This window comes from Dermacentor albipictus, chromosome 10 (genome assembly GCF_038994185.2).
Source record: "Dermacentor albipictus isolate Rhodes 1998 colony chromosome 10, USDA_Dalb.pri_finalv2, whole genome shotgun sequence".
In the NCBI taxonomy this organism is placed as follows: Eukaryota; Metazoa; Arthropoda; class Arachnida; order Ixodida; family Ixodidae; genus Dermacentor; species Dermacentor albipictus.
The window spans coordinates 26,032,575-26,103,179 of NC_091830.1; the positions used below are offsets into that span (position 1 = coordinate 26,032,575).

At 47.7% G+C, this 70,605-nt stretch overlaps 4 protein-coding genes across 15 annotated transcripts in view; all 4 read left to right on the forward strand.

The window, feature by feature from the left end:
* Positions 1-319: 319 nt before the first annotated feature.
* LOC139050451 (uncharacterized) lies at positions 320-20,342 on the forward strand. Of its 7 annotated transcripts, none has more exons than XM_070526844.1 (5): positions 4,335-4,652; positions 5,884-5,947; positions 15,909-16,485; positions 18,695-18,904; positions 19,194-20,342. In XM_070526844.1, exons 3-5 carry the CDS (start codon positions 15,919-15,921, stop codon positions 19,914-19,916), a joined length of 1,500 nt encoding a protein of 499 aa, XP_070382945.1. In that variant the 5' UTR covers positions 4,335-4,652; positions 5,884-5,947; positions 15,909-15,918; the 3' UTR covers positions 19,917-20,342. The 7 variants fall into 7 exon arrangements, with proteins under 7 accessions (XP_070382948.1, XP_070382945.1, XP_070382951.1 ...); XM_070526850.1 differs by lacking the exon at positions 5,884-5,947 and having other exon boundaries at positions 19,194-19,493; positions 19,621-20,342; XM_070526845.1 differs by lacking the exon at positions 5,884-5,947 and having other exon boundaries at positions 4,335-4,423; positions 4,501-4,652.
* Positions 20,343-21,912: 1,570 nt separating this feature from the next.
* Positions 21,913-41,975, forward strand: LOC139050593 (uncharacterized). 4 transcript variants are annotated; one of them, XM_070527157.1, is made up of 4 exons: positions 21,913-22,194; positions 33,614-34,192; positions 39,339-39,554; positions 40,585-41,975. In XM_070527157.1, the coding sequence occupies exons 1-4, from the start codon at positions 22,117-22,119 to the stop codon at positions 41,308-41,310; spliced, it is 1,599 nt and encodes a 532-aa protein (XP_070383258.1). In that variant the 5' UTR covers positions 21,913-22,116; the 3' UTR covers positions 41,311-41,975. The 4 variants fall into 4 exon arrangements, with proteins under 4 accessions (XP_070383258.1, XP_070383257.1, XP_070383260.1 ...); XM_070527156.1 differs by lacking the exon at positions 21,913-22,194 and adding an exon at positions 28,484-28,976; XM_070527159.1 differs by lacking the exon at positions 21,913-22,194 and adding an exon at positions 29,035-29,166.
* A 5,315-nt stretch (positions 41,976-47,290) lies between these two features.
* LOC139051054 (uncharacterized) lies at positions 47,291-63,044 on the forward strand. Its single transcript, XM_070528100.1, has 4 exons — positions 47,291-47,850; positions 53,026-53,602; positions 61,183-61,389; positions 61,619-63,044. Exons 2-4 carry the CDS (start codon positions 53,054-53,056, stop codon positions 62,285-62,287), a joined length of 1,425 nt encoding a protein of 474 aa, XP_070384201.1. The 5' UTR covers positions 47,291-47,850; positions 53,026-53,053; the 3' UTR covers positions 62,288-63,044.
* A 1,803-nt stretch (positions 63,045-64,847) lies between these two features.
* The window catches only part of LOC139050414 (uncharacterized), a 10,933-nt gene continuing 5,175 nt past the window's right edge, over positions 64,848-70,605 (forward strand). Inside the window, exons 1-2 of one of the 3 annotated variants that reach the window (XM_070526760.1) lie at positions 64,848-65,269; positions 69,945-70,521. In XM_070526760.1, the coding sequence (XP_070382861.1) occupies positions 69,973-70,521 (549 nt within the window). In that variant the 5' untranslated portion in view covers positions 64,848-65,269; positions 69,945-69,972. Of the gene's footprint in view, positions 65,270-66,461; positions 66,689-69,308; positions 69,517-69,944; positions 70,522-70,605 lie in introns of those variants that run through there. The other 2 variants (XM_070526761.1, XM_070526759.1) reach the window with 2 other exon arrangements.

The window sequence follows — 70,605 nt, forward strand, 5'->3', positions numbered from 1 at the left end:
TAGGGCGGCCGCGCAGCCCCTATCTTGAAACCAAACGGCGAGGGCTCACAGCTTCATGTGTGCGCTGTGTTCGCGCCGCTTAGTTCGCCCTGAAGCGGGACGTAACACAAAGGTCAATTCGCTCGCTGCTGCATGCTGCCGCTCTTCCTCATGCCAGCGCTTTTCAGGCGGGTGTCATCGGTCCTCGAGAGATATGTGCTTATTCTAGCCTGTGCGCGTGCAAGGCCACACTTGTTTGTTTATTTAGCAAGCTCGCGATTCCGAGCTTATGCTGTTTATGAAACTGCTATCCTTCGTATAGCAGTCTAATAATGTGCTATAGCAATGGATACTTCGCCCTTCGTGGGAAACTATGACCTTTCTTATTAGTGGTTCTTTATATATATATATACATACACACGGAACATCATGGCGACCAGTGGTGCAAGAGGCAATTATCGGCCCACGTTTTCAGGCTGTACTATCTCTGGGATCGGCCCACGAATGAGGCTTGAAACATACCCAATACGGAAAAGTGGTGGTAACTCGCCAAGACTTCGTCTCTGAAGCGGGTAAGTACTTGCTCTTCATTGTTAGACACGGCATGATAGCTTGACCGCTCGTCTACTGACTCGACTGCGACCACTATCTATTCAGTGGTGGGCGAAACTTCGCCGCAGTGTTTTCAGCGTCTCGCCTGCTGGCCCCGCCTGTTCTGCGAAGAATTTAGTTTTGGTGCAGAAGCATGTGTGCGCGGAGCCAGCACTGAAGCAACTTCTCGTAATCCTACATAAAAAGTTCAGTGCCATTCCACTCTTTGAATAAGCATGACCAGCGACGCCGTGTATGTGTCGTGATCGGCCCACCTATGGCGAGGGCTTAACGTCTGCTTCATGTCCGCCGCTGGTCGGCCTGGTATTGCTCTACCTTCGGGATCGTCCCACTGGGTCTTTTGTATACACACGGACACGATTCTGGGGCAACAATACCCTTAACATCTTCGCTGCGAAAAAAAAAATGCGGTGGTTGAACGCGGGTGTAAACCAAGTTTCTCAAGCGATAGCGCGGTTTTGCTTGCTTTGGGAAAAGACACAGGCGCTGCTCGGCACCGTCAGCAACTACCGCATCTATAAAAAATACAATTCCACCACAAAACAACACACAGACGCTTCTCGATGCGGCAGCAGGAGCGAGACAACTGGCCTTCATGCTGCGTCTCGCTTCTACGCGCACTAAGCGTCCAAAGCACAGCGCGTACGAAGCTACCAGCACTCGGCGCGCTTCATCCGCATTGCAGATCGCTTTCAAATTACGGGAGCCCACATTTTTATTATAACCGTAATATGAATAAAAGACTTGCCTTTTGGTGCTCGGGTGAATGCGCAAAGTTATAATAGTTGAACATTCTACTCATAAGGAACACAACGCATCCGAATAATAAATTTTGGCCAGTTGTTGCGTTTTGGAGGGCGCGTAACTCAATACTGGTTAGTAGTATCTGCCAATCTACGTTATGAAGAGCTTTGAAAGAACGGCATACTTTGACCCACAACCTCCTGCGAAAGCACGCATGGGAGAACTGACAGAAAGAAGGTTTCGGAGCCCAAGTCTATCGGAGCATGTTGGTTAGCGCGTTTTTCTCGGGAAGATGTCACAGAAATAATTCTGGTGATGGGACGGTTTAAGCGCCTGTGTGGTGATCTTTAAAAAAGAAAGATTGGCGTTATCTGTACCAAAATGTCCGTGTATCTGCATCTGCCAACACGAATATTTTCGGCTGGTTGCTTGAGTTCTCTCAACTATTGCTCTGGCCAGCCACATGGCCGTGTGCCGCTTATTTGCTGACCGCTCCGTGTCCTACGGAACCACAGCCCGAAAAAAAGAAGACCAGCAGGACTTCCTACGATGAAATGGTACCGGATGATTACTACATTTCGCACTTAACGGGATGCGTGGCATGGCTTACCTAATCCTTCTCATTTGTGTTTGGAACACCAGTGGTTATACACGCCCTTCCAACAGTTATTTTCGGGGCAGTGTCGCCAGAACAACTAAAGTGCCTTCCTTGCTTGGCCACACGGCCAGTGATTCAGGCGGCCACAATACGGCTCCGTGCGCGACCTGTGTGTATTGCTTGCATCAGTTCTAGGCTACGCGACCTTAATCCAAGCAAATTCGGACGTGTGCTCGAATGATCAGCTGGCAAAGCTTCGACACGCTGCGAGTCGGGAGTGGTTGAGGACATGTCTGTTTGCCCACGCACGAGATATGAGACACTGTAAAGACGGTGATGCAGCCCACCAGTGTCTTCAGCATAATATTTATATATGAACACGTAGGATAGCTAGGCATAGTCAACAGTCTGAACGACTTTAATGTGATTCGAATAGTCAATTATGTCTCGAGGCGCTCCCTCCTAGTCTTTTTCTTCCTGCATGGCCCCGATTTCGATACCAGTCTCCACGCGAGAAACCTAACGCCGTTAAGTCCGCGTCAAAGGCAGCGCGTTGTAGACCGGAGCATTAACGCGAAAGCGTTAAGGGCCCCGTCTATAGCAGAAAATCTGGTGCCGGCGTCGGCGGAGTGGTTCGTGATCGAACATTTCCTCACATATTTAGGTATATATACGCCACGCCTTGCTGTATGAGATGCGGTATGTGCGGGTTATATTGCCGCACCTTTGGAACACTAAATTCGCCCATACCTTGTGCTACATTCTTGATAGTTATTCCTCGGAATTTTGAGGATGACAGCCCACAAACAAATGTCATGAGACAAAACACCGACAGCGCGTGCATTTTATGTTAAATTTTCTCACACTGAAGCATTAGAAGCGCGAAACAATAACAGCAACCCGAATATTATGGAGTTTTTCCTGGCGCCGCTCTTCGCGACTTCTCGGGATTGGCCCGCACAGGCCGCGTTTCTGTGAGAAAGCTTGCCTCCGTGCATAACGTTCGCCGCCAGGGCTTCCCGGTGAACATTACGGTTACATAACCTGGGGTGTATTCTGTAAGAGTCCACCTAGTGGACTGTGCATTCCAGCCGCTGCTGATTAGATGCAGCTGTACGAGCGAGGAGGAGACGAGCGTCCCCAGCCAATCAGCAGCGGCCGAAATGGACAGTCCACTAGGTGAACTCCTACAGAATATTTTTTCCGCAGCTGCCGGCAAGCGTGAGAAGCAGCCGGGGATTTCTGAATGCTATCGCGTTCCACTCTTAAAGGCGAAGCTCAAGCGTCCTCCAAATTATTTTTGTTGTGTAACTGTGTTGGCTGCCGGGCGACGTCGCGGAATTCGACGGCATTAATCACGTGACACCAACGCAGCGAAGCGTCGCTTAGGCTCCATCACACCGGCGACTGGTAGAGGTAACGCGACCATTTGTGACTGGCGACCGAAAAGCTGCTCAGTGCGACCGATGCATCCACCGGCAAGACCGGCTGAGCCGCGACATGCAAGTTGCACTCCCGGAGATTATCGTTCTCCGCGAGAACTCTGTAGAGATCTACGCAGTTCGCGCGCACTTCGCTGGTTTCCCGTTTCGGCAACAGCCACGGATTTTGATTCGAGCAAAAAGGAAGGCTTCGTAACTGTGCTGATGTGATCTGCCGTGGTGTCAGCTGTGGCAGCGCGCAAGCTTCCGAACTTCCCAAGAAAAAAAAAGGCAGTAGCTTAGCTTGGCCATGCCAGGATATACATAGCGAAACCTAAGGCATAGCATGGTTAGCCTTGCATGGTTAATCTTGATTGCAAGTCCAGGTTAGTCTGGTTGTCTGGCTATGTTGCGGCGTTTAGCCAGTAGTTCGGCGCGCTGTTCGTATGTTTCCTGGGCGATTCGCTTCCTGTTCATCTCGTTCCGATGTCGATTCTAGGCCTCCTCCTGCTTATCAGAATTGTCGCCGTCCATACTGCCGCCTCAACTGTGGTTGCTGGGCACGCAAGCTGTCCTTTTCAATCCTCCGACATGTTATCAGGCATGCGACGCAGCTCTCGAAGCGAGCGGAGGCGAGCGCAACGACGAGGAACGTGGGGTGACGTCATACCAAACGGCGGAGTCGAAACAGTGCGGCGCTGGGCAGCGGCGGAACACCTGTGGGTCGGTCCTACTAGTGGCGCATGCGCAGTAGTGACTAGGCAGCGCGAGAAATATCCACGGCGAGGCGCGGGTTCTGACGTCATGTGCCTCCTCGGAGCACATGACGGGCTAAATCGCAAGTTCGCGGCCAGTAAAGGCTTTATTATCTGCGGCGAGGTGCGTGTTTTGACGACACGTGCCTCCTCGGAGCGCCGCCACGGCGAAATCGCAAGTTCGCGGCCAGTAAAGGTTTCACTTTAAAAACGAAATTAGTGCGTGCGTCGTGCGTCCATTCGGGGTAAGTGGCCGGCCACGCTAGCCGCCCCCTGCCATAACTACGCGCTCACGACGATGAGTATTATCGAAAGTAGGTTGTCATCTCTAGTTCGTCTTGCGTGGGAATTAGTGCGTACTTTTCTTGTGCATTCTTTTGCTGCTGTGTAGCTTCCTGCGAATGCTACCGCGTACATTCGACGCGTTGCTGGAACAAGTGCGCCCCAGCATCACGAGGCAAGACACCAATTACATGCCTGTATTCTGCCGTGGTGGCGTGGACTTTGTATTTTTTGCGACGCAGGAGGACGCGGCATGTAAAGGTACGTCAACATAACTTTCGGCGCACCGTTGAAATTGCAGTTCTGCGACTACGATCGCGCGACTGAAAAAATCGAGCTGCGAGCAATTGGCCCAACATAGTCGCGTTTTGAGAAAATACCGTTTGCGACCAACTTGGTCGCGCGACCGCTGTCCGTTGGTGGTGTAAAGTATAAACCCCATGCGAGCGATATTGCACGCGACAGCGACAAGCGACGCGATGGAGATGGCCGTCGCGTTCGCTCATCGCCTACAAGTTGTACCCCATGCACCCCATGCGAGCGATGACTTCGAGCGACGTCTCCCCAGGGTTGCTGGTACGAGGGCAGCAATATAGGCGCCGAAACTATCGTGACGCGTGCTTTATTAACTTAAGATGATGTGTTTTACTGTAAAAAGCAGCACAAAATATTTCTGAAAGCCTTGCAGTAGGTTCTTATCTTTGCACGTATCAAAAGTCAATCCTTTGCTCGTTCCGTGCGACAATCGGAAGTACTTGAGTTATGTACATCCAGTTCCGGTTTCGCGCTATTGGCTAGTCGCTCATAGCACCTCCGGGCGACGAGCGACGAATTCTAGATTTGCAGAACCGAGCGATCGCGCGAGGAGACCGAGCGATCTGTTCACGCCATGGCCCGATCCGTCGCTTGTCGTTGACGAGCACAAAATCGCGCTCATGCGGTTTAGCCTTAAATGAGCCTTCAAGCCACTGGGAGCGACGGACGGTAAGAAAACGAGAGAGCCTGATAATAACAAAAAATTATTGCAAAATACGGCCTTTAGGAGTACGTGACTGAAGTAGCTGTGCATAAGGCCCGTGAAAGCAGCAAAGGATGAAGTAAACGCACTGTAGGCGTGGGTAACTGAAAACCTGAAAATAATCGTCGCTCCAGGCCCACGTCAGCCAGGAACCAGGCAAGTGTGCTGCACTGGGTTCGTAACTTCGCGTACTGCATCATCCACATATACATTCTCGCGACACAGCGCCGATTTCGGGGGCCACGTTCAAGGGCAGCGCTTCTCTTTTCCGACTGTGTTGTTCGCCACCGGATGGCAGCACGCCCCAGTGGGGGAACTCTAAATGATGTGAAACCTCGGCCTTCGCGATGCCACCTTATACTTTCGCATTCGGCGTCGCTTTCTGCTGACGGCTTCAGATAATTTGGCAGTCTGAACAGGCGATTGATCTCGACTGTGAAACCCATAACGTTTTGTTGTCGACGACGCTTTCAGGCGGTCTGCGCGGCACTGCTCCCACTTCTCGGCGGCCTCACTCCTGTGAAAGCAAGCAGCACGTGTACGTACGGAAAAGTTCGCTTGCCTGCCGAGCACGTTCAGTGCTAAGGACGACATATCCAATATCATTAGGTGGTCGACTGTGCTTCTGTACTCCACGCAAGTCACTGTTAAGTATCCGCTCCGGCTTTATAGCGAAGCTAGCAGTGATAGTGCGACTAGAATTGTGCAGATACGTTGTGAGCCAGTTGTTACGGTTTTTTTTTGGAACAGAGAGAACTATTATTCTCGAAGTTCATATTTTGAGAGTGTGGGGGCACTTTTAAGGGGCCACAAGGCAGGCAAGTGTCGAAGTGCGGGTGTGTCAATTAGGGTTCAATTGAAAATTGCTAAATCCTAATTTCTGGCCCGATTAGCGGGGTTCTAACAAACGCTTAGAGTGTTACCCCGTATTCATAGGAGCACTGTAAACGGCGGGAGATTTGTATCGGTGGGAAACTGGCGCCACTATTTACGTGACGTGTACGGAAAGCTCGAAATTTGTACGTTAATTATGTGCTTTCAATATAAATGCTCAATGCAGGTCAACCAATTTTCACGCCTTGTACGAGACATGTAGTTGCTTTTCCTCTGACTCCTCAGTGAAATAGGTGAGCCAGTATATTGATATTTCGCGGAAGAAGGGAGCAGGTTTTGAGAGAAAAAGTTTAAACCTTTAAACCGAGTTGGTTAACTACAGCCTTCGTAGAAAGTTACTGAACTGTTCCACAGCGTCATACCGCCGGTTTCCGCGATGTTTCCAACAGTCCTAAAACAAATTTGGAAGACGCACTTCAAGTTCCGTGAAAATAAAGCAACTGTTAAGTTTGATAGGGGTGTGAAACTCACGTTATTGGCATATAACTACAAGCGTTGCAGATAATTACTGAAGAGTCGCTCCCGATTCCCCCCGCCCCCACCCATTTTCGTGCGTCAGAAGTGGTGAGTAGTTTGTTTCTCCGCTGTTCTCAGCGAATGAAATCACGCGCCACGTTTATATTTGGCACAACCACAAGACACATTATGGGGATGTGTGCGCAAAATATGAGGTAAGCTGGTTTGTTACGGGCTTTGAAATAAATGACGCTTGCAAGTGTTACGGAGCGTTATGTGTGTGCCGCGAAATAGAGCATGCTGCTATGGCGGAACTACATAATCCACCAAAGTCATATTTAGCGTACTCGGGGAAAGCGCTGTGGAAAATCTGTGTGGAAGGGTAAATATTTGCGAAGGGTATACAGCCTTTGTAAAATAAGAAAAATATTTCCCAAGGGCTCGAAAGCGCTATATTAAATTTTTTAAGCTATGTTTCTTAGTGTCCCGAGAGAACTATTATGCTACGCAAACTGTATATATTTGGTGGAAATAAGGGGCACATTGTGGGTTGTGCGTAGGGGAAATTAAAGGTTTTGTGGCTTACTACAGCTTGTGGAATGAGTTAAGTATTTAGGCGCCCCTAAGAGCATATAATTCTGTTTTGCGAGTGGTGCGAAATGGGGCATGCAGCCGTCGCATTACTGGGGGAGAACGCGTATGGCAGATCTCTTTGGACAATTAAATACGCGTTTATCAAGCACTGCTTTTCAAAAAAAATTTCTTCAAAGGCGTCATAGTGTCGTTATGCGCATAATTTTTGTCAAATCTCAAAAAAACAAGGCACCAGCTTCCAGTTCCTGTAACTTTAGCGGAGATGTCAAGTTCAATGTGTTCCGAAACTTTCACGTCCCTGCCTTCATTTGAAGTGTTGGAAATAATTCCTAAACTGTCGTTTTTATCATATCTTCGTGCGTCATTAAGGGTTAGCAGTTGGTTTTTCGATTGTCCTAGGTGAACTAAGCTGCACATCTTTCTTGCGCTTAAAGAAAATGTGGGGCATAGCTTGAGCAATCTGTGGGATAGAGGTCAAGGTGTGTGAGTGAATTGTTGCTTTTGCAGTAAAATACGTGTGCAGATGCTCCAGAGCGCTAGTAGTGTATTTTTGGAGCAGCGCAAAATTGAGCACGCTGCATCCTGGCGAACACCCCCAAGAGCAGACGAAGAAAAATGCTTTTCATCACTATGGCAAATGCATGTGCGGATTTGAATGCCCGTAGTCCAGTAAAGCAGTTGGGAAAAATTCCTTAAGGAAGTGTCAGAATGAGTGGCGCGCTATCATCAGCTACATTTGCCAACGTGCCGAGAAAACTGTGTGTTACAGAAACCTTATATTCAATTGAGATGGGAGCCATGTTAATTGCTATGCGCTGCGGAATTTTAATGTTTCTCACTCAATTAGGTGCGTTACCAATATTTCTTGAACCCTTGTTCTATTTGTTATGTGATCTTCTCCCGGTATCCTTGGTGAAACAAAATAGGCCTGTTTATGTATTGTAAATGTAAGAATGAGGTAATGGGTGATGCAGAAGCAAAATTTGAAGTGTGTGGGTTAATCGCTTCCTTTGTAATGAATTACATATGCAAGCACTGCGGGGTGTTATGCGTGTGTCTTATGAGCGGCGCAGAATACAGCCCTTCGTCATGGTATAACGACCAAATGCCACCAATATGAAGTTTTTATGAAAAAACGGGGAATATTAGTGCAATTATCTGCGTGAAGTTAAATGGGTGTGCATCAACTGCAGCTTCCGAAAAAAATATGCATGAAATGTTCGAAAATTTCAAACAGCTTTATTAATCTCTGCGTGGAAGTATCGTGAGGTAACTCTGCTTTACGCCAAGTTTATATTTTGCGAAAATGGGGTTCGTGTTTAGTGCATTGTGTGGAGAAACCTTAGCGCTCCTGGCCTTATTGGGAGCGCTGCTAGTAATTACTACACCGATTTTCTAAAATTAAAATTAAAGAAAACCGGAATAGCCGTCACCTTATAATGGTGATGGCTACTCTTTTTTGCGTAGCAAAAAGAACAGTATAAAATATGTATTTAATAAAGAGGGCAAAAGAACCAGCGTCTTAGGACAGAAACGTCACAGCACACAGTCCTATCACGCACGATACTAGACGCTCTTTTTTTCATGCGTCATGTGAAGTTTGTAGAAGGTTGCCCTGGTTCCCTAGTGACTTAGAGAAGGCGCCTCGTTTATATTTTTTTTGCACGCACATTATGGGTAACGTATAGGCGAATTGCATTATTTTCGGGATCGGCCAACATATCGCGAGTGCTTAACGCCTGCTCCACCTCCGCCGCGTGTCGGCCCGGCATTTCACTGTGTTCGGGGTCGGCCCACTGAGTTTTGTGTCTACACACGGACACGATCCTGGCCACTTAAATCTTAAGAGCTTCGCTGTAAAAATCCTGGTATTGCTCTACGTTCGGGATTGGCCAACTGAGTTTTCTGTCTACACACGGACACGATTCTGGAGCAAGTAGCCCTTAACAACTTCCCTGTAAAAAAAAATTGCCATGGTGAAACGCGGGTAAAAACCAAGTTTCCCGAGCGATAGCACGGTTTCGCTTGCTTTGGGAAAGGCCACAAACGTTACTCGGCGCCGTCAGCAACTACCGCATCTACAATTGCACCGCAAGACAACGTATACTCGCTTCTCGGTGCGGCAGCAGCAGCGTGCGAATTGACCTTCATGCTGCGTCTCGCTTCTACGCGCACTAAGCGTCGAAAGCACAGCGCGTACGAAGCTACCGTCCACACTTCGTCCACATCGTCCAGCGCACTTCGTCCACATCGCAGATCGCTTTCAAGATAATGGGCGCCCACGCGGCGTACGCAGCAGCCGCCGGTACAGTGGCAGGCTAAGTCCCAGTTTGGCCTCGGCTCAGTTTACAGGCCAGATTTGCGGAACCAGGCATTTTATCGGTTTATACCTGGACTAGTAGAGCTATCGCTCTAAAAAAAGTTGCTTTTGCTGATCCTATGCGCGAGACTTGAATTTGTGCTATCGACGTCCCCTCTATCCCTCAGGCATATCTGTGCCTATTTTCTCGCAGATATACTGAAGTAAGTTTCCGTTGCCTTAGCACCAGAAGGTGGTGAACGCACTTTCGGATTTCCTACGTACGCGTGTCTTATTTGAACGACACCTACACTTCCATGCTCTGTATAGTCAGTGTGGTCTCCTTAAGCGCTTCTCTTTTCCAACTTTGCGTCTCCCTTTCCAGTGTGGGTGACGAACCGGATGCTTTTCTTCTAGCTAAAGTCGTTGAATTTCCTATGTCATTTATTTCGTGCTGTCTCTCCGCATAAGCCTACCTTCTTTGCTTTTTGCGTACTTGTACTTATGTATTTTTCACATACTCTAGCGCGCTATGGTGCAGCGTGTTAACATTGAACGCGCGCCCATTTACAAGCACACTGTAATCTACAGCAACACTCAGTAGATTGTCGTCGTAAGATGTCTGTCGTATTTATTGTATGTAAGATGTCTGTATACTTATTTGAATTTCAAATTGGTCCCTGCGGACTATAGTCCGGAAAAAACGATACTTCTTACTTTCCTCCGTAGCGATCAGTTCGATGCCAGTTTGAACGCGTAAAGCCGAAAGCCATAGCATCCACGGGGCGTTCACGGCCACGGTTTTTTGTTGTATGTTGTGTTGTGTGGGCTGGCGGCCGGCAGTACGGAATTCGACACGGTTAAACCCGTGATACGAAACTCCCGAAGCGTCGTACTCGGCTGTGTCTATCGGCGTGCATTCGTATACGGCTGATACACGGATGATAACTCCACTTTCACCGACATCGTCTCCGTGCGACCAATTCGGTGCGGCTGTCAGTCTGGAGCGATCGATAAATCTCGAACGTCGATTCCAGAAGTGCCAGCGTCTTCGAGCTTATCGTCGCCCTCACTGCTCTGAACTCAAGCAACGTGTGTATATATGCCGTAACTCGCTTTGCCTATCGAAAACGTTCAAGGCTAATTACTACGCATCCAAATGCGTTAGGTAGTCGACCGTGCTTTGGTGCAACCGTCCGGCCCATGGCTTAAAAACAGTAAGTCGCCGCTCCTGTATTTTAAGTGTCGAAACACGACACATTGATAGGTCGTCTCCTGACCCTTAAGCGCTCGTTTTCTCTCAGTAAGGTGCAAAAGTAGAACACTTGATAATTGACTATTCGGAAACTAGGATATATCTTATGTGTCCCCTTTCATCGTGTTTTGTGCAGCGCTGTAGTTTCCCAATGTGTCTATGTGCTCTACCCGCTCGTTTTAATAGGCGGGGATATATTCCTACGTGCAATGCGGAACCACTCTGTATAGCTTGACGATTGGTTCGTCGGTCAGTCCGTCGTCAGGCCGGAGTGACTTCCAAGCGTCCTCAGAAATATGTGTGAATATTGGGAAAACGAAATGAAAATACAAATACACAGGTACGAAAACGTTGCCAGCTGAAGGAAGCGTCCAGAACACACCCGATTATGAGGAACAAGACGTTCCTTAAAGACTGTATTGAGCTTTTATACTCTGACCTTGAGGCTAATGCACCCGTCTTTACGAAGCTTGCAGGGATGTGCCATGATCGACACGTTCACCGCGCGTCCCTTTGGAGGTCTTCAATGCAGCACTTCATCCCCGCTGTAGTTCACGCATGTCCGGAGGCGCGGCTTGAGCGTCAGAGTAGAACCTGTTCCGTCGTTTACTCTGGATTCGTTATCGCTTCAGCGCGGCCTTTCACAGGTTCATCACGAGCTGAGGGACAGACTGGCGAGGCTTGACTGCTTGTTGACTGGTTTTGGCGGGGTCAGGGCGGCCTTGCTTGGGATGCTTATCCACTGCGATGGTCTGCATGCGGAAATCTTCCTCCTTCACGAGTCGGTGATTCGCGTGGTCGTATTTGATCAACGTGCCGTCGATGCGTCCCAGTTGGCGTGTTTACTGTTAGCGTATGTCTGCCCTTGACGGCCGTCATGGACCAAGATAGCTACCTTTTGACCAGGCTGATTACACTGTTGTGTCCACACAGGCATTCCCGGCACGAATGGTGGCGCTCCAAAATCGAGACCCTGTGCTCACAGTATTCTCCGTTTCTTCCCCCTCTGGAAAGTAGGTACTGAGGGGAGTACTTTGTCGTAATCCCAGAAGTATTTCTGCGGGCGACTGGCCTTCTCTGGTCGGCGTGGACAAGTAAAAAAAAAAAAAATACTTCGCCAGTCGACAGCGCAGGTTGCCTACAAGTCTGGTCCTTATTTAAGCCCTCTTTTGTTGTGTGTACTGCAGGTTCCTCAAACCGTTCGATTGGGACTAGAACAGAACACTTGTAAGGTTAGAAAGGGCGTTGTATATGATGTGAAGGTGCACGTCTATACAACTCAGTAATGTTAAAGATTGCGGGAAATCGAGAACTGGTAACGCATAGGGAAGGTAATCTTTATTTAAAGTAATCTATACAAATGAAATAATCTGAACAGTGGGACACTGGAAAATGGAAGTGTGCTTTTTTCGTAATCATCAAGATGTGGTACAAGGCTCTGGCTTTTTGAGGAAATCGGGAGGAATGATAGAACTAGCACGAATTATAAGTACCGCCGTATTCACAAAAAGGAAAAAAATAGTCATATTAAGGATAAAGAAGCTGGGAGGACCTGAACTTTCCAAGTGCACGAAAGACAGGCCAGGAAAAGCATGGCAAATATTTCGAAACGCAGGGGCCGATTAGGGAAGATAAATCAACAAATTGCTGCTGAGGCCACTTGAACTAGTGAAATTGTAAAAATAGCCCTAGTATTGTTCTTGTAAGCAGGAACATGTTACAGTAATACTGAACGCCTCTGCGAGACAAAGTGTACATTGGTTTTTCATTTACGAGCTCATAAATAGATCGCAATGCACATAGCGGCGGCGGCAGCGGCGGCAGCGGCAGAGATATCACCTGATCAGCACATACTGCAGAAACGAAATACGTATCAACTCAGCGAGTCACGATGATATGATAGCATTCGGTGTCGAAATATTACAGCTTCGCTGTTGACTGACCAGTGATTTAACCAATGGTGGAGTCGCATAAGTAAGCTACGATGGCTTGTAACTGCTGTTTGGGGTAATTTATTAGTGGAATCAAAGAGTCGCTGGAGGCCTTCGCTTCTTGACACTCTTGTCATTATTTTACTCATACACTGCGTTGTGTAAGCGCTGGTGTTGTGAGAGCACGCTTAAACTGACAATGGTCATACAGCGCATAACAAGGACAGTGTTGGGCACACACCGTGGCTTTCTGACAGACAGTGACTCTAAGTAATTTCCTTGAAAGGCGATACAATGTGACTTTGCTCACTGTCGCACCCTGTACGCGTTTATGTGAAGTTTCAGTATATTTATGTGCTGAAATCTTTACTGTATATGGCTTTTTCAGCAAGCCCCAAGGTGGTAAAACTGGCAAGCAGTGCGCAACAAGGCCCCTGAGTTTGTTTGATGGGTCGGAATGTGCAAAACTGAAAAGGAGTATTTGTCACTTCGCAAGACAATTGTGGCGGAGTAGTTCGTGAACAACTGTCTCGACTTAGTAGCGCTTTTCTTATGCAACAAAGAAGTTGCAGCTAGCTAGATGACATGGCAGAGGCTGCCAACAATTTCTTAGAGGCTCACAGATGGCCCAACTTGTTGCTTAACCGTCACCAAATGTAGAGCAGTAGTTCTACGGAGAATTGCGCAAATCTATCCGCGAAGGATCAAACACGCTGCTTTGTCTGTGAACAATTGGATCACTTGGTATCAGATTGCCGGACGAAACGAACGCAACCATACTATGGATACTGCCGTAAGCCCTGGAACGATATCAAAGCCTGCACACACAAAAAATGGTCCAGCATGAGATTGTCTTGCCACTGATTTCCCAATGCAAGCTCCAAATACAAGTGGTAGAGAAAGACTACCAACGTGGCGAAAACTCATCCAAAGGCAAAAACACGTAATAGGTCAGTGCCACAGGGCATAATCTAGCCAGACTGCTTCGGTCTTACGAGACACGGGAAGCTGGTAGTGCGTCGCTCGCTCGTACCAACCGAAGCAATTACAGTTACCACTGCTACCTTGTTCTTGGAAATTGACAGTAGCGTCACAGTTACCGAGGTAGAAATTGAAATTTATTCATCTTATTTTCCTGTCCCGTCGATTGTAAAATGCATGGCAGCTCTGCTTAATGACATTGTTGTCGGAAATGTACCGGGATTACGTAAAGCTCGTGACCGAGACAAATGTGCAGCGAATGAAGAAGGCACTAAGGGAGAAGGCGATTCTCCGAATCCTTACTGGTTGCCATCAAGAGCCCATAACAACAGCTTAGAAGATGACTGGAAAGCGTCTTATGGCAGCACAAGAGGTTAGAGAGTTGCAAGAACAAGAAAGCTCAAGTGTTTCCGTGAAAAAAAAAACTTTCTGATTGTTTAAAGTAGATGAATAGAAAAGGGAGTGTTGTACCGCCATTACCAACTACCCTCAGGCAGACGGGTCCAACGAATGCTGGTGCCTCAAGTGTTACGTAGCTAAGTGCTTACTTCAGCGCACGAAAGTCTTATATCGGGCCAGCAAGGGCTGAATCCAGCGGCCGATTGCGTTCACGAGTGCTATTGGCGGTGAGCCTAAGAAAAAGTGAGAAACTACATGGTCTCTTGCGGTGCAATCCGAATGAGGTATCATGAGAGTAAGGTAAACAAGAGACTTCTTGAAAGTATGCTTTTAATCGACAGTGCCTTCGCACGAGTGGCGTTGAACATCATCGAACGCTTATGCCTGTTTCATCTAAGGGTAGCCAGTACATACTGACCCGTGCTGATTTCGCCACAAGTGATTGATTCGGCAACAGTGGCTGAAAAATTTATCGAGATGTCTTGCCCCATTGGGTGTCCACACGAGATCCTTTTCGATTAAGCCTCTTGCATCGGACATAATTAGAGAATTGAATTACTTGCTGGCTATCAAACGTATCAGTTTGACGCCTTACCATAATCCCATCAGTAATGGGCTAGTGGAGCACATTAATGGCACATTCAAACAGATGCTATGTAAACTCTACCAAGAGAAACCAGACATGGGCAGCTTACTGTCGCCGACCTGTTCAATTCCCTGTAGAGGAAATTGTCTCAAGCCAGCATGGGACTTTCTCTCTATTCAAGCTGCCCTATAGTCGACACGTCCAAGGTCCTCGGTCTCCTTAAGGAGGTCTTGACCTCAGATCATTTATGCGAAGAGGTCCAAAACTGTATGTCTCGGATCTCAGAGGGGTCCGGGTTCCTGCCAATCCCTGGTTCACATAAGCTGATGTACGCCAACGGCAGGCAGTCCAAAAGGGCACAGAACCAGCCTCTCTGCTTTTATGTTCCTTGAGTTACGTCCATGTATCTCGTATTGCGCACCGTCTGACGACCCGTTTCAATTTAAGAGTACCTCAGCCGCAAGACACTCAACGCCGGCGCGACTCCGATAATGGATCTGCTACACTACACAAAGTACCATGGTGATGCGTGATCTTTGGTGTTTCGTTATATACAGTTAGCGGGCTTATGTCTGACCTTATAAAGCAGGGTGCTTTTTATTGTGTATTTTGTCTACAGACGATGATCCTTTAATGCCTATAGAATATGTATGCGTGAGTGTGTGACATAGAGCGCATGCTTAGCGTTAGTGTAAGTTTGTTCGCACTGAACATATTCATGAACCTGCTACAATGAATTTGTCTACAGCGCAACAATGGCGTACTTCTCACTGCGCACACCTCTCATCCTCAACAATGTCCTCGCAGCAGACATTCAAGCAATGCCTTCGCCATTGTGACAGCGCTGCGTCGAAGTCTCATAATGTGCTTCCGCCTGAGTTCGTGTTTGCATATTCGCATTTTTCAAGGATGTTGTGGAACAGCATAAACATTGCATTAGAATATCCCTTACAAAAGAAAAAAAAATATAGGCGATTTCATCAATCACATTGTGCAATTTACAGCACAGAATTCAATTTATGGCACGGAGTGCTGGCTTGTGCTGCTGTCGAAAAACGTCCGCCATATGCAATCTAACTCTTATTTTCTTTTTATTTCTTCCAGGCATTAGACAATGCACGTATACAGTACAATGGAGCTGGTGAGAGAGTTCGGGCATCCCCCACTCCTGCTCATTGCCGAAGATTATATCGTGCTTAAACTGCAAACAGCTTGGCCGCGAGACGTGGCTGTTCCAGAAGGACTATCGCTTACCAAAGAAAATGGTCTTCTCTTGATCGCGAACCAGAAATCTTTGGTTTCCGTGGCGAAGAGTGTGCTGCCACACGTGGCGAAGATCTCCAAGGCGCTATTCTGTGGTTGTGCGTCCTTCGACTCCTCGTACGTCTACGCCAGGGCCGCTACCGAGCTGCTTCGAGAAACTCAGGAGATATGCATCGTGCACAACACAGACAAGGTCTACAAGCTTATTCGCATGTTTCCGAACGCTCGGGTCCTGGCGTTGGTGCACGATAACTGCGCACACACCTTGGAGTGGGACGAGCCATGGAGGGACCGCTCTGCACCGCTGGTCGAGCACAGTCAGCTTAGGCAGCTGGTGGGCAGCACCGGCTGCCTTAGCGAGGGCAGCCTGATGATGAGTTGGGAGACCGTGCAGGCGCTTCTGCGCACTTGCACTGATGTGAGTGACGTTGCCACGCATGAAGCTTGTCAGCGCTTTCCTTAGTTTTCATCATCATCATCAGCCTGGCTACGCCCACTGCAGGACAAAGGCCTCTCCCATACTTCAATTACCCCGGTCATGTGCTAATTGTGGCCATGTTGTCTCTGCAAACTTCTTAATCTCATCCGTCCAGCTAACTTTCTGCCACCCCCTGCTACGCTCCCCTTCTCTTGGAATCCAGTCCGTAATCCTTATTGACCATCGGTTATCTTCCCTTCTCATTACATGCCCTGCCCATGCCCATTTCTTTTTCTTGATTTCAACTAACATGTCATTAATTCGCGTTTGCTACCTCACCCAATCTGCTCTCTTCTTATACCCTTAGCGTTACACTCATCGTTCTTCTTTCCATAGCTCGTTGCGTCGTCCTCAATTTAAGTAGAACCCTTTTCGTAAGCGTCTATGTTTCTCCCCCGTAGGTGAGTACTGGTAAGACACAGCTGTTATAAACTTTTCATACCTGTACACAAATGCCTAACAAAGGGGACAAAGTGACAGTCGGCACCGTAGCTCTATCGGTAGTTCGGCGTAAATTTATTGATCCGAGAAAAATTGGGCCAGGAGCCCTTCAGCTGGTCTTCCTAAAAACTAACTCGAATGTCCTTACGCAGCATTTTCACGGCAGATACGAATATAAGGAAGGAACGAGTTGCCAGTTGGCAATCTATTACGTTTGTATCAACCTTCGGTCTGTTATCATACGCTGAAAGTTTCCGATAATCGGTGTAGCAACAGAATCGTAAGGCGGGGTCTGTTGTTTGGGCTCCTACAGACAGCCCTTAGTCTGCCATATTCACTAGCATTTTTTTTTCTTTTTAAGAATATAGAAGTTACCGTAGATTTACCTCTCTCATATTTCATTTTCCAATAAAAATAAAGGAAAAAAACTTGCTGTCAGTTTGATTGGTTTTATTGTTCGCTTCGAATGGTGGTGGTAGCACTGCGTCGTCTTGAAAATCGAGTCATTCAGTTCCGTTGGTGCTCCTTGCTCATAACAACTTGTTTATTTCTTCAAGGTTACTGAAGAAAAACGCTAAGTTAGTTTAAGCTGATAAAATGTTTCACAACTTTTTCGAGTTAATTTCGCTGTAATAGGTTCCTTATTACTATAGGACGTAAAGCACAATTTCATTTTTAGAAATTTCGCTCCGTAACCCCAGCGATGCGTGCCAGCGTGACAGCACAGATTTCATAGTATTTTTCCGTATTTTGGCTGTGGCTCAGTGGAAGTTTTATAAGGTCGCCAAGTTCAGGCTTACTTTTATAATACAATGCCAGTCTATCTTAAGCGGTAAATGCTTGCTAGGCCCGAACGCATGCCGTTAACATCTATGACGTCAGAGACAACTGGTGCGAGATGTTCGAGGAGGTTTCGCGTTTCTCTGGCTTATGAACTCCCTTTCCCGGTAAGTCCTTCCCGGCTTCCTTCTCACGGTGAGACACTTATCCCCGTCATCACGGGCTGCACCACTCTCTCGAAAATTCGATCGCCATCGACACTTATATCCCAATAAAGCTGTGCTCTACTCATCCCTCTTTATTTTCCTAGTCCTTTGGCGTGCAGTTGAGGTGGCATCTATTGAGAGACAACGCGGGGAAGGCGGGAAATGGAAATTCTAGACGATGAACAAAACGAGAACAAGGTGAAAGCAGGAACCAACGTTTCGACAAGTGGACTTGTCTTCTTCAATGCGCGTAGAAGAAGACAGGTCCACTTGTCTAAGTGTTAGCTCCTGCTTTCACCTTGTTCTTGTTTTGCTCATCCTATTGAGAGACAGTTACTCTCAAGTGCATCGGGCCTACCTTTCACTCCCCAGTCTTCAACAACAACAACAAAAAACCTCTACACCACCCTACCAATAAAAGAAAGGGTCGCTTTAATATTACAGGAGGTGGATGAGCCACCTCCTGTAATAGCCAGATTAAAGGTTTAGTCTGGCTCCTGTGAGCCAGATTAAAGGTAGATGGGCGGAGGTCTATTAGGAGATAGAGATAAAGAGAGGAAAAGATAGAGAAAGTAGTCAAGTGCGAAGTTTATGTACACAAATTGCGTTAATGTATTTGTAGGCATGGAATCTGTCTATCTGATGCCGGACAGATGTCTGGGGCCTCCGGCAGAAACCTGGGTTCAGCAGTGAAACAGTCTGACGATGATCTTCTTATGTAGGTGTGTCGCATCGACACTGGCTATATCGTGAATTGCCTCATGGAATCCCGCGGCTTGCCCACCATGAAGAAGCATCGTCAGGCAGAGAAGTTCACCCACATTTGGCTCCATTCTCAGGACATCGTCTCATCCGGACACCCATTAAACCCAGCAGTAGCAACTGACATCGCGCTCGCTGCAAAGAAGTTTCCGTCTGTCCAGAAGTTGAAGGTAAGAACTCATCACGGGCGATGAAACAGCACGAACACGGGACAACAAATCAAAGGCATCGGACGCAACGTCGTTTCTTGTGCCTCTAACCCATAAGGCATAAAAGGGCTGGGGTCATTGTCCGTAATCATTTCTTCAGCGTTCGCTCTGTCTTGGCCATGATAAGCCACCAAGTGGTTCCCATGTATATGGTCTAGCGGTACGATATCTCTGTTTTAAACTAATCCTTAGGCATGGCAAAACGCCATTCTTTTAGAAGCGAACCTAATGCAGTTTCCAAACTTTGCAGGTAGCAGTAGCCACGCCGAAAGCGCTCGCCAAGATCTCAGGTTTCCGTAATCTCCGTAGCATCCATGTACTCGCCGCTTCAAGCGATGCCTTCGCCAATACCGATGCTGTACTGAAGCAGCTACTGAAAAGCTGGCCAGATCTCGAAGAACTGGTTCTAGTGCATTGCGGCGGTCTGCAACTCTCTACAATTGCTAAGATGTGTCCAAAGATAAAGATCCTTAAGCTCGCAATGTGCATTGTATCCTCAGAGGAGACCGCAGGGGACGCCAACGCATTCCGTTATCTGGAGCACGTTGAGGTGAGTGTCCAGATCCCGAATGTCGCTTTCAACTCGTTGTTGTCTGCCACGCACAGCAACCTTCGGATCGCGCGCTTTCTAGACGACGACATGTGCCTAATGTTTCTGCAATACTGCATGCATCAAGCTCGACCCCTGCCTTTTGCACGCCTCGAACACTTGACATTGAGAACCAGTTGGTCAGTGCGTGCGTTGGGACTCGCACCAGGGGACCTGCACGACGTGCTCAAGGCCCTACCCGTGCTTAGACACCTTGAGACGGACAGCTACGACCTCCGACTGTTCTTCGAGAACTACAGCGTTCCACGCGGTTGGGTGTCATTGTCTTGGACTGCGTGCGTCTACTGCTCCGTCGAGAAAGCAGGGCGTCCGTGGACTGAAAACATTGCGCCCTTCATGGCGTCTGATTTGATTAGAGCATAGTACGGAGAACTCTAGAAAATTGTGGTGCGCCATCTTCAGCGCGTGAGTGATCTGCAAACGAGTGTAAGTGAGCATCTGCAGATGTCAGTCTGCCCACAATACTCGTATCATTCTCTCTTTGTCATGAATGTCAATGAACAATAGAATCTGCGCCGAACACTTTTCTCATCGACATACAGGATTGGTGCAGCAATGTCGTGCCATGCAGCAGTTCTTTGCTTCAAAATGACTTGTTTGCTTCAAGTATCGTGACGTTTCTCCCATCACATCTTCCAGCTTAGATAAACCTTTGAATAGGGAACTTCTTGGGATTTAGTCCCTCAAGCATACCTGCCCACTGTCCCGGATTTTAATTGAAGTTAACACATTTGGGCTCTTGTTACGAATTTACGCATGTTTTGTCAAGCTTTGCGAAAATAAATTCAGTTCACGCCAAAGTTTCGGTCACTGGTCTCCCCTCCGAATGTGCCGTTGGAAGTCCTATTTTGAAAGACGCCAGAGCGCTACTTGCTTTGAGAAAGTTTATAGAGACAGGTGGTTTAGGCTGGCAGAATCTGCAACAGCAAAGTCGCTAAAAAAACTGAGATTTTAAAGGATGTATTTCCTGTCAGTTTCTGCAGTTAAACTTTTGCTGCTGCTTGCGTACTCAGTTGACTGGAAGGCTTAGCGCTTAATATTTCGGCTAGGACACAGTGAACAGACGAGGGCGAATGCTACTACTGACGGTTTACATATGGACACCACCAGTTTAGAAGCTTGTTACAGCGCTTGCGTCGCGCCGCTCATTCATAAAAAAGCGCGATGACTTCTTTTCAAGAACTAGAGCGCGGTGTAAAGTGTATACGTTGATTTGTGTTTTCTTTTATAGAGATATTTCGTACAGATATTCCCTGCTGCCCTTGTGCAGCAAGCAAGCAAATGTTCAAGTCGTCGTCGTTTTTTTTTTCCCAAGCGTCTTTCTCTGAGCGTTTCTCGCGAGAGCTGTTGATATGCTTTTGCATCCAAGATCCATAAATACGCAAATAAATTAGTGTTACATGTTCCCTTGGCATTTTTTCTTTGGTAAAGTTTTCTGGCCACATCAACGTAGTTGAAAAGTCGGTAGGCGCCCATAACTTGCTCTTTAGAATAAATGTTTAAACACGAAATTACTGCCCATACATTCTGTTCTTAAGGGATCACCTCACGACCTCTGCGGATCGACCCACGCAAGAGGCCACACTTTGCCAGGAAGCTAGCCGCCAGAGTGTCCCGGTAAACATTACGGTTACATAAGCTACAGCGGCCAGCAAGCATGAGAAACAGTCGGGGATCTTTGAATACTATCGCGTTCCACTTTGAAAAGCCAAGCTTAAGCGTAATCCAAATTATTTTTGCTGTATAACTGTGTTGCCTTCCGGGAGACGGGGCTGAGTTCGACAGCCTTAAACCCGTGACACGAACCTGGCGAAGCGTCGCTTTAACAGCCTGTGGGAGCGACGGACGATAGGAAAAACAGAGGACGAAATAATAATAAAAATTTGTTCAAAATACCGTCCTTAGGAGTACATAACTGAAACAGCTATTCTGCATAACGCCCCTCAAAGCAACAAAGGTTGAAGCAAACGCACTGCAGGCCTGCGTAACTAAGCCTGAAAATAATCGTCGCCCCACGCCCAGGTCAGCCAGCAACCAGGCAAGTGGGTTGCACTGGGCTTGTGACTCTGTGTACTGCATCATCCACGCGTACATTTTCGCGCCACAGCGCCGATTTCGGGGGCTACGTTCAAGGGCAGCCCCCTTTTTTTTCGATTGTGCTGTTCGCCGCCGGATGGCGGCATATTCCAGTGGGGGGTAGTTTTCCTGTATATGCTCCCGCAGGGAGCATATACAGGAACACTACTTTCCACCCCTTTCCTGTATATGCTCCCGCAGGGAGCATATACAGGAACACTAGTGGGGGGAACTCGAAATAATTTGAAACCGTCGGCTTCGCGATGCCACCTTATACTTTCGCATTCGGCGTCGCTTTCTGCTGGCCGCTTCAGGTCATTTGGCAGTCTGGACAGGCGATTGATCTCGACTGTCAAACCCATAACGTTTAGTAGTTGACGACGCTTTCAGGCGGTCTGCACGGTACTCCTCCAACTTCTCGCCGGCCTCGCTCCTGTGAAAGCAAGCAGCACGTGTAGGTAGGCAGGAACTCGCTTGTCTGTCGAGCATGCTCAGTGATAGGGTCGACGTATCCAATAATAGCCTTCGGGCGGTGCACTGTGATTCGGTGCCTCACACGTCACTGGTAAGTATCCGCTCCTGTTTTATAGAGCAGCTGTTCATGCTCAGAAATGTTGTGAGCCAGTTGTCACTTTTTTTTTTAAAGGGAGAATTATTATTCGCGAAGTTCGTGTTTTGAGAGTTTGTGGGGACCTTTAGGGGGCAACTAGGGCAGGCGAATGTTGAAGCGTGCGAGTGTGTCAATTAGGGCTCAATTGAAGATTACTTAATCCTCACTTCAGGCTCGTTTATAGGGGTTATAATAAACGCTTAGAATGTTACCCCGTATTCATAGGAGCATTGCAAACGGCAAAAATTTGTATCGGTGGGAAATTGGCGCCACTATGTATGTGACGTGTACCGAAAGTTCGAAGTTCGTGCATGAATTATGTGCTTCGAAAATAAATTCTGAACCCTGGTCATCCAATTTTTACGCCTTATAGGAGACTTGTTGCATTTCCTCGGGTTCCTCAGTTAAATAGGTGAGCCAGAATGTTGATATTTCGTTGAAGAAGGAAGCAGCTTGCGAGTGAAGAACGTTAAATCTTTAAACAAAGTTGGTTAACTACAGCCTTGGTAGAAAGTTACTGAAGTGTTCCACAGTGTCATACCGCCGGTTTCCGCAATGTTTTCCACAGTCCTAAAACAACTTTGGAACACACGCACTACAAGTTCAGTGAGAATAAAGCAGCCGTTATGTTTAATTTGGGGCGAAAGTTTCACGTTATGGGCATATAACTACAAGCGCTGCAAATAATTACTCAGCAATCGTCGCCCCCCCCCCCCCCTCCCCCATATTTTCGTGCGTCAGATGTAGTTCGCAGTTTGTATCTCCGCTGTCCTCAGCGAATTAAATGACGCGCCTAGTTTGTATTTGGCAAAAGCAAGGGGCACGTTATGGGTAATGTGTAAGGAAAATTTTAAGTATGCGGGTTCGTTACGGGCTTTGAAATAAAGTACGCCTGCAAGTGCTACGGAGCGCTATTTGTATGGCGCAAAATAGAGCATTCTGCTATGGCGGAACTAGATATTCAGCCACAGTCACATTTAGCGAAGTCGGGGAAAACGCTACGGAAAATTTGTGTGTAAAGACAAATATTTGTGAAGAGAATACAGTCTTCGTAAAATAAAAAAATATTTCGCAAATGCTCGAAAGCGTTACATCAATATTTTAAGCTATGTTTCACAGTGTCCCGAGGGAACTATTAGGTTACGCAAACTTAATATTTCGGTAGAAATAAGGGGAACATTGTGGCTTGTGCGTAGGCGAAATTAGGAGTTTTGTGGCTTACTACAGCTTGTGCAGTGAGTTAAGTATTTAGGCCCCTCTAAGCATATATAATTGAGTTTTACGAGTGGTGCAAAATGTGGCAGGCAGCCGTCGCATTACTGGGGGGAACATTTACGGCTAATCTCATTGGACAATTAAATACGTGTAGATCAAGAACTGCCTTTCAAAAATGAAAGAAAATAATAATACTTCTTAGAGATGTCATAGTGTCATTCTGTGTAATATTTTTCTGAAATCCGAAAACAACTGTACAAGATACCAGCTTCAAATTCATGGAACTTTATGGGAAATGCGAGGTTTAATGTGTTCCGAATCTTTCACGTTCCTGCGCTCATTTGAAATGTCGCAAATAATACCTTAACTTTCGTTTTTATCTTATCTTCGTGCTTCATTAAGGGTTCGCAGTTGGTTTTTCGACTGCCCTAGGGGAACTAAGCTACGCACCTTTTTTTTTCACACTTAAAGAAAACAAGGGGCATGATTTGAGCAATGATGTGGGCAGAGTTGGGTGAGTGAATTACTGCCTTTGCAAATAGATACGTGTGCAAGTGCTCCGGAGCGCTAGTGGTGCATTTTAGAAGCACCGCAAAATTGAGCACGCTGCCCTAAGCATAAGCTGTCATAACCACGAACACCGCCAAGAGCAGACGAAGAAAAATGCGTTTCATCACTATCGCAAATGTATGTGCGGATTTGAATGCCCGTGGTCCAGTACAGCGTTTGGGAAAAAAATTCCTTAAGCAAGTGTTAAAATGACTGACGCCGCTATCATCAACTACATTTCCGAACGTCCCGATAAAACTGTGCGTTGCAGTAACTTTATATTCAATTGCGATGGCAGCCATGTCAATTGCAATGTGGCGCGGAATTTTGATGTTTCTCAATCAATTAGGGGCGTTAAAAGTATTTTTTGAACCCTTGTTCTATGTGTTATGGAATCTTCTCCCAGCATCCTTTGAGAAACAAAGGGGCTTCTTGTTTATGTGTGGTAAATGTAAGAATATGGTAATGGGTGATGCAGAAGCAAAATTTGAGGTGTGTGGGTTAATCGCTTCGTTTGTAATGAATTACATATGCAAGCACTCCGGTGTGATATGCGTGTGTCTCATGAGCGGCGCAGAATACAGCCCTTTGTCATGGCAGAACGACCAAGTGCCACCAATATGAATTTTTTATGAAAAGCGGGGAATATTACTACGAATATCTGTGTGAAGTTAAATGTGTGGATCAACTGCAGCTTCCGAAAAAAAAACTATGCATCAAATGTTCGAACATTTCAAACAGATTTTTTAATCTCTGCGTTGAAATATCGTGAGGTTTCTCTGCTTTACGCCAAGTTTATATTTTGCGAAAATGGGGTTGGTGTTTAGTGCATTGTGTGGAGAAACTTTAGCGTTCCTGGTCTGATTGGGTGCTTTGCTAGAAATTACTACACCGATTTTCTAAAATGTAAATGAATAAAAGCGGAATAGGCGTCACCTTATAATGGCGATGGCTACTCCTTTTTGCGTAGCAATGACAACAGTATAAAATATATATCTAGTAAGGAAACCAAAAGAACCAAGCGCTTAGGACAAAAAAATCACAGCACACATTTCTGTCACGCGCGATACTAAACGTTTTTTTTAATGCGTCATGTGAAGTTTGTAGCAGGTTACCCTGGTTCACTAGGGACTTAAACAAAGTGCCTTGTTTATATTTTTTACACGCATATTATGGGTAACGTATGGGCGAGTTTCAATAGGTGTGGTCTGTTTATGGCATTAACCACAAATTACGTATGCTAGCGATCCGGAAAATTGTAGCTGTCTTTTTCGAACAACCAGAATTTATCCCGCTGCCCTCGTAGAACTGCGAACGAAACTGAGATAGAGTTAGCGGGAAAAAACTGGAAGGAGACGTAGGCCATGTTGCCAGTGTTCTGCCGAAGTGTAATGTGCATGGATGAATCACCTTAGTGAAGTTCGTTAAGTAGGGCTTGAAAGTATTGTACGCGGCCAAAGTTTCCAACAGGCGAGTGCTATACGGGCAACATTTTAAGGTACGTGATCTCATTACAGGCAACTGAAATTCTTATTTTGACCGTAGAAAAGAAACAGCTTTGATGTAAAATGGGTTCAGATTTACCAAGATGGCACACGTCCACTGCAGTTTTTTTTTTCGTATGACGGAACACGAGACATTGGTCGATCTTCTGCTGACCCAAGGTCATTAGTCTTTCGCAGTAAGAAGTACAATTAGCATACCTCACAAGGACAGACTGATGGGCTAATTAGCAACTTAGCCTGCCTGCCAACCTGTGGGCTTCAGAATTCGTAAAATTTCGCAGTGACAGGTAAGAGGTACTAACTGGGCCTTCTTTATTTTTTTGCCCTGGGCGTGCACTTTGTGTGAGATACATATGTGTACGTATTACAGTGATTTACCTTTAGGTGTGTCAAACGAGCTGCAACATATCTTGAACAGAAAGTGAAAAGCAGCACATTGTCTTTGAGATAACAGTGCCATCTGCAGCAACTTAGGTGTTGCCGATTTGTTGGCGTTGTGCGCGAGATTCCATTTGCGGAAAAGTCTACATCGGACAAACCGGCTGATGCGTTAACGGTCGGGCACGGGAACACGAGCGATCAGTAGCTAATGAAACTTCATTTCACGTGGGTATGGATTGTAGGTCCTGAGCATGTGCGCTAATTTTTACTGGTGTTCGGATTCTAGGCAGGAATGGGAATGCTTTGGGCAGGGAATTCATGGAAGCATATCAGAAAGAACGAGCGCCTGTGTTAGCGCTACGTCGGCTGTCGCGTAGCAAACAAAAACAGTTTTAGAAAACATGCAGTCATCTGTTCGCTTCTGTGATATGACGCATTTGTGGCTTGATGCGCAGAGCGCTTGCGCAAACTTGTTCTGCTGCGTATATAAGTGGCCAAACTGTTCACAGCAGAGATTAGTTGCCAATAGCGCTTCTCCGGTTTGCCGTTGTCTTCTCTTGCCCCGTCTTAAAACTTCGCTTAAGAGTATTCATTAATTAGTATGAACCGACTCAACTAGTAATTTTATTATTACGTTGTTGTTATGGCACATGAAACTATGGAATATAATTATATAAGTAAATGAAAAAGATGCATAAATAACGCGAGCTACGACAAGCTTCGCGACGACGTTACAACTTCCTTTCTACTTGTAGGCAAATAAATTAATTACGGGATAAAGTGACGAGCATGCAAGGTTCGTCACATGTACTGTTTCCGTTTCATGTTCTGTTTGCCTCATAGGGACGCTGCTATTAACGAAAGGGAACCGACACGAGTACATTGTTTATATTTTACTGGTTACTGTTTTAGAGCGCAGCTCTTAGGCGCCCGTTCTTACGTTGAGTCCGCCCGAGACTGCACCCTTCTTATCCGTCTATGGCTTGGAGTAGCATTTTCAAATGCCTACTCTTTCCTTATCGGAATGGCCAACAGCCCACTGTGTGACTTCTGCGGGTGCAACGAAACGATCGAGCATCTTCTTTGTCAGTGCTCTCGTTTTAACCCACAAAGAACTGTCCTCTCAGCCACCTTAGACAAACTGGACAAGCGCCCAAAGACAGAAAACAAGATCCTTGGAACCTGGCCTATGCGAACATCAGCGCGATCCGCTATGAAGGCGCTGCTGCGACACTTGAAAGACACGGGACTTTCTGACAAATTGTGACAGTACACTGTGTGGCGCAGGACTGTACGGTGACACTGCGTAAGTCTAGGAATGCCGTTGCGGGTTGCGTGACAGTGCCCACAGAAATAGTTCGTGTGTACGTGCGTGTGTGTGCTTAGTTTTTTTTTCCTTTTTTATCCTTCTTTCTTTCTCACCTATTGCATCCCCTTTCCCCTCCCCCAGTACAGGGTAGGCAACCGGAGATAATCTCTGGTTAACCTCCGTGTCTTTCCTTTGCCTTTTTCTCTCTCTCTTGAGCGTAGGTGTCGTTCCTCGCCGTAACCGAGTGAACAAGCTCATTGAAAGATGAAAGCGAACGCGGAACGCAGCAGTAGGCGACAGAAGAGCGCGCGGGGAGGGAAGTGGAGGAGGAGCTGAGGTCTAGCCACCGTAGCGGAGGGGAAATGGTCTGCGCATGCGCCGAGTTGCCGGCGGTCAAGGCATCTGCAGCCGCGCGGGCGATCTCATCTGGGCCTCCAAAGGGGGGTGGGCAGGTTGGCGTCAGGTAGGATGGGCTGTGCTCTCCCGCGGCGTGAGCTGCTGACGTCAGGCCGCGTTACCAGCGTGTATGGCGTGGGATCAATGTTCCTGCAAAGGGCGAAGGTGAACGGCTACGAGGAAGTCTCGATGTAACGTTGCGTTAGGTGTCGTCGCCACTGGCACTGGCAGCACCATTTTCCCGCTACGCGGTGCCTCTCTCATCGTTGGTAGAAAAGCGCAGTACCGTGCAAGACGGGCTGTGCGGCGACAATGGCTACGATGTGGCGCCAGAGTAGCGCGTGTCGTCTGTTTGGAAACAAAGCGCGCTACTCACGGCGTCTTCTTGCTAATAGACATCGTGTACCTTCATATTCACATTTCAAATATTGACACGCAAAGTGAAAACACGTATAGAGCTGCGTTAATATTTCGCATTAGGGAGTAGCCTTATCGTCGTAACTTTTCTTTTTTGTGCTGGCTTGCAAGTGTTGCAACGTTACTGATCGTGGCAAGACGCCCTTTCGTTTACCGAAATCTTATCGAACGTTGGCGTCGATACTATAGCGAATTATCTTGTTTAATCAGCTAGATTGTGCGCGTGACGCGAATAGCGCAGTAAATTCTGTAACGGACGCGAGCCGCACCGTTACGCTGCAATCAGCGGTGGGCTGTGTACAAACGGCCGATGCGTTTGACTCGGAGATCCGATTACGACGATTGTGCTATCTGCTCCGTTGAGCTCCGAGTGTTACTTGTTTTTTTCTGGGCGTAAGGTCACCTACCTTTCAAAGCCACGCCTTTGGCATTGTCTCATTCTCCACCGTCGTAACTGCGACACATCTGGCGGAAGTGCGTCGTTTTATGCCGGAAACCCCCCTCCCGTTGATAGGAGAGGTCATGCTCACGGGCGTCGTGCTAAAAGAAGCGGCCGATGCTCTGGTGGTAACCCTGGCGCAGCTAGCAAACGAGAACATCGTGATCTCGCCTGATCCACCACGCTGACCTCCGATATGTTTGTACAAAAGGAAGTTCACTTCCTGATGCGGGGTGTGAATCGATAACTCTTCGCCATATTAAGTTACCTGTAATGAATGACCGGAAGCGAGGTTCTTGGCCTGTGGATCAAATTTTGACAACCGACGACTGTGCTCACCGCTATCGTCGCGCTGTTAGTGTTACTTTAGATGGACAGTAGCGCGCCCAAAAAAGTGTTCGATTCGGGACTCACAGATTGGCAATTGGCTCTGACGACTGATTCTTTATCGTCACTACATCGTGGGCTGTCCTGCATAAGAGCTACTCTGCAAGACTGCTGGGACGCCATCATCTGCTTCTCCACGGTAAGGAATGTCCGGATGGGCTCTGACACATTCGGAGGGCGGCAAAAATAAGTTTAATATCACGCAACTGTTGCACAGCCGGCCGCAAATGTTTTCGGCGAACGGCGCGGATTTCGAAAAAAGCTAGATGTTGTGGCATCCTCGCTAAGTACCTGGAATTCCGGGTTGCAGTGTACTACTGATCGCACAGGTAAGCGCAACTTATTTATTTGAACTTGTTATCAGCAAGGTACGTCGACAAAGTCTGTCCGACGTACATTTAGACAGAGCGATCACGCAAGGGGGCGTCAGTGCCCACTGCTTCATGTGGTTCACCTCGCCGGCAGCCAGCGTCGGAGCGTAGACAAACTCGCACATGGGCATGTCCAGCGCACGACCTCATTCCGCAGTGCCAGCACGCCTAGGGACAAGCGCATACGAATCGAGCAAACGAAGATCTCCATAGTACCCAGGCAAAGTCGTGTTTTCAAAGAGCAAAAGCGCCCAGAATTTCATTCTCGCGCACCCACTTATACTCGCGTCTGCGCACCAACGTCAGGCGATGCCTAACACGACCGTGTCTCGTGGTGGCAGGGGGATGTCAGTGGCGCAGGGATTCTATGATCTTGACTGACAGGGCACATGTTAATCATCCGGATATTTTTGAGTCGGCTACAAGACTCGTGTATCCAGGAGAGAATATTGATTCCTTTGGTTTTATTTTACGTACAGTTCACTATAAATTGGGCATTATTCCACGCAGCGACATCCCATCCCATAGTGCCACCGAATCCTTCCTACGACATAGCCAAGTTCTAAAATAGACCGAGATCCGATGGGAAAGAACAAAGGTCGAAACAATTGAGCTGCCGTCCCTGAGGTAACGTTTCAGCAGGTGCTGCAGAATCCTCGTTCTAAACACTGCGACCTGCTCTAACATCAAAATGCGCTATGCTGGTACAGCGCACGGAGGTAAGTGGTAAGTGACGTTATAACATTGCGCGTATGAACCTACTCTATGTGAAAGTGGCGAAATCAGGAGATCATTAAGATGCCGTCGTGTACGTTATTTCCACGTCGAACACGGAGCTCACACAGCTGGTGGACAGCAGGTGTGCGCGGAATTTGCCTGCGTATTCAAGCATGTTATTCTGTCAAAGATACATTTCTTGTCATGTGGGCTAAAAAGGCAAGATGAACAAGCGGACTAAACATTCTGGGTATATGTTGACAGAATTTGGAAGAGGCGTATAGAGCTAGTATGACTGCGAACATGACAGTCCGATCGTTCTAAGACTCGCTAAGCTGGAACAGTTTGCAAAAATAGTTTCGAACTGTGCGTCAGCTGTGTAAAAAATAAATAAATAAGCAGTCTGAGTTAACAGCCGAGATCTACTCGCATTGCATATAGAAAATTGACGCGCAGAAAAAAGACCGTATCAATGTAGCAACCACAAATAAAAGGGCGAAATACGCGTAGCTGAGCTCGATGGCCCGCCTCTCCTACCGGCGAGCATAATTCAACCTCGATCGCGCTGCTGCCACACAAATTTTTTTTATTTCGTTCTTTTTTCCTTTTTGCTACGCCACACTTTCTACGCATGCGGCGCACCTTCCATTTGGCAGTACACACAACAGTACGGCCTGCTTAGAGTCTACTAGTCCCGCTCTGCTATATAGGTCATACTCTTCACTGAAAGGCCGGCGAGGGCGCTGAATTCGATAGCGTTGTTCTATTGCGGGGATACGTAACTAGCGAAACGTCTAATTTCCCTGATCCGGAGGTTTACTCGTAGATGCTATAGTGGTCGTACTATACTCGCATCGGAGTTGATTTCGTTATCAACATAGCGCTTTCTTTGTAAGCATTGCGTGTGACAAGTTGTAGGTTGGATTTGTATCGATTAGATTGTTGAACTCAGCGGTGCCTGCATCGCTGTCTCGCTGGCGTGTGTGCAGTCAGCATAACTCCAGTTAAGCAAAGGTTCGTCTGTACGCAAAACGCTTTCTCTGCCCTGGAATACGTATCCGCGAGCATTGGATCTCCATCGGCCGTGTGTGACGCTAAGTTCGAGTAAACCACTCCATAACGGTAAGTCACTGCTACTGTTTTTGTCGGCCAGAACATAGCAGTTTTGTTGGTTGTTTGCTGACTCCGGGCGTTTTGTTACTCATGCGCGATGGGCACGCTGTATCAATGAGCGGTGATGCATGCCCTGCCAACATGCATGCAATGTATTTTTTGGCGCTTCTGCAGCCACACTCAGTTGCGCTGCCAAACTGAAAGTGTGTTGATTTCGGCGCAGCAGAACTGTGTGTATGCAGACCCTGTGCTCGGAGCTTAAACTTGCGTGACACTGAGTTTACGTTTGCGTGCGTGTGCGCGTGCTCAAAATTAATCGCCGTGGCTAGGAGGTCGCGGGGTCGGTTTTCTGTCGCGGCGGCCGCGTTTTGAAATGGGTGAAATGTGAAAAAACGCTCGGGAGCTTAATTGACGCGGACCTCAATCAACCCCTAGTGGTTAACATTATCCTGGTGCCAATCTACTGCTGCCTGTCTCATAGCTCCGATGTTTGTTTGGAACGTTAAGCCTCATGAATGAAGGAAGGGATGGATCAATCAATCAGTCACTTCATCATCTCCGCTGTTCTTCTCGTCGGGTCTATGTGTCGCCCGGAATTCATTTCAAGATGGGGCCTTTCATGGTGCGTCGCACATGTCGTGTGTTTGACACTATAGTCGAACGTGAAGTGTCTGTTGAGTGCGTGCGAGCGAGCTTTGTCAATCGCGTGTTGTTTGGCGGCATATTAGATTTCATGTGTATGCTTTCTCCTACACGGCAATTTTTGTCCAAGCGTGTTTCTTCAATTGCTGTCTCCGATTACGAGGTACAGTGAATTTAAGGGGAATGATGATTTGTCGACCAAGCTTCATGTGGCCCCATTTCCTTTGCCGGTTAATCAGCGATATACCTGATGTTCATTTTCATCAACTTAATTGCAGTGATTTCGTTTTAAATTATGCACTTTAGACGGAATGTTGTCCTTTAAAAGGTGAACATGCACAACGATGAAACCATGTCACTTTGCTGGGAGTTCTACTTACCGATCTGGAGAAAAACGGACTTAATAAATTCAGCGACATCCACTGTTAGTCTAGCTCTTTGTGTTTCGGCGCCGTAGTAAAATGCAATACGGAAAAGTTTTAAGAGGTGCAGAAATGCATTGCATGGCACATTCTAAGTCCGCATTTTTCAGAACTGGTGCTATACGCCGAATTTACGAGCGTAGCATTCCTTGTCTCGACATCCCCTTCCCTTACGGTTTTGTCGAATTTTATAATAATAGCACGTAAGCAGGAAAATTTGCCGCCGTGTAGGCGACGTACGTTGACAGGCAAAATGTTGCCAGTGTGCGTATCACTGCTATTCAAAATCAAAAGTAAGTAAATCACGGCATTAAACCTGTACCTACGTTGGCGGCTCAGGTATCTCCAAAGCAGACAAGCCTTTGGACTATAGCGCGCGATAGTCAGCCGCCTCGTTGATTTTTCTAAACTTACCATATTCGGACAAGCCCATTTTTGGCCATTCGGCAGCTGCGCATTCTTAAGGAGCTATCGCAAACCTGATGTGCATGTGGGCACGTTATAATTCGGAGAGGTAGATTTGCGTACCGCGCTAGAGACACTGACAGCCGGCGACTGTCGGAGCAAAAGATATTTGGGCAGTGGCGACAACTGACGCGTATGCTAAAAGGCAGCCAGAGCGCTGTTTCTCTTAGCCTCTTGCTCGGCGTCAGTATACTTTTGTTAAGCCGAGAAAGCGAGAGGGGTCGTATTTGAGAGAGCTCACGCAGTCATTGTAGGTATAACTTATTAGGCTCAAACATGTGCTGATCAGAAGTTACAAGGCCTCCAAGTGTGCAATCCTTGCAGAAATTTCATGCTTGCTCGGGTATGGTGCACCTGCGTTCGACACGCAGGGTCCGCAAATGACTTGAACGGACTTGGGCAGCAAGACAGGGAACAATGGCAGTTCGCGCCCGCCGCCCTTCACCACGGCGGGCCCACCGCGAATAGGGAGCGAGCATGTTTGCAAGATTAAACCGTAGGCGACCCACTAACTGTATCATAAGTTAAGCATTTAGGATATGTAATGCGTGAGTTAATGTCGTGCGCTGTACTTTGGTATCTTTGCGTAGACGCGAAAAAAAAAAAACATCAAGTGATCGTGCATGTGTCGCTCGCACAGATGGGTTGCAAAATGAGACCGTGAGACCCCGCTAGTGGTAACGCAAGTTAATCATGTACGTTTTCTGATGCGTAAACAAATATAACGTACACCTTGTTGTAACTTGTAGCTCTAAATGCTACTTGTATATTTGGCCACGCCACTCAGCTATCCTAGAATAGCAATCCTGCATTTCTGCTGGTCAACTTGCCTTTCCCTTGTCATTTCTTCAGCATGAAGCTGTCTCTTCTGCTCGGTTAATTTCGCTGCTTACTTTATTTCTGCATGCCGTAGTGGAATATAAGCCGAGCGAGAGTCCAAACTCATCGCGCCCTCACGCAATGATTCCAGTGTAATCTACGGGGAGGCTTAGCGGGCAGATATGTGCTGCTCGCAATGTAACCGCTCGTCCTTTTGCTAATTTCAGGCATTAGAGACTGCACTGGTATACCGGACTATGGAGCTGGTGCGAGAGTTCGGTGATCCCCAAGTCCTGGTACTCTCCGAAGATCACATCGTCCTGAAACTGAAAACTGCTTGGTCGCAAGACGTGCCGGTCCCAGAAGGACTCTCCCTTGCCGACGACCGCGGTCACCTCGTGGCCGCGCGCCGCAGGTCTCTGGTGCCTTTGGCGAAGAACAAGTTGCTACGACAGGCGACCATCTCGAAGGCCCTGTTCTGCGGTTGCGTGTCCTTTGACTCCTGCGAGCGCTACGCCAGCGCCGCCAGCGAGCTCCTCCGAGGCACCCAGGAGATATGCATCGTGCACAACAGGGACACGGTCCACAAGCTTATTCGAATGTTCCCGAACGTCAAGGTCCTAGCGCTGCCGCACGATCTTTGCACACACGCCTTGGAAATTGACGAGCCATGCGGGGACCGCTTTAGGCCGCTGGTCGAGCGATGCCAATTGAGGGAACTGCTGGGCAACATCGGCGGCCTGTGTGAAGGCCGTCTCCTCTTGAGTCCGTGGACTACACTGGCGCTCATTCGCACGTGCCCTGACGTAAGTAAAGTCGCTATGCACGCTAGTTGCTGAAACGCCCCCCGGAAATGCGTAGTAAATGTGCACACAAGTACTCATGAAAAGGGACGGAAGGTTAACCCCCGTTGTAGATCAGCTAGTAGAACAACGCATGAGTCAGGTGGAAGTTGTGGATCTGGCTATGCTCTAGTATACACATGTTTGTGCGGAAGTAGTTGCATATATACTTTGCTAACATACACAGTACGAAGGGACATATCGGTATGGTACTCGCTGTTATTGTGCAAATCGAGTTTTCTCGTACGTGGGAAAAACGTCAATAAAGTTATCACTTGAAACGTCGAAGTTGAGGAAACATCCATCTCCCGTGGAAGAGCCTGCAACAAAGCAATGGACTTTATGCTCCGTGTATCTTGCTTGTAGGGGCCTTAACGTGCGTATAGAAAATGGGTATTGAAAATGAGCTAAATATCGCTCTAGAGGGAGGAAACCTAACGCTAGGATTTTACCTCGCATCCTGTGACTTATCGTGGTCGCTGCTAAAACTGAGTACGCGGGGTCAGTCCCGGGTTCAAATGCATATATGTCCGTGTACCGTGCATGGGGGTCTCGTTAAGGAACCCCAGGTGGGGAAAATTGGGAGACAACCACTACGACTTGCCTCAGGTGGCGAAAATAAATTCAGAGACAACCACTACGACGTGCTTCATAATCTTGTAGTTTGGGCTCGTGAAACACCAGAATTCAATTTCGGTAACCCAACGATAAAAACATGCGTGTGACTCAGTTTGTAAAGGCCGGTCGACTATATTCTAGTTAAGGATGAAAATCAACACCCGATGTAATAGACTAAGACAAAGGAAGGCACTTGGTAAAGCTGGCTGAGAGCTGGGAATTCATTCGTGTGATAATAAAATTCAAACAGCGCTAGACGACAGGACCAGGCGCATACCGGCGACATCACCGGGCGCATGCGTGCCGAGTTTTGTACGTATAAGTTGACTTCTTGCTTTAAATAAATCAGGTGTAAGTAAGTCCAGCGCCGTGTTTGTCTCCTCCTCTTTCTGGTCCTCTCGTCTAGCGCTGTTTGAATTTTACTGTTACCATAGAACACCAACTCGCCCAATCCGCTGCCCTTCTGCATTCGTGTGAACTTGTTTACTATGGCAAAAGAGTGCATGTTATGTCAACACTCAACGACGCAATAAAAGAATGAACTGGAACTACAGAAAAAGGAAATGTCTAGAAATAATTTACGGTAATTGTCAATGAAATCAAATAGCCGAACGTTTCTAGAAAACTGTTCCCTTTGTTAGATGAATGTTGCACTTGAAAGCGTATCTCTGTTGCTTTAAGAATGAATAAGCAATGTTCGTAGCATTGGGTGTATTGTCGTAGCCTATATGAGCGCATCTATATTGATAGTATCGGTGGTGATACAAATAAGGCCCATCATCATATGTGTGTTGTGGCCAGCGGCCTGAGCGCCGGCGTAGGAGGCGACTATCGCCCTCCCCTCCCGTCATTCTGAGCTTTCTAGCGCAGCACCTAAACTGTCATGTGCCCCAAAGCTCTCGCGCGAAAGCACGTGCGTGTGAAAGGGAGACAACAGCTTACGTGCTGCGACGAATGAGCCTGGCAACTTGGTTTCGCGAGAGCATGCCCCCCCTTTACATCTGCGCCTTTGTATCAGCAGCGGTGAAAGGCTGTTCACAGACTGGAAAAAAAAAAAAACGGGTTAGAAATCGACCGAAAGCTATACGTCCTGAAAGAGTCACCAGGCTACAGTTTTCTCAGCAAACCCTCCGCCACCTTGCCGACTACCGTTGTTCCGTACGTTTGGCATAACACACGGCATCAAGCGACATTGCACTGAGTCAACGGCAATAGTATATATATATATATATATATATATATATATATATATATATATATATATATATATATATATATATATTTATATATATATATATATAAAGGGATAAATATGAGTCAATATATATATATATATATATATATATATATATATATATATATATATATATATATATATATATATATATATATACAAATATGCCTGCGACACAAATTCTATAGCATCAACGAGAAGATGGCCGGTCTTGTTGTGAAACTTAATAAGAGGTACAAAATGAAGGTCGTACAGGTCTACGCACCTACATCCAGTCATGATGACCAGGAAGCCGAAAGCTTCTATGAAGACGTGGAATCGGCGATGGGTAAAGTCAAAACAAAATACACTATACTGATGCGCGACTTCAATGCCAAGGTAGGCAAGAAGCAGGCTGGAGACAAGTCAGTGGGGAATATGGCATATGCACTAGGAATAGCACAGGAGAGGTATTCGTAGACTTTGCGGAACAGAATAATATGCGGATAATGAATACCTTCTTCCGCAAGCGGGATAGCCACAAGTGGACGTGAAGGAGCCTGAACGGCGAGACTAGAAATGAAATAGACTTCATACTCTGCGCTAACCCTAGCATAATGCAAGATGTGGACGTGCTCGGCAAGGTGCGCTGCAGTGACCATAGGATCGTAAGAAATCGAATAAGCCTAGACCAGAGGAGGGAACGGAAGAACCTGGTACATAAGAAGCCGATCAATGAGTTAGCGGTAAGAGGGAAAATAGAGGAATTCCAGATCAAATTACAAAACAGGTATTCGGCTTTAACTCAGGAAGAGGACCTTAGTGTTGAAGCAATGAACGACAATGTTGTGGGCATCATTAAGGAGTGTGCAACAGAAGTCGGTGTTAACTCCGTTAGACAGGATACCAGTAAGCTATCGCAGGATACGACGGATCTGATCAAGAAACGCCAATGTATGAAAGCCACAAACCCTAGAGCTAGAATAGAACTGGCACAACTTTCGAAATTAATCAACAAGAGTAAGACAGCTGACATAAGGAAGTATAATATGGATAAAATTGAACATGCCCTAAGGACCGGAGGAAGCCTAACAGCAGTGAAGAAACTAAGAATTAGCAAGAATCAGATGTATGCGTTAAGAGTCAAAGCTGGAAATACATTACTAATGTGGATGAGATAGTTCAAGTGGCTGAGGAATTCTGTAGAGATTTATACAGTACCATTGGCACCCACAACGATAAATGGAAGAGAGAATAGTCTAGAGGAATTCGAAATCCTACAAGTAACGCCGGAAGAAGTAAAAGCCTTGGGAGCTATGCAAAGGGGGAAGGCAGCTGTGGAGAATCAGGTAACAGCAGATTTGATGAAGGATGGTGGGCAGATTGTTCTAGAGAAACTGGCCACCCTGTATACACAATGCCTCATGACCTCGAGCGTACCGGAATCTTGGAAAAACGCTAGCATAATCCTAATCCATAAGAAAGGGGACGCCAAAGACTTGAAAAATTATAGAGCGATGAGCTTACTGTCCGTTGCCTACAAAGTATTTACTAAGGTAATCGCAAATAGAATCAGGAACACCTTACACTTCTGTCAAGCAAAGGACCAGGCAGGATTCCGTAAAGGCTACTCAACAATAATAGACCATATTCCCACTGTCAATAAGGTGATAGAGATATGTACAGAATATAACCAACCCTTATATATAGCTTTCATTGATTACGAAATAGCGTTTGTTTCTGTCAAAACCTCCGCTGTCATGGAGGCATTACGGAACCAGGGTGTAGACGAGCCGTGTGTAAAAATACTGAAAGATACCTATCTATTTATTTATTTATTTACTTATTTATAGCGGCTCCACAGCCACCGTAGTCCTCCATAAAGAAAGCAACAAAATCCCAATAAAGGTGTCAGGCAGGGAGATACGATATCTCCAATGCTATTCACTGCGTGTTTATAGGAGGTATTCAGAGACCTGGAATTGGGAAGAATTGGAGATAAGAGTTAATGGAGAATACCTTAGTAACTTGCGATTCACTGATGATATTGCCTTGCTTAGTAACTCAGGGGACCAATTGCAAGGCATGCTCACTGACCAGGCAAAGCAGAAGGGTAGGCCTAAAAATTAATCTGCAGAAAACTGAAGTAATGCTTAACACTCTCGGAAGGGAACAACAGTTTATGATAGGTAGCGAGGCACTGGAAGTCGTAAGAGAATACATCTACTTAGGGCAGGTAGTGATTGCGGATCGGGATCATGACACTGAAATAATCACAAGAATAAGAATGGGCTGGGGTGCGTTTGGCAGGCATTCTGAAATCATGAACAACAGGTTGCTATTATCCCTCAAGAGAAAAGTGTATAATAGCTGTCTTAGCAGTACTCACCTACGGGGCAGAAACCTGGAGGCTTACGAAAAGGGTTCTACTTAAATTTAGGACGAAGCAAAGAGCTATGGAAAGAAGAATGGTGTAACGTTAAGGGATAAGAAAAGAGCAGATTGAGTGAGGGAACAAACGCGAGTTAATGAGATCATATTTGAAACCAAGCAAAAGAAATGGGCATGGGCAGGACATGTAATGAGGAGGGAAGATAACCGATGCTCATTAAGGGTTACGGACTGTATTCCAAGGGAAGGGAAGCGTAGCAGTGGCGGGAGAAAGTTAGGTGGGCGGATGAGAATAAGTTTGCAGGGACGACATGGCCTCAATTAGTACGTGACCGGGGTAGTTGGAGAAGTACGGGATAGGTCTTTGTCCTGCAGTGGGTGTAACCAGGCTGATGATAATGATGATGATGATGATGATGTGCTCAGGATTAGCTTGCACTAATCTAGCTGGTAGGTGGTTAATATTAAAAATTCTAATTGTCTAACGGACAAGGAACACGGGGTACAAACGGTGACAAGAAACTGAGTGCTTAATTCAGGAAACTGCTTAACTATATATATGCACGCCCAGTGAGTAAATGGTTGTACGCTTATATATATGTAAATTCTAGTGGAAATTTAGGAGCAGAAAATACGGATTACACGCAGGTCACGTAATACGTAAGGCAGAGACCTGGTGGTCTTCTAATGTAACTTTATGATCGTCAATTGAGGCGAAAAGAGGTGAGGGCGCGAAATCATTTGCAGCAGCGATTCAAGTAGAAACTTGTAGGCGTAGCCTGGGTTCTGCGGAGGTGTGCATTAGAAAACCTTGGTTCAGTAGTGGGCTGGAATTATGCTGGGGAAAGAAGTGAGATATATGCTCATGTTATTCTCATCACTTTTTAGGTCCGCCGCATCGACTCCATCTGGCTCGGGAAATGTTTCATGGAGCCGTGCGGCCTCACCACTTCGGCTGTTCGTAGATCGAAGAACTTCACCCACCTCTGGCTTGGCTGCTTGGATAACTCGTCCGGCGGAGAGCTGCACAATCAAATGGGTCCAATGATAGCGTTCGACGTCAGGACGGCTGCAGACAAATTTCCCTCTGTGGGGAAATTGCAGGTACGAGCTCGACATGCCGAATAGAAATTGCGAAAATAAATCATAAACTGAAGGACACTAGACAACCCACTGTATGACGTAGTAGTTCTGCGGAAACCCGCAAGGTGGAGAGAAGTAATGAATAAAGGGAAAATGAGACATCCACCTGTTCGTAGCAATTGCTACAAAGGAAACCCATACGGGTTCCTCGAAAGAAAAGCCTCATAGTTGAAGAAAAATTCGTCCCGGACCAGGATGAATTTTTCTTCAACTATGAGGCTTTTCTTTCGAGGAACCCGTATGGGTTTCCTTTGTAGCAATTGCTACGAACAGGTGGATGTCTCATTTTCCCTTTATTCAACCTACTGTATACTATGTTTAGCTCCTTAACAAGGTAGACGTGATGGTGCTTTGTCCTGTGTCTTTTAAGGTGGTGTCTCGTCTTCTCTGTGTATTCGCCGTACTATGTATCACCAACTATAGCTCATCTCGGCATCTGATGAAGTGAACTTGCATGAGCGTTGTTCAAATTTCGCACAGTCGTGTTAACGGTGCTCGGGGTAGTCTACTCGACGAGCGATTGCCGATTAAACCAAACATTAACTTTATCATGGTGTCGACAGTTTCACGTTTGTCCCTAGTTGATGTCTTGGCCTTGGACAACCAAAACTATGCGGTTCATCGCGTCCTTAAGCTAATATCGGGACAAGAAAAACTCGTATGCTGGAAGCTTCTATATTGTCTAGTCTTCTAGTCTGCTTCCTAAATTTTTGTTAGAAATATTTAACCTGGCAAGACATGATTCTGTACGACTCTTGACATCAATGTTGAGCCTGTTAGAGTCGGTACTACATTTAAATGCAATCTTTGTGATAAAAACTGTGATTTTCTTGTTACCCTTTCTTTAGTTTCTACTAAGAAGGGGAGGGATGAGTAGGGTCGCGGAGAGGGCTAGGTTCTTTTTCGGAAACAATCGTACAACATAGAGGAGTGAACAAAAGTCGCATGCTTTCTTGAAAAATGAACCTGATGATGCGCCCCAATGTTGCAGTTGGCTGTGGAATCGCTGGAAGAGATCGCCAACGTCCGGGCTTTCTGCAACCTCCACAGCATCATGATAGAAATCAGTCCAGCCCTAGCGTTCGCCGACGCGAGTTCTCAGTTGCAGAAGATGCTTGCAAGGTTACCCGCGCTCAAAGAGCTGGCTCTCGAAAATTGCGGCGGTGTGCGGCTCTCTACAATATCGAGGCTATGCCCCAAACTGAAAGCCCTGAGGCTCGTGAGGTGCCTGGGTTCCCCGGACGACACACCCGTGGGCGGAAACGGGTTCCCTAGTCTAGAGTGCGTCGACATAAGTATGGACATGTTGACAGCAGCTTTCGGCGCATTCTTGTCGGCGACCCACGACAAGCTGACCACCGCGCGCTTGGGCCACGACGGCATGTGTTTAGAGTTCCTGCGACACTGCGTCCGCTTCGGCCGGCACCAGCCGTTTACGCGGCTCGAGCACCTCACCTTGAAAACGAAACTTTCGCTACCTCAGCTGGACATCGAGCCCGAAGACCTGCACGACGTACTGAAGGCCCTGCCCGCTCTTCGACACCTAGAAACGGACAGCTACGACTTGCGACTGTTCACGGAGAACTACAGCGTCCCACGTGGTCGGGTGTCCCTGTCCTGGACTGGATGCGTCCACTGTGCCGTCCATAGGCCCGAGCTTGCGTTTTGTGAGAGACTGGCGGCCTTCGTGAAGGACAGTTTCGTACCTTGCGAGTAGAGTGTATTCAGCGAGGGATAGATGACTATTTGCAGAAGCTCATGCGCAGATATCGTTCAGGTCAGTAGTCGTAATTTCTAGTTTCGTCTTGAATAAATTAAAATCCAATCTGTAGGTTTACTTCTGACAGGCGTACCAGTGGTCAAGCAGTGACGGTGGGAGACTGTCTTGCCGTACAGCAGTGTTTTGCTTCAAGAACGTCGTGTATACCTAGTGCAAAGTGTCTGTTTTCATAACATTTTAACTTTTATTACTGGACTCAGAACTGTGCGCCGTGAGGTGCTTTTCACCGACGGTGTTGTGTGAAATTCGTTTCTGGTTTTCTACGTGAAATAGTATTTGATTTATTTTTAATTGGTCACTCTTTGGTACACACGTAAAGTGCAGAAAGTCTGACTCTACTGATAATTATTCCCTGCAGTGCTTTCTTATGACTACCGTACAGTGTACAGCGCATGAATTGATTTATTTTGTATACGTGAAAATGTTACGCATGTATGGTTTTGCTTGCTGCACAGGACACTGTAGCAAGATCGCCGGCTGTTGAGGTCTCAATCTTTTCTCTTTCCTCATTGTTCTTGTGAATTACTTTTGGAGAAACCTATTGCGCTCTTTATAAATCAAACATGCGAATATAAATAAATTTGCGTGACCTTTTTTTGCGCACAAAATTTGTTTGCTGCACTTACCTTGCCTCGTGAGTGGGTGAAAAAGTGCTTTTTTTGTTTTAGTCGGTCGATGAGCATAATTGCTTGCGGGCGGAAAAAAGGTTAACCTACGTAGAGTTCTCAGCTATTATAACGTGAAACTCGGAGTACATGGCCACCGGCGCTTTTCTCGCCGCCGGTGGACTTTGGAGAAGCACAGCTAATTATTATTATTTGTTTTAAAAACGTATGCATTTGACAGGAAAGGGAAAGCGAGGAGCAGGCTCGCAATTGCCACAGGGAAGGGAACAATGCATGCCTACTCTTCAGAAGGAAGGTGACAGAGACACAGAAATACAAGATAGCAACGAAGGGAAAAAAGAACGAGCAATGGTACAAATCTAAAAGGATAAAGTAGAACATGCAGTACAGGTCACACACAGTAGGGCAGGCCACTGAAAGACACGCTACTACAGAATGTTAAATAGAAGTAATAATGTCTGAGCTGCAAATGCGAGCCTCAGTTATTTAATCCTAGAAACGTAAGCAGAGCGCGATGAGCCCGATCGCGCTGAGACCCACGACCATTCGGGTACGAGCATTCGTCGAGTGTCGTACACTGCAGACCGAGGTGGTGATAGGGCCTCACTAGTGACATGCGCTACGCAATGAACGCGGGACACTCCCATGTCGGGTGCTGAAGTGTCTCGCGGCAACCGCAAGACGTACACGATGGGCTGGCCACACCTCCATGTCTCTATAAACGTTCGCACGCGTTCACACATCCCACCCGCAGCTTATGCGTTGTGGTATACGATGAAAGCGAGATCCTTTGTGACGCATTGTCTTTGAATATGCAGCCCAGCGACCATCCAGCGCTTATCTGTGGTGCAGAATTACTGACCGCCATGCGGTACGATTATCGCGTTCAAACGCGGGAATTGCATCATTGCGTACAGTTGTCTTGCTCCTATGTTTTAAACAGACGCTTGTCACTATTGCATGGATGGATGGATGGATGGATGGATGGATGGACGGACGGACGGATGCATATATATGTTTATTGCGACAGGAATTGCTTCTTGGCTTGGTTTAGGAAATGAGCTGAGGAGAAAGGAATAAAGTGGCCAAGTGGAACTTGACTGCAGTGGCGGAGCTGGGAGTCTGCGTACGAGGCTTCCCTCCCTGGCGACAGGTCGACAGGTCGAGACAAGACAAGCACTAACTTTCACGAGGAAACTTAGCGCTTATCCTGTCTCGGCCTGTCCCTCGTCCTTACTGTGCTACTTTACTAGCATTAGGATGAATAACTAACATGCACAAAAATATTCCCTTGGGAAGCACGGGTTGCCGATTGTGAGCCGCTGGTCGGATTCAGCTCTCGTAGACCTTAATCGTGGTTGCGTGGTCACGTGCTCGTGCCGCTATGTGTAAGGGACAGTTCTCAATCGGGTGTTGCGCACTCTGGCGACGTGGCATCCGGCAGTCAGGACATTCGTGTTTGGCTCGTCGTCGGTTGCCTGCTCTTCGTCATGCGTGATCGCGGTGGCCATCTGAGGGTTTTCATAAATCAGCCAGACGAAATAGGGCATCTCGACAAGTCTTTTCGTCCATTTCATTTCCTGGCTTGTGCGCGGCGGCATCAAGACGATTTGAGAACTGCTAGGCATTCAGCGCATGCCGTGAGAGAACACCCTCTTTCGTCAAACCTGCATCGGCCCTTTCTCTGCGCGGCCGCTAGGGATTGAGCGTTTACTTGGAGTCACGAATAGAGCTGGTTGTCGACGGTGCTGCATGCGAGGAAATTAGGTCGCTTTAAAAAAGCAACCTGAAGTTTGCAAAGTTTTCTCACTCCTAGGAAACCCTTTCTTAATGTTCGCTAGGTAGTTGTTTGTTGCCTATTTATGTTACTCAACGGCTAACTACTTGCTTGCTGTGCGGGTATGTGTTGCATTACATCAGTTGGCTTGCTCATGGAGATTCTTCTAACGGCAAGACAAGCGGCAACTGAACGGCACCACGCACAGCTGGGGATGCATTTGCATCGAAGGAGCAATGATATATTCTCTTCTATTAATTTTATTTGTCGTTAGATAATGGCCCTAGACTTCTAAATCCTAGGAAAAACAGCTCTTTTACTACGAGTTTCGTTTTCACTTCCGAGGAGACTTGAGTCGTGACGTCATGATGCAGACAATGGTCCCCTGGTAGAGGGACATTGCGGGGTTTTGACACTCGCGAATTCCTACTCAATCACCTTTGTTCCACTTGTTGCGAGAGCCGATGTGGCAGCAAACAGATGACTGGGTGAGCCGGAACAATTGTGAAGATGTTGCAATATCTTGCACCCGCGTGACCACCTCCTGCCTCTTCACGGCACGACACAGTAGCAATAAAAACGGAAGTGTCTGCGGAAAAAGCTATCGTATTTAAATTATTTAGGTCACCATCAGGCTGTGGATAATTTTTTTCTGGGGTTTAGACGTTTCGGACCTTCATTTGACTCGAGAACTGCACACTCAAAGAAATGGAGAGCTCGGGCTCTTTTTATTGCATCACTCACTTATAAAATTCGCGCAAAAAAATTAAGAAAAAAGAAAAGAACATGGACCCTTTGACCTGGCCCTTTGACTGGAGTCCGCACTACGCTTCGCAGTGCGAAGCGGTAGAAACTACGAAGAATAGGTGTGGTCACGAAACAACCAGCTTTGAATCATTTCACAACAGCTACACGACATGCCTGATTTGCTTGCATGACAAGTAACCAGATGATCTTATTTCGATTTGCCTTTCCTGCTAACGAGGTTGTCAGCAATCTTAGCAGAAACACTACAAGTCCGTGAGCGATTTAATGCAGCACCTGCAACTAGGATAGGCTGTGCGTCCATGATGCGAGAGAGTTGGGATTGCACTAGGCTGACTATAGGTGAAAGGCACCTGTTTCTTCTCACACAACGTATATCACACGATCTCAAGACGAACACCCAACATGTGAAGGTCCAGTCATATCGCTTGGCAATGAACACAATTATTCATGTTGACACGTGTACGTCTTTACCTTTCTCGGGTGATCGCTGTTTCACCGGTTAACAAAGTTTAAACGTTATCGCTCAGCGCAGGACGCGCCTGGGTCTATCGAAGTTGCTCGAATGTTTTCAATGATTTTCTCCTTAGTCTATTGCCACTTAATCTCGTGTAATCTGATTGTGTTGTTAATAATTATGGGGTTTACGTGCCAAAGCCACTTTCTGATTATGAGGCACGCCGTAGTGGAGGACTCCGGAAATTTCGAACACCTGAGGTTCTTTAACGTGCACCTGAATCTAAGTACACGGGTGCTTTCGCATTTCGCCCCCATCGAAATGCGGCCGCCGTGGCCGGGATTCGATCCCGCGACCTCGTGCTCAGCAGCCCAACACCATAGCCACTGAGCAACTACGGCGGTTGTCTGATTGTATGCGCGACGCGAATTGTGAAGTACTCTTAAGTACTCTTAAGTATTCTGGAACTTTCGACGGCTTATGTAAAGAAGCCGAAGCGCTTGCCGCGCAGATCAGATTTTCAACGATCGCCGACTGTGTTCGGCGCTATTGTGCTTTGAGTGCAACTTGCTTTTGTGGGCGCAGATTCACCCAACAAATGTTAGTTTCGTCATATACAGTAGTGCGATTGTTTTGTTCACCGTCACTACAACGTGACATCTGCTGGAGGTGCTTTTGCATTGATGTACCTGACGCCTCCGCAACCTCACACACTGAAGACAATACCACCGTCGTCCAGGACCATCGAGCAAGCCGCAGAGAACAAAACCTGCCCCCGGAGCACGGCCCTCTACCTGAGATGACCGGAAAGATCGCGGCCAAGTCTCCATCGTACTTCAAAAGGCCAAGGAGCCACCGACCTTCCGCTGACACACACACACACACACACACACACACACACACACACACACACACACACACACACACACACACACACACACACACACACACACACACACACACACACACACACACACACATGTATGCATGTATATATATATATATATATATATATATATATATATATATATATATATATATATATATACTTGAGCGCTGATTTACACTGCAACTGTGAGAGCAACCGCGACAACAAAATTATTGCCAGGCTCAACAAATACTAATGCCAGCTATTTATCCAGAAATATACAAAATAGGTAGGTGCAAAGCGTGTGGCAGTAAAGCCACGTTAGAACACACCATATGGGAATGCCAGGGACTAATACACGATAATGAGAGCGAGACCTCTACTGACAGCAGGCCGTGATGCTCAACTCAAACCTGGAAGACAAACTCTGGGCAGTCCAGTGGGCCAAGGAAGCCACCGGTAGGCCGTAACCTCTGCGGGTGCCCCAGCCATCTAACTCGCCGGACGCGAATCGTTCTGGCTCGACGTAAAGTTTTCTCACTCACTCAACTGTAGGTTGCCCCTACGTAATGCGAAGCATTCATGATTTGTTGCGAAGGGTATCCTGAATGTGGCCGACTCAGCGGTAGTTGACGCCTACGGAATGTGAAGCACTAATGATTATGTAAATTATGTATGATTATGGGTTATGCAGGCATTTCTGGCAGTAATATATATATGTAACATAAGCAAGACAAAATCTTTGCAAAGGCAGGATATATTGAAAGCAAACTGAAACTCAGCGACACCCACCCAGTTGCCCCAGTGCACAGGGTAGCAAACCGGGTGCCATGCGGTTAACTTCACTACCTTTACTTTTTATTCTCTTTGTTTGCTGCAGAAAGGCGCCGAGCACTTATCAAAAAACCGTATGTAGGACTCCACCTGGGCTACTTTTATCTTTTGGGCTGTAATTGCTAGAACCGGGCACTAGTTCTACCACAAGTGAGCGAGCTCAATTGTAGAAGGGCCTGCATCGCCTGCATCTATCGATGCAGGCGCGTCCTGCGCTGAGTGACGGTGCTGTCTTCGGTGTGTGAGGTTGACGGGGGAGTCACGCACAGAATGCAAGCACACACCACGAAGAGAAGGCAAAACGGGCTTGCAATTGTCTCCTAAACTGATACTCCGCCCACCTGCCTGTAGAAGAGATAGAAAAAGAGAAGACGAAGAATACAGGCGAAGATGAGCCCGAAGGATAGCCAGCAAGAATTAAGAAGAAAATAAGTTGAATATGAATAGAATATTAGTACGCCGTGATTACGGGGCATGTATGTAACCATCCTTACTTTGCGTAGCGTATTTGCTCTCCACTCGTGCTTAGCGATCTCTTATTTCCATTTGACGATGGCGATGGTCCTATAAACGTGCGGCTGACAGCGGATGAGCAGAAGGCACAGCCTGATTCATTAGCGCTACGCGAATGATCTGCGCTGCGCGCATACTCAAGCTACTGACATTCGGCAGCAAACCGGAAGCGCTGCACCTTGGAGCACGCTGAGCGCGACGCCAACACGCAGCCAACGTCCACGGGTGCCGACCGCAGTGGCGCCGACTCGTCCGATAGTTGATGCCACATTCAAGGCCAGCGCGTAGTGCAGGCGCTGCAACCACGGTAACTCGAACGGCATGTCTTCTTGTATTGAGTTCGCCGCCGGCGAAGGCGCTGAATTCGATACCGTGGTAAGCGGGATGAGAAACTTTCGAAGCGGCTGAATCTGCACTCTCAACCACTGGCGCTCATGCGTAGGCTGTAGTGGGCATAGAGTGTTCGTACTATGCTCGCATCGAGGCCCATTCTTGCGGAATCGTTGTTGTTTCCGTGTGCCGTTTCTGGGTTGGACTGTTCGAAGTCATTTACTGTGACATGATCCGCGTGGTGCCCAAGTCTCCCATCATCTCGTCGGCGTGACCACTGGCAACGTCATAACCCAAGGATTTACGCGTAAGTTCGCTTGTTAGCTGTCAATTTCAATGCTCACGGACTACGCAGATTCCATAGCATTGGGCGGTCGACTGTGCTTTGTCGCGACTGGCAGAAGTTGCTGCTCAGAAGCGGTAAATCGCTGCTTCTGCTTCCCTCGACAACAACATACGAGGTTCACTGGTCGCTTATCCGTTTCTCAACGACACGATGCACAAGTTGGATTATTAAGCGGCGATACGTTGGCTGGCTGGAATGCGAAGCCACGCTGCCGTGTATTCTTTTTTTTTTTTTTTGGGGGGGGGGGCTCCTCTACAACCTATATCATGCAGATGCACTGCCAACTTGGAAGACTTTAATTCCGTGCTTAAGTGCCTGTGTGCTCATGGAGCGTGAAAGAGCAACGTTGTGAGTCTCTACAAATGAAATTTATGTATGCCGGCTGTCCCAACTATCCTGCACGAAGATTTAAAGATGTGCAGATGCCGCGCAGCTGGACAGAACCGATGCAATGTTTGTCGTCGGTCGAAGATACCCAGATAAAATTTTACTTTCTGCCTAATTAAATAATTAGTCTTCATTAATTATAAACTTACAATTATTATAATTAGATGAAAATTGTCAACGGGGAAATTGTGCAGCAACATGAAAAACTCCCGGCACAGCCTTTTGTTGCTCAAAAACGCCACAAGAAAGTATTTTTCCGAACTTGAACGAAGCCCGCGAATAGACGCAAAGTTTGCCGCTCTGGCGCTATTCACCTTTAATCAAACATATGGTGTTTAATTGAGACTATTCTATGACCGCATAGGTCCTATTGACTTTTTGATGGGCGCCGCCGTATTGCGTAGGCAGTGGCGCCATCTATGGGCAGTCGGCATGCTGGCTTCGGCGAGCGCTCCGTATTGTAGGCCGGGTATACGCTCGGCGGGCGTCTATGGTGGTGGTCTTTTTAACGCGATAGCGTTAAGGAGCTCGTGTCGCAGAAAAGCCGGTGTCGTCGGCGTCGGTGTCGGCGTTTTGCGGCGTTGACCGTGAGCGATAAATCACGGCAGGCACTCCATAAATAAAAAGCAACTTCCAAGATGGGCTGGGTGGGAATCGAACCAGGGTCTCCGGAGTGTGAGACGGAGACGCTACCACTCAGCCACGATTTCGATGCTTCCAAAAGGTACAAACGCGCCTCTAGTGAATGCGGTGTTGCCTTCGAAACGAGCCGTGGAAAGTTATACTGTGGTGTATATCGGTAATCATGAACATGTAACTTACAGAAGTCGCAATTACACGAGTAGCGAAGTGCGTTTCGCTGCATTTCTTCTGCGCTTTCCGCACACGGAGAGCCATCTTGCGGCAAACACAGAAGACCCCCTCCTCCCCATGTACGGCGCTGCCCCGACAGATGGCGCGCCACGCGCGCATTGGAGCTGTCGCGGCTCGGACTCTCCCCTGACTCTCTCCCCTTCGCCTTGCTCCCTCTGTAGAATCAAGCGTCCTTCCTTTCTTTAGATCACTATCTCTCTATCTCTCTGCCCGTGCCGATCAGGGCGTTTGGCTGGCGTGCATCATTTCCCCCTCCGGGATACCGAGTTCTTTGGTTCGCTCCGCTTGCTCAGGCGCACGTTTCGTTGCTGCGCCGAACGCCGCATTGCTCGACCATATGGCTCGACGCTCACCGCGTCTGATGCGGGGCGCCTCGTAAGTGATGGCGGCCCTGTAGCCCATTGTCTTACACCCATTGGCGGGTCGACGGGAACGCTATCGCGTTCCACTCTTGAAGGCGAAGCTTAAGCGTCCTCCAATTTTTTTTTTCGTGTTCGCGTAGTCTGTCTAGTATGACGTGGCATCGTCTAAGTGGGAAACGGTTCTGTGGGACGTACATAAGTGATTTAAGGCGGTATGACGGTCGTTTCTGCTGGCCAAGTTGAGGCGGATGGAGAACCCAGCAAGGTGTGTGCGCGCGTGTTTGAGTTACAAGCAACCTCGGGGATCATTTGCGTATTTCTTCACATAGGTTGCACGAATGTGACCTTACTGCAGCATTATCACGTTGTAAGCAGTGTTTTAGCAGCAGTGAGTGGTTACGATGTAACAACATGATCATAATAGCGTGGGTGCCGTTGTGCTGTTTACTGTGACAAGAGTTCACTGTTATCTGCAGGTACGTCGCGTGACTTCTTTGTTTTTGGGGTGAAGTTTCCGTCCAGGTATAACAGTAGTGTTGGTTGCTAATACCAGCGTACCGTACAATGCAAATCACACTTGTCGAGTGGTCAAACGACCGGCTGCGGAAAGCAATAGCGCATGCTCGCTTATTTATAACGCAGCGGCTGGTCCAAGCATCCGGCATCACTATGCGATGTCTTATGGCGGCGTTAGCCAACGTGTGTGCGTGTGCGTGCGTTGGTGCGTGCGTGCGTGCGTGTGTTCTTTCTTCGAAAGGAAAGGATGAAGACCCATTATTTTTGTTCTGTATACCGCCTGCGGTCCTAGACGATGCTCTCACCGTTTTATGTAAATTACATCCTTGCGTGCGATTTTGCTGCGGTGTCTGTAATCCACACAAAAGCGCCAACTGCCGTCCTTGATATGGACTACAGGTGACGCGCGCGGATTGCAAGATTGCTCGATAACGTTTGTAGCCAACATGTTATCGACTTCTCGTTGTATCACTTGTCGTTCAGCATGTGAAACATGGTACGGGCGGCGGCGTACCGGATTGGCGTCTGCAGTGTAAGTACGATGGCTCACCACTGATGTCTGGGCTAAAGGACGGCCGTCAAGGTAGAAAATTTCGCCGTACGTTTCCAAGACACGGCGGAGGTCAGCAGCTTGTGCAGGAAGAAGGTCAGGTGCAATCATCTTGCCAAGTTCATCTGTGACCAGAGTCGGAGAATCGGAGGCTCCTTTAGAGGGCGACGGATTTTCGGCGTCAAGCACTGATATCTCGCAATCGTTGACACGGGAGATGTCGCCCGACCAAATGCCTCTGGGAACAATTGGTGTAGAGCAGTTAAAATTAAGGATTAGGAGCGAAGCCTGACTGCCTGTAAAAGTGAGCATGATACGGTGAACGGCCAAATTCCTTTCAAGCAGTATGTCGGTGGTGCGACTAAGCACATAGAAGCCGTCAGGAAGAGGTGGAAACGACATTAGAGTGGCGTACGTAGTGGCTTGAGGCGACAGGCGGATGTCTTCGGGTGGGCACAACCGTGGTTGTGTGATTGGTGGACTATAGCAGTCATGGATCAGTTGAAGCTGAATGCTGAGACGCGCATTCAAAGAGGGCTGAACGGGACGATAAGAAGTCTTTAGCCGAGTATAACGCAGTAGGGACAATGTTCCAAAACGGCAAACAAATCAGTGGTTAATCGCCCCGCAATGCCAATGAGAGCAATGCAGATACCAAGCACGGTATAGGCGCTCCTTCCTTCTTCGGCGACGCGGAGGGTTAGTGATGCAGCGGGTGTGACATCTTTGTTCAGACGTCGGCGAAACTGGGTACTCATCTTGGATATGTGCACGCCAATGCCAATGAGTGCTCGGACAGTGACGCCATCCATTGTAACGCCCATAAAAGTCTGTTTGGTCGGTAAAGTAATCGCATGGTTTTGCGGTCAAGTCATCAATGCAGCGTCATCTCCGGAAGCTGCATCGCTTAGGTTTCCGGAGACGGGCGTCAGGGCCGCATCGGCTACGGTGGCCGACGAGCCTGCGGCGACAGGGACAATGGTCGACGAGCTGGTCGCAAACGGGACTGGTGACGTCGGAATGACGACGAGGGACTGTTCCAGGCGGCACGGGCGTCATTGCTTGGCTGTTGTGGTTGAAATGGAGGCTGGTAACGACACTGGGTGATAACTGGCCAATGGCGGTCAGAGAGGGGAGGATACATTACGGTTATTATAGTGGCGAGGAACGTCAGCGTTACGGTGGCAGGCAAAACAGATTGGCCGATCGTATGCGGTTCGCCACTCCGCTGGATTTCGGTAGCGTACAAGATACCGCTGAGCAGTGGATGGACATTGGTAATTGAGCATTGTGCACTCACAATTTCTGCACATGATCAGTTTGAAAGCATCGTCAGTAATCCCCTTGAGCACACGCCCAACCATGTCTGACTTAGCCATATCGCTATCGGCCTTACAGCACAGTGGCAACACGTCCTAGATGGAAGAGACGAATGATTCTTTGGACATTTGGACGCAGATCGCTTGTTTTTTCTTAGCGGCGCTGTTCCGCCCGGTGGGATGGCCGAACAAGCCCCTCAGCTTCTGCTTGCACGTGTCCCAGTCTTTATGCTCTTCATTGTGGTTATCATACCACACCGTCGCGGTCCCTTGTCTATAGAGCACCAAGTTAGCGAAGATAATCGTCGGATCCCATTTGCTGTGGGCATTTATACGATCACACGTGGAGAATCAGCCTTCCACGTCGAGGTGGTCGGTGCCACAGGATGTTCCTCGATCCCGCGGCTAAGTCAGCACAACTGTCGGGGTTGTAGGCGTTGATGTGGGCAGCGCCATATCGGGTCCTGTTTTGTCCATCATGTTGTCCAATCGGAGGTGACGACCACTGAGGAGCTCCATTGTTGTTTGTCGTGTTTACCCCGCACCTCCGCCAATTTGTTACGTTGCAGAAGTCACATAAAATGTGGTATTTACAATATTTACAAGACGGACAACAGTGCATAGCCAAGATGGCTGTCGAAACCGATTCCACGTCTACACGTAAAGTCGTCTTCTTTTGACGGGTGCCACTCTCGGTTGTGTCGTAACAATCCAATGAACGAAAAGAAAGGACACTGAGGGGTCCAATATTTATTAGTCATATCATAATCATAAGAAGAAAAGAAACATTGACAGCAGTTAGACGACACACAAAGCGCATCTTGCCCTTTGTTTGTCGTCTTCTCCGTTTTGGGGTCGTTCCGTCTGCGCTGTACAAACCGAAGATCATGAAGCAACAAGTCAATATTTTCACTGCCTTTAAGTCACGAGAGTGTTCGTTTGATAAACTTGTAGCCGGTAGATAACGCATGCTCGTAGGCGATCGTCATGTGGTGATGTCGGCGATCCTGACAACATGTAGTGCGCGCTCGCACCGTCGCCTAGTTTAACCTACAGTGAGGAATATGACTCTTTTCCCGAAAGTGTCTACAGATTGAAACGTGACAGCTTATTTTCTTTTTGTTTTCAGGTGTTTGTGACGACACGCGCGCTATACTATGGAACTCGTCAAGGAGTTCGGAGATCCCGAAGTCCTGCTCTTAGCCGAAGATCACATCATTCTGAAACTTGAAACTGCTTGGTCGCGGGATGTGGCTGTTCCAAGTGGACTTTCCTTGGCCGACAACGGTGGTCTCCTTCTGGTCGCGAGCCACAGATCCCTCGTTTCTGCATGGAAGAAGGCGTTGCTACGTGAGGCAAGGGTCTCGAAGGCCCTGTTCTGTGGTTGCACTTCCTTCGATTCCTCGGACCCTTACGCCAGCGCCGCCAGCGAGGTACTCCGAGATGCCGTGGAGATATGTATCCTGCACAATAGGGACAATATCTACAAGCTTATTCGCATGTTCCCGAACGTCAGGATTCTTGCCCTGCCGCATGACCTTGCCACACACGCCTTGGAATTGCACCAGCCGCGCAGAGACCGTTCCGCACCGCTTGTCAAAGGAAGCCAGCTTAGGCAGCTGCTAGGCAACACTGGCAGCACCTGTGATGGCAGCCTTCGTCTGAGTCGCGAGGCTACGCTGGCGGTCATCCGCACTTGCCCTTACGTAAGTAACGTCATCATACCCGGAGGTTTTCAACCCTTCTTAGGTCTACATATAGGCACGCACACAGATGCACATAGACCATTGAACTCACTAATCAGTCGACTCAGCCAGACCCTCAAAGTGACATCGACCTTTCACCTGTGAGTCTAAATTTTGGTGGTCGTGCTAAGAAGAATTTTGAGTAGTCTGAGTTCGTTAAGCGCGGATGAGTAGAAATTTGGTGAGTCTCAGTTCCAGTGAGCCATGAGCGAAAAAATACATTTAATGGGAGGCCTTTCTGGGCTTATCACATGGGATCAAGGAACAAACCGTGATACAGCCCTTCAGACAGACAGGCCGCTGTTTCTGTAGGTTCACCAATCTTTGTGAAACGCGGTCTTGTCATCCTTGGCGCGTTAGTTTTAACAGGTGAGGTGCTAGTATCAGGTAGGCGTTCCTACCTACTATTAGGTAGGAACGCATTGTTTCCGCCTCCCAGATAAAAAGAATTGCGTGGCCGACGGTAGCTTTGAACCTCAGGCTTTAAGCAGAGCAATCCGGTGGCCAAATCAATAGGCCATGGTCGCACATATTTGTGCCATGCCAAACCTGCTCTTTGAGACAATTGATCCCTGCAGTACACTGATATTCTTCTCTGCTGAATTTGCTATAGTGCTTTGACACGCCGTGTCAGAGTGCACCGCTTTTGGGATCGGCCCAAACTCGCCAAGTGTTCCCTCGTGGCAGCAAATGCTACATAGAAGGTGTACTGTGCAGCCTTCACGAAAGGTCAAGGTCGAACAGGATTTAACGTATCTTCGCCCGAATACAAATTACATTGTCGTAATTGCATACAACACATGGAACAGGCCTAGTTCGGTTGTGTAACACTTGGATGTGAATGACTTCACAATCTGAGTTTCTCTCTTTTATGCCCGTTCTGTTCCTGTGCAAAACCGAGTGCTAGGCATGTTTTAAACTTGCGTTCAACGGCCGCAGTAGACTAGAAATCATGCCGCGGACGTCATACCATCGTTGTCACCATTGTCTTCGTCGCCTTGCTGCTGTTTTCGTAAACACGTAAACAGAACTGTTCGCTTGGCATAAACGCGCTGGTCCCATCTGGTAACGCTTTCCGGAAACACACACTGTCATGGATAGCCAGCTACCTGTAAAATGCTTTGGATGACATCGATTCGCACTGTGCGTGAGATCTGCATAGCTTCCTTTGTTAGAACCTGAGTGAGTTTCGTTTATTTATCCCACCTAGGCTAGCTACTTGGGAGACGCAGGCCAATGAGCACTGCGCCGAGCTTGTTTTTCGAACTTAATCGGAACGAGGTTTGAGTGCTTTGAACTAGAACTGAAACGGTATCCATTTTGCTTTCGGCACCATTTAAAGGACACAAAATGGTTCTCGGTTAAATAGCCCAACGTTGCCTTGACAGTAGTATCACGGTGACAGTAATATCAAGGTAATATCATGATGAGTGCCTCGGTACAAATATCATGTAATTGGAAGCGCGTGAGTGGCGCGTGCTGGAGAAGTGCGATCGCAATGACTAGGCAGAGGGAGTGCACACGATACAAGTTAGTTGAGTAATCAAAGTACGTTTTAGACTGCGTGCGCTTGGCCTTGTTTTTTCCTGTGTCCCCTGTCCCACTTGGCGCTGTACCACACAGTGTGAAACAGAAAACCAACTAGCCCAAACCATCACCGTTCCTAGTACAGCTTGCAAAAAAAAAAAATCGGCTACAAACTGATCTGACACTTTACCTCTTCAAACTGATTGAAAGGGCATAAACACTTTGTTCACATGCCCCCACTCAAGTTTACTCTATCCAAAAACAGAACCCGTAAATACAGACTCAGATCCATTGGGGATCACATTGTTTCATTTGCACATTTAGTCTCGCGAAATAGAAGATAAAAAGCACGTTCCGCACACTTCGAGAATTGATGTCCTGAGAAGCAATTTGAAGGTAGCTGGACATCCAGCGTCATTTGCCATAGCTGGCATGCATCATCCGATAAATTCTTAAACGTTTGTTTTGGTGAATGTCGCGTCCTCCGGGCTTAACAGGTGCGTGCTGTCAAGTAACTGTTGTCCTTTAATTCTGCGCATTCCATAGTGGTGAATGGAGCAGTAGCTATGCTTGGCGTAGAATTTGCTCTCCGCAAATTGTCGTCATACCAAATGCGCTATACTGTAGCTTCACTAGCCAAGTAGGCTGCCTTTTGGAATCTGGCAGCCCTTTGTCGGCCGTGGATGTTGCAATCCAGACACGGCTGCAATAACTGAAGCACGGAGCACGAAGTGTGGCAAGTCAGTTATGAGTTATCCCGCAAGGCGGAGGAAGTTTCATGAAAGGTAAAAAAATAGTCATCCACTCGAATTTAGCACCAAGTTCCAAACAAAATCTGTGTGGGCTTCCTTTTTAGCTTCGTGCTGCACTCGGGTGGATGGTAATTTTTTCCTTTCATAGCACGAAGGGTAAGGGCAGAGGCCAAACCTGGGAAGTTAAGGCCAGAGGTTATAAGATATATTGATAAAGTTTCACAGAACTTTAAGAAAATGGCGATCCCTTATGGTGTACCTCTAGATGTTTTCTGCCCCCAATAAGCTTTCTAAACTGTGTCCTGGAATTTTCTCTGACAGCAGACGAGGCTGTGGCACAAGGCATGGGAAGCCCTTCGTTGAGGGCTCCAAGGGTGGTTTATGCCATCGTCATGTGTTGCGGTAATGTGTATATCGGCCAAACCGAACGTAGCCCGATCGACCGCTTGAGAGTGCATGCGCAATAAGTAAGCTAGAAAGAGGGCTAGGGCGCACATCTGGTGGCCCACGTTACCATGTGTAGTTGTGAGCCTTGTTTGTCGAAGAGAACCGTTCTATGGAGGAGCGGTAACGCTTACTCAAGACTTGCTTTGAAAGCCTTTATAAAAAAATTATGGCAGAACTATTCTCACAATGACTGCGGACAGTAATGGGAATAGCAATTTAACAATGCAGTGATGTGCCATATTCCCGAAGTCACGTTTACGTCACACGTTAGTGGTAACTTTGAGGATTTCGTTGCTTCGGCTACCTGCAACCTTGCGACTTAGTCCCACTTTGCTGTGGCACTCGCTTGCCAAGGTTTCGCATGTGCATGGAGGCACGGCGGTGACTATACGACGCCAGTGGCGATCGAATGATGAAGTAGGAGGGATACTGATGGAACGACAAAAGCCTGTAGGGATGACGGCTTGACGACAATGACGTGTCCGTTCTTAAACTATGACGATTGTATGATGACGACAACGGGAAAACAACGGCGACTGTGTGGCGGCGATGGCGTTAACGCCACGGTATCACAACTGGATAGAGAAGCGGGAATGATGACGATGGCATGACACCAAGGTGGCATGATGAGAATGGCATGAAAATGGATGCATGATAGCGTTTGTGCGAAGGTGGTACGATGGCATGACACGATGGCATGACAAAGGCAGCAAAAATAATGGTTGGAGGACCACAGCATGATTGGGATAGAATGGCGAAATGGGCTGACGTCGATGGATTGACGAAAGTCGCACGACGACTTCGGCGTGGTGACAATGGAATGACAATACGGAAGCCATGACGATAGTGAAACGATAGTGACGACGATGGCAGGGCGACGACGGCATGACCAGAGTGGGATGAGCCAACACCACCTAGATAGTACAAGGCCTGTTTACTCCAATCCATGACGTCACGCTACCTGGCCCGAAATTTCTATTGACAAGGCTGGCGTGATGAAAGCGGTGACGTCAAAATCACTGTTGCCTACTCGGGAGCATCCCCTTAAGATTCTATGGCAGTCGGGCCAGGTAGCATGACGTCATGGATCGGAGTGAAAAGGCCTTGTGCTATCTAGGTGGTGTTGGATGAGCGCGATGCAACGGCATCCCAACGACAGTAGGACAACAAATGTGTGACAACGACTGCGTGACGACAATGTAGTTACGATAGAATGACGACGACAACGTATAACGATAACGTGAGAGCAACAAGATGATGATATCTGTATGGAGACGATGGCGAGACGGCGATGGCGTTACGAGTCTCGGATGACAAGGTTGGAATGACGGCAATGCAGCGGCCACGATGGAATCACGACCCCGAGCCCATAGTTTGCCTCCCAAGGTATTATACAACTGGGACCACTGGGTCGGGGTATAACGTGTGATGACGGTGGCACATGACAAGAGCAAGATCACGAAGCTGAAGCGAAACAATGCAACGACAACGAGGGAATTCCTAACAGTTCTCTTCAGGACATTGTTTTCTCGCGCGGGAACCAGTTAGACAGGTAGGAGGTTTCTCGCCTTCTCTTGAATTACCCGCAGGACACGGATTTGGCCTCCACATGGTGACCTTAGGAGTGATTATGTGTAGCTGTGAGGTCTGTGTCTGATTTATATGATTTGTGTATTTTAAGCGTCGCTACGGCGGAGCAATTGCCGGCAGCAACTGCGAGGCTAATCCCACCAGTAGCCTACAACCACTCAACTTAGCTCAACTCAACTCACGTGCAGGAGTACACACCTAGTACCCCAAGTAGATAGGCAACTTGGGTCACTGAGTCGGCGTAAGAGGCTAGATGAATTGGCTGAAGTGGGCAAATAATGCTATTCGCATTAAATAGGACAGACATCGTTGTATAAGTGAGACATCCATCGCGCTACTTTACTCCGGAGTTCGATTTCTTGTGCGACCGTCTTTGACGTGCTAGTCTTATTCTTGCGCTCTTTCTGTATTTTGTGCGCATGCTTGGAAATTTGACTTGTATGCAAGATACTTTCCGCTATTGAACATTTGAGAGTAGCGCATGTGTTCGTCTTCTCTCCCGGTGTGCGTTGTCGTTTTGCTGGGCTAATTTCCCCCATGAGCTATCCAACATCGTTTGTGATTCGACACAGCATTACCAGGTGGACTAACGCGTTCGCGCAAGGCGAGCAGTTTAGTGCGACGCGAGCGTGTCTGCGACAAAAACAGCCACGAAGGCGGTGACAACGATCGCATGACGACGACTTCATGATTTATGCACCTACCGTTCGAAGCGAGTTCACGGCATGAGCATGGTTCGGTTCTAAATTGGTAGTGGATAATGGACGAGAGTAGGTTGGAGATACAAGCATTGTGGCGCCATCTGTGACGAAGTCTTGGACATGTATAGACCAATAGGTATGCCTTGTGCTGTGTGCTTATGCACGTAAAGCCTGTACTGCTAAAGCCTGTTCGCAAAGCCTGTAAACGTAAAACCTGTAAACGTAAGGCCTGTTCGACTTGGGCCAGTTAAAAAGTCTGTCAAATACGGCACCGCTCCTACGTAGCGTGAGCTGCTACGTGGAAAGGACCGAATAGTGTTGGCCGATCTCAATGGTTCTGCAATCACATGGCGTGTCAAAGCGGTAGCTGTTGCGATATAAAAAGAAAAAAAAACGCGAGATGCCGGCACGTGACGACGGCGCCAACCATCTCAAGCAGCTGGTTTGCTCTGGCACGAGAGAAGTATTAAATGTCATGGGGTTTTACGGTCAAAACCACGATCAGATTATGAGGCACGCTGTTTTGGGGGGGCTTCGAATTAATTTCCAAATTGACGTAAATCTAAGTACACGGGTGTGTTTGCATTTCGCCTCCATCGAAATGTGGCCGCCGTGGCCGGGATTCGATCCCGCGGACAGCCATCGCGCTTAATGCACGCCCCCCCCCCCTCCCTCATGTGAAAAAAAAAATGCATAGGTCAGAATGGTCGAAAGATAGACATTCCAAGCATGCGTCGCTAGAAGCAAAACATTTAAATGCAATTGTATAGTTCCCACTGCTTCTCTAAATACGCTGCCTTATGACCACAAGTAAGAAATTTTTCGTCTGCAACGAAGTTTCCCTTATACGCATCGGCCGTTGCAGTGCCTACCTTAGCATGTTGCCTAGCTATATTGCCCTACGGTTCAGTCGTATGGAATCGGAACTTCGAGCAAAGCAAAGCATCTTGAATGGCAGCTAGAAGGCTGTCTTCGAGGGATTGACAGGAGAATGCCTTCTGTAACTTGAAGACGCAATCATCGCTGTGAATCGACATCGAATAAATGTACGCGTTATTGAAGTAGAAATTAAATGTATGTAGACCACTTGGGCAGCTCATGGATATAACACGCAGGGACCATTGGAGTCACAGTATCACTGTGAAATGAAGCACAACGCAGGCAAGAGTGCAAGGCGATTATTTTAATTGTTTATTTATCAATGCAGCAGACCACCGTGTGGCCCATGTAGGAATGGCGTACGAGTAATAAACAGATTCACAACAAGCAAGTAACAATCAGGCAAGAAAGAAAAAACAAAGAATGCAGGACGTGGCACACTAATTACATTCACAATACACGCGTTCTAGGTCACGTACAACATCTTTTGAATAAAAAACAGTGGAGGGTAGACCATTGCAGTCCCACACTGTTATATGAATTCGTCCTTGCGAAACTTGGGGCAAGTGTCCTGCTATGGGAGTGTCTGGTTTTCCTCGTATAGTTGGGACGCACGCGATATGGTATATTTATTTTTATGTTTACTGCAAGGATGTCTTGAAGAAAAACCGGCCTATACACTTTTCGGCGGGATTGTAAAGATGGGATGTTATGCTGCTGCATAAGTAAGGAGGATGAGTCAGTCATTTTATATTTATTGAATATTAAGCACGCTGCTTTGCACACGCTCTAGCTATCGAATGTCATTTTCGTTTGGGGGGTCCCATACAATGGAAGCATATTCGAGCGTAGCCCTATCGCGTGTACTATATGCTGGAGTTTAACGTTAGGAGGCGCACTTTTAAGTTTACTTTTCAGAAACCACAATTTTCGTAGCGCTGAAGTACAAATAGCCGATATATGTGGTGATCAGGTAAGTTTGTTATTTAACATGATACCGAGATACTTGCTTTTATCTAATTGCTCTATGTAACGCTGGTTAATTGAGTATGTAAACGTGGGACGTGTTCTCCTTCTCGGTAACATGCAAAAGTACACTTTCTGTATTCCACGTCCCATCGAAAACACCAGCCTCCAATAGCCTGTGGGTTTTCTTGTAATATCGCATGATCATTTGGATTACTGATTTCTTTGAAACCAACGCAGTCATCCGCGAACAGTCGAATGCAGTCGAATCCATGAATCAAGTCTGCCGTGTCATTTATATAAATCAAGAACAATAATGGTCCCTAAACACTTCCGTGAGGCACTCCGGAAATAACATGTGAGATTTCTCAATAGCGATTAAAAACATGTACAAACTGCCGCTTCAACCGAAGGTAGGCACCCAATCTATTTAATAATATTTAACGGAAGACCCAAGCATTCCAACTTGTGTAAAAACTTCCCGTGTGGCACTTTATCAAACGCCTGCGAAATGTCTAGGCAGTGAAGGGGTTAGGAAATTCACAGGCGGATGTTATAGGCCCACAAAGCGCAGGATAATGTCTTGTGGATCCCGGTGCCGAGCCTTTTCCACCTCAAGTGAACTGAAAAATGCTAGCGGCGGCAAATACCTGATAATTATCTGTTTATCACGCTTCAGGTGCATCGCATCGACTCTGTTTGGGTCCTGGATTGCCTCATGGCGCCGTATGGCGTGCACTCCGCACCGGAGCCTCCAAGAGCCAAGGACTTCACCCACCTCTATCTCTGCTCTCGGACCATGTCTAGCGTAGGGCTACCGTCCGCAGCGACAGCAGCTGACGTCGCACTTGTTGCGAAAAACTTTCCCTCCCTCGAAAAGTTGCAGGTAAGAGCTCATGGCTATGCTATATAACGGTGTGTCATCACGGGACGTAACACGGAACAAATGACAGTACAGTGTTCTCTGTCCTCCAGCCGTTTCAATTTCAAGTGTTCGCCTAATCCAACTATAGCTCTCATTCGTAAATCGCAACGGTGCAGCAAAAGGAGGCGTGTCATTAAAGCACGTTTGTTTTCTTGAATAATGGTCCCAATGATGCGCGCGGTACTTGCAGGGGATGGTTACCTCGCCGGAAGCACTCGCCAAGTTGTCAGCTTTTCGCAGCCTCCGCAGCCTCACGGTTGCACTGACTCACGACGTTGCCTACACCGACATGAATGCGGAACTGGAGAGGGTGCTTAAAGGACTGCCAGGCCTGGAGGAGCTGGGTCTAGTGCTATTTGGCGGTTGGCGTCTCTCCACGATCGGTAGGCTCTGTCCTAAGCTAAAAATTCTGAAGCTGGTGGCCTGCGTGGGCTCTAGAGAAGACACAGCAGTGGAGGCGGATGCATTTCCTAATCTGGAATACGTCGCCATGTGTGTGCATGTCGTCAACGTCGCTTTTGCCTCATTCTTGAGTGCCACCCGCTTCACGCTTCGCACTGCGTGCTTCGACGACGACATTATGTGCTTCGAGTTTCTGCAGTACTGCCTCCAGTTTGGTAGACGCCTGCCATTTCTGCGCCTCGAGCACCTGAGCTTGGACACGAACGGGTCGCTACGCGCGTTGGAACTTGAGCCCAGATGCTTGGACGACGTGCTAAAGGCCTTGCCCGCGCTTCGACACCTGGCCACGGACAGCTACGACTTACGTCTGTTCTTTGAGAACAGCGGCCTTCCATGTGGTCGTGTGTCCTTGTCCTGGATGGGTTGCGTCTACTGTGCAGTCCACAACCTTGGGTAATGCCAGGTGTGGGTGAATGGTGGCTTGGTGACATTTTAGCTCCGCCTCGGCGACGGGCGATTCCAGACACGCGTGCTGGTTTGCTTCAATGTGTTAGCGTTTCTGAAACGGAGTTACATCTGCCATTGCCAGGTGGCAATTTGCGTACTGCACTCGCAACTTTCCGCGTGTCCTGAACATTCATGAATTTCAATTTGAATGTGTCAAGAACATTAACGTCTGCCAGGGGGTCCAATTTTCCGGAGTCCCCAACTACGGCGTGCCTCATAACCAGATCGTGGTTTTGGCACGTAAAACCCCATAATTTAGTGTTCCCACTAGACTACAATGTTTCAAAATGTATGAAGTACAAGCAGCACAGTTTCGTTACAGAACGTGTTTCCTTCGCGGAAAGCGTCACTGAACACTTAATCTTCTCAGTAGCGGAGCCAAAGGCTGTAGCTCAGCTATGCTTTAGACTTAAACTTTTGGGGAATGACAACATTGGACAATAGAATTACTGAGCCAGGTAGAATAAGGTTTTGGATTATTAAATGTAAATCTAGAAGCTTCAACTATAGCTTGAAAAAGGAAAATGCTTGAAGACTGCGAACCAGGTTGCATCAATATTTTTCTGTGCTCAATTAGCTCCTTTCCTGTGACATAGTTATTAGCTCTAACAAGCAGAGCGGGTAAAAAATGTGGGACAGGACAGAGGGCTAGACTTGCCATTGAAGCCTAGCGCTCTGTTATGTCCCACCTTTTTTTTTTTACTTTAGTCTTGTTAGCGCTAGTAACTCCGTCACAGCAAATGCATCAACACCAACTAGCCCAACTTTCTGCGTTGTTCCTTACCGCTTTGATGCGTAAGCGTGCAGCGCCTTTTAGTGCATTGTCATGCTCTGGCGCGCGGTCGGTCCCAAACATGTGAAGGCGACCGCAGGAGTGGCGCCATTTCCTGTGAGTTCACACTTTGACAGCAGCATTTCATGCGCTGCAAGGTATGGTGCATACCAGCACAATTTATAATGTAATGTTAACGTACACCCTGCATCTGGAAGACTGCTTGTTGTGTTCCATCAGGTGGTTGTGCTCTTGTTCTTTTTCGTGCAAAGCAATGCAACTTAAACTTTCTTGATCATTCTAGCGTGAGAATCTTTGTTATGTGTGCACTTTATGGTTCCCTCGGTCGTTCACCGATATTATGGCACAGTGATTGCTATCGCAAACTGTAGTTTGGTGCTTTCTCTGTCACCGATAAACAGTGTAGAGTGCATATCGCTTTGTGTTTTATATGTGCAAATGTTACACATAGAGTTCGTTGCCTCCTGGACTGGAGGTGCGGGAAGCGCGCTCATTTTCGTGCCGCCGTTCATTCGTGTTTTCTAATCTTTCTTGATATTGTTTCCAAAAGCTGTTGTCCTCTTTTTGTGTGATAGATCCAGAAATAAATTTGCACTGCGTGTTCTCAAATCATTTGTATTTCTCTTGTAATGTTTCTCGCAATTCTCAAATCAGCTTAAGAAGTGAAATATGTTGTGGCCGCTCTGAGCGCAGGAAGGTTTTCTGATGGACGGAAAACGCATCAATTACGTTCTTGTTCTTTTACGTAGCTTGTTCTTTTAAGCTTTAATTAGACTCTCGTTACTACTAGTCCGATTTTCTACTAATCTACGGTGTTCAGCGATTCAAACGCGATACTCAGAGCGCATGACTGAGGGTGCTTTTTTGCGCCACAGGTGGGGTCTGGGGGTCATCGATCTGGTGCATTGTGGTATGCGGCGAAACGACAGCCTTTGTGAGGCATTGTGACTGCGTTCGACCCCCCCCCCCCACCCCCCTACCCCCAGGGATCATCCATCACTCATTGGCGGCGCGAATAGCGCCATTCCGATGCACTCTGAGTATCGCTCGCTATCGCTGAGCACTGTAAACGTCATCGAACGGCGGTGTTTCGTAGAGGGCAGGATTGCAAATTGGTGACAACAATCTGTGTCGTCCAAATGGTTTTAGACTAGATCGGTTTTTCTATTCCCTATCCCAAGAGTCACATTGAAGAACTGAAAACCGAAGATGAATGTCGAGGAGACAAGGCCATCATGCAATGATTGCAAATTATTTATAGCGTCGGTTGGGCGACATGGTTATTTTGAAAGGAAAGAAGGCAACTTTGAACTGTGGCCCAGATAGCTGCGACACGTGTCGACATATAATGATAAATGCACCGGACGTGCTTACATACCTGCACACTATACCCGTGAAGTAGCGTTTTCGCCAGCGTTTCAATCACAAGAGTGATAGCAGTTATATCTTGCTGATCCCTAGCGGCGTAAATGCCTCAACCATGCAAAATAGCTCTTCTTTTTCTGTAATGATTGCCTACAACGCTGATGGTGTGCCGTTGCTAAGCTGATGTTATCGCAGGGATAAACCACCGGCAATGACCCATGATAATACAAAAGAATTGAACGATAAGACCGTTACAAAAAACGCACCCATGCGAAGCGCAATTGAAGGCAGTGGTTATCTGGTAACCCTGGCAACGTGCGGCAGCGGATGAATTAAATACCCTGCGTGCGTCATTAGGGCCATGTAGGTTTTTCTCCTATCCGCGCACAATTAAGCTAGAATCAAAAAGCGATGTTGCACTGCCTGTGTCGGATTGAGGCAAGTTCAACGCTAATACGCAAGTGCCGAACTTTTCGAATCTGCTGCACCCACTTGCTTCTGTAGTTTCTTATTTAGCTTCGCTTGCTCCCGGTGGATTCGTCTGGCTTCGGGGCTTGTACGCATTTGAGAGTTCGGAGTGGATACTGATTCAGAGCGTGGTGGCTTTCCGTGGTGCCTGTGCATCGTCGATGTCAACGTAATTCACCCGTCTAGTTAAACAGACGTTGGCTTGTTTGTTCGCGATGGCTATCAGTGTTCAAAACTGCACATCCAGTAGCATGTAGTCGTCCGCTGTGATGCGTCGCAGCTCGTGCTAGACACCGTACAGGAACGGTAAGTCGCTGCTTGTTTTGTTTCGTCAATCACAAAAGTGTCCGCTCGTATGATGAGCTAAGCGCGTGCCGTGGCTCGACTGGCACTCTTGCGGTTCGCGTCGGTGCATTAGTTTATCGAGTGACTGACTGATTGGTTGATTGCTTAATTCATCGGTATGACATTGCAAACGTCGTCGACTACTTTCTCGCATGCTTCTAAATATATATGGCAGCGTAGCCCGATGATGAAGCATCGTAAAGCAATAGGAATGTTTGGCGTCGCACTTTAGCTTCTCACGCGCTCTTCTAACAACACGCGGAGGCGACAGGACGCGACGCAGCAAGCGATGCCACTTCTTTTGTGCTGCAATAAGAGCGCCTTGGCCTCAAACAGGCGTACGACAAAGCTGGCGCGATGAGGTACGCTGGCAGAGGCGTGACCGGCGTTGGATGTCGGTAGTGAGCGAAATAAGACTGTGCTTACAGTGTACTGAATAGCCTTATATTCTAGTACATTGTACGGACGCAATACCGTGAGTGCTTGCCAGCACCCAAATTAGAGATTGAATAGATTTAGCTTGACGTTCAGTGTCTGTCATACTCCAACCGATGTATCCGCCATGTTGGGGTGCGCATGCAGTTGCCCAGCAGTAAGGGCAATGTGTGCGAACAACGTTCGTGTCAACGTTGTTCATTCGTTCATTGCTATCAAGAAAGATAGTAATGGAGCGTTGCCGTTAGTTCGCCTCTAACCCTCGACCTGAAGGCTGTCTGGGATTACGAAGTCCTCGAAGAGTGACGATAGGGCAGCACTGAGAAGCCTTGAAAGGCACAGGAAGGATTAACCGCTATTTTGATTCAAATGCAGAAGTAACAGTAAGGAAAATGAAAGTGGACGAAAAGACACCTTGGTGCAGGTAGGAGGCGCACTCATATCTTGCGCATTAAAGGGATACGGACACAAAAATTGGTGGGTGGTTTTTTGCGTCAGAGCGAAAGTTGAACTGTTAAAAATGACGAATACAACAAGCTGCTAAAAAAAAAGAATGAGAAACACCTTTCTTTTGTGATTTTCTGTTGCGCCTTTCCTCCAAGCGGCCGCCGGGAGAAGCTGAAATTTGACGTCATGACACCCCCGCGCGCCCGCGCGCGAGGCCAAGGTCAGCCACAGCGGGCGCAGTCTTTCCGGAGTGTCGGTCCCTTGCAGCGTTTGTTTATCACCGTCGGCTATGTTCGCACGTGGTCCGTCTGAAACATTATCCCAGTCAGCGCTCCGTGCAGGTGGTGCGTCTTACACGCTTGTTCGCACAGTCGTCGATCGGTACTGACGCATTCGTCGCGGCGGAAGAAAATGCCCAGACATTACTGCGCCCACGGCTGTTACAACAGCATTATCGGTCGTGACACGCCTTCGCGCACGTTTCCCAGAGACGAGAAGGTGCGTAAAGTTTGCATACGTGTCCAGCATGGAGACTTCTAAAAAATGGCTTCATTTGCGCGGACCACTTCGTCGACGATGATTATGCGGCCAGCCCGGCTGTGCTCAAAAGCATTGGCATGCCGCTCAAAGGGCTCCTGTTGAGGCAATACAATTCAAAGAGCGGGTGCTTAGTGATGCATTCGTAACTGTGAGCTGCGCTCGCCACCTTTTGTTCTTCTGGCAACAGACCCTCTCTCTTTCTGTATGCATGTAGCCGCAGCGGACCGCAGGAGCACCTGCTGAAAGAAGGGAAATTGCCCTTTCATTGGCTGTGCAAGAACAGATATTCTCGGCTTTTGACAGAAATTGTTTACGATGCGGATGTATGTTTTTGTCACAAAACAAAATAGTCATGTTGCGTACACTTTCGCTGCGTCTAATATTGAAAGACAGCATACGAGCACTCTTTTATTTGATCGAATATACAAAACAAAGCCAGTGAATGAACGCCAGACAACAGCATACATGTGTAGTAATCTAAAATGCGCAGCACATTTATCTACATTGCCTTTCCACACGTTGTTTTTCAACCTCAAGCAATAAATTACGGATTTTCACAGGTCCCTGCATGATCTTGCGTCGGGTTTCATGACTTGGTTGTTCGCGCAGCATTTCCCTAGTAAATGTCACAGCCAAAGACTTTCCTTTCTCTATGGCCACAGAATCGATGCAGCTAAGCTAAGCAGCAGCTAAGCGATCTGGTCGACGGGTCTCTAGCGCAGCCGCCCATCTCAACGAGTTCAACCAGTAAATGGCTTCTAATGGCGTGAATGTGACAGTAGCCGTAAACACAGGGCTATGAGAGGGCTGGAAAATTCTACACATGCCGTGCCTCGTCGCGTAAAAAACGAAGTGTGCAGCGATCGAAAGCCGACAGCGTAGGTAAGCACAAAGCGACGAGCTACGCTACCTACGATTCAGCCGTAATAGCTGCCTTTCTGCCTCAACGCGGGTCACGAAACTAGGCATTTTGAATCCTACGTAACATAACGTTACGAACAGCTGCCGCTGCACTTCAAGTTTACTAGAAAAATAAATTGCCATGTTGCTGGCCCGGACTGCCTGACCTGCCTGCCTGTGTTCAAAGCCGCCTGCTCTTCTTCGCCGCTTGATGCGGAAGGCTCGTAACCGTAAGCGGTTATATTTCTTGCTACGTTGGAACGGTCCTCGTCTACAGACGTGTACTCATCGCTGGTAGAAGCACCAGAACCCGAATCCATGCTCGCGATGGCGGCGGTGGAGCGCCTCGAATGACCGCGGCCGGCCGGCTGGCTATCCGACGGGGGTGTCGTGACGTCACGCCTTCCAACTCGCTTGGGCCGGGCGGCGTTGCGCGCGCTCACAAAAACGCCAAAAATAAAGCCATCAGCTGAAAAATGAGCGAAGTGACTACTTGTTTTCGGTGTACTCGCACACTGAGGACTCATTTTCTGTATTATCGTAAAATGTTCAGATTTTGTGTCCGTATCCCTTTAAGCGTACCGTGCTTTACTGGCGGCGGCCTCCTTCCGTGAATTTACCTGGGTATTTGTGCACGTGGACAGTAGCCATCAAACCGCGTAGTGAGACACTCCATTTCCTCCCTATCTCATTTCGTGACGTCCTTGAACACTGAGTGCACCGCAACGCCCCGGCGGGGAGTTGAAATGGCGGTAGCCTACAAAAGAGGGAGCCACATGCTCTAGGCCGATGCTGCGAGGGCAAGCACTTGATGCGTGAATGCTGGTGCCTTGGTGCGCGGCTCTTCTCGCTCACCGAATGCGGAGCTCAAGTGACCTGCTGGGTTTCGGACATGCTTCCGGAGGCGCGCAACTGTGCAATGTCCAAGGGAGCTCCAGCGTGGAACGTTCACTTGTGCAGGGTGGCCTGCATGTCACCGTCCTTTCGCGTAATTTCTTCATCCTGGGGACAAGCACGCGTGCTCCTTGCTGCTGCCGTTCCTCATTGTGTCAGTACTGTCAAAATGGTTGGTAGCTCAACGCTCAACTCCTCCCAACATTTTCAACTCATTCCAAGACATGTGCATTGGTAACACCTCGAAAAGTACATTGCCGCCCGAAAACAGCCGACGCATGCGCAAGTTCTACTCTTCCCAACTGACAAACTGACACTGATGCACGGGTCTTGGGAGGAGTACAAGTTCCACATGCGTCGAGGTTATGTGAGACAGTCTGAATTCCAATAAAATGCTGTTGATAGTCCAGCGTCGGTACGGGTCTCACGCCTTTGCCTTGTGTGCGCGTCCTTTGTGCTTCGCTGGTACCCCCCTTCCCCCCCTCCCGCTTTTGCAAGTTCATCATGCACCAACTGTCCCAAGAGCTTGCGCAACTATAGCGAATGATTTTGGAAGCCCCAAGAAATTGGTTATGCAGGCTTTCAACTGAACTCATAAAGGATAGGAAAACGGCCGGGAGGTAATTAATCCTTTGCTATCCATATGTTGTCGCTGTAGAGGCGTTAGATTGTACCTCGGAATTATGTGACCGTCTTCATTTGATTTCTGCAGTCACCGAAAGCTATTCGTTTACTTTGACAGTCATATTTTATGCTTTGTGCAGTAATTTTGTTCCGGTTCTCAACATTCTCGTACACGATGTCACATGGTTGACGTACAACACACCAAGATTCCAGCTGACTGCCTACATTGTGTGGATCTTCTTCTCAAACTTCGCCTCCCACCTGGATTATACGAGAGTGAAAGAATTCTTAGCCGACTTAGCGACCATTGACCTAGCTACAGAACTCAGAGATGGTCGCTCGAGCATGGTAGCCCTTCCAGTTTCCAGGTAATTTTTGGAGCAGGCGATCCCGGACCGCACAATCGGATACTGGCTTGATGGTCGTTTCGCCAGAAAGCGATGGACGTCCTGCTGTGCTTCCTATGTTCAAGCGAATTATTTAAATGATTGTAATATTCCAGCGCTTTCTTGGAGGATGGCTTTATTACTCCGGTTCTTTCATTTTCTTCTATTTTTCTTTATGCACAGCGCTGACCCAGTGCAAGATAGCAATCGCGACTTCTGCCTTTCTGCTTATCCATCAACCTTTTCCACCTCACCTCCTCATCAACTAGCTGACCTTCCTGCTTTGCCAATTTTGCCACTTAGTTTATTTCTAGATAATATGGCGCAATATATAGGCCGCTGCAGCGAGGTTTAATGGGCTTATATCTGCTGCGCGTAACATACCAGGTAATTTTTCTCGTTACTTCCAGGTATTACAGACGGCACGTGTACCGTACAATGGAGCTGTTGAGAGAGTTCGGAGACCCTCAAGTCCTGGTGCTCGCCGAAGATCACATCGTCCTCAAACTGGAAACCGCTTGGCCATCGGACGTGACGGTTCCAGGAGGGCTGTCGCTCGCCGACGATGACAGTCTTCTACTCGTTTCGAACCAGAAATATCTGGTTTCCGCGGTGAAGAGCTCGTTGCTACGTGAGGCGAGGGTCTCGAAGGCCCTGTTTTGCGGTTGCGCGTCTTTCGACTCCTCCGAGCGCTACGCTGCCGCCGCCAGAGAGCTGCTCCGAAATGCGCAGCAGATATGCATCCTGCACAACAGGGACAAGGTGTACACGCTCGTTCGCATGTTTCCGAACGTCAGGGTGCTCGCCCTGCCGCACGATCTCTGCAGACACGAAATAGAATTTGATGAGCCGTGCAGGGACCGCTCCGCACCGCTGGTCGAGCGATGCCAACTGACCCAGCTGATGGGAAACGTTGGAAGCCTGTGCAGTGGTCGCCTCACCTTGAGCCCCGAGACTACGCTGGCTCTCATACGCACGTGCCCTGGCGTAAGTAACGTCGTCATGGGCGAACAACGTCTCAATACTTCCCAGTACTGCGCTTAACAGCAGTATGCTTCTGTGCGTAAGACA

Bases quoted from the DNA above. Each gene is read 5' to 3' on its own strand.
- LOC139050593 (XM_070527156.1), top strand. From the start codon at position 28,821: ATGGACAGTAGCGCGCCCAAAAAAGTGTTCGATTCGGGACTCACAGAT. The intron at 28,977-33,613 runs GTAAGGAATGTC...TGCTAATTTCAG, and splicing joins CCATCATCTGCTTCTCCACG to GCATTAGAGACTGCACTGGT. The intron at 39,555-40,584 runs GTACGAGCTCGA...CCAATGTTGCAG, and splicing joins CCTCTGTGGGGAAATTGCAG to TTGGCTGTGGAATCGCTGGA.
- LOC139051054 (XM_070528100.1), top strand. From the start codon at position 53,054: ATGGAACTCGTCAAGGAGTTCGGAGATCCCGAAGTCCTGCTCTTAGCC. The intron at 53,603-61,182 runs GTAAGTAACGTC...ATCACGCTTCAG, and splicing joins TCATCCGCACTTGCCCTTAC to GTGCATCGCATCGACTCTGT. The intron at 61,390-61,618 runs GTAAGAGCTCAT...CGGTACTTGCAG, and splicing joins CCTCCCTCGAAAAGTTGCAG to GGGATGGTTACCTCGCCGGA.
- LOC139050451 (XM_070526847.1), top strand. From the start codon at position 15,919: ATGCACGTATACAGTACAATGGAGCTGGTGAGAGAGTTCGGGCATCCC. The intron at 16,486-18,694 runs GTGAGTGACGTT...CTTCTTATGTAG, and splicing joins TTCTGCGCACTTGCACTGAT to GTGTGTCGCATCGACACTGG. The intron at 18,905-19,193 runs GTAAGAACTCAT...CAAACTTTGCAG, and splicing joins CGTCTGTCCAGAAGTTGAAG to GTAGCAGTAGCCACGCCGAA.